Raw genomic sequence first — 72,089 nt, 5'->3', positions numbered from 1 at the left:
GAATTCTGGGCATATTCTGCCCAAATCAGATAACAATCCCAGTCGTTCTGATGCTGATTACAATATGAGTGGAGAAAGCGAATAAGTTCTTGATTCAGTCTCTCAATCTGACCGTTGGACTGGGGGTGGTATCCGGACTTCAGGCTTACATTGATGTCGAGTGACCTAAAAAAATGCCGAGGCATGAGGTGAACTGAGGACCTCTGTCGGAAACAATGTCCTCTGGCAAGCCGTAGAACCGAAATACCCAATTGCATAGATGTTCAGGTGTCTGCATGGCGGTAGGAAGCTTGAGTAGCGGTATCAGACGGCAGGCCTTGGAGAATCTGTCGATGACCGTAAGAATGGTTGTGTGACCGTTGGATACTGGCAGGTCTGTGACAAGGTCAATAGTGATATGTGACCAGGGACGGTGTGGGAGGGGTAAAGGTTGAAGCAGACCAGCAGGCAGTTGTCATGATGGTTTCTGTGTGTTGCATATCTGGCATTGATGTATGAATGTGGTGCACTGTGCACATTGTCGGCCACCAGAATCGGTTCTGCAGGAGATGGATGGTAGTCGTAATACCAGGATGACCGGAAGAGGGCAGACAATGAACCTGATCCAATACCCGCTTCCAAAGAGTTTCAGTAACAAAGACTTTATCGGGAGGACAGTCAACTGGAATTTCAGTCTGAGCATTAGTTTGTTCGATCTCTGTCATGATGTCCCACTGTATAGGTACCACGATGATTTGGGTAGGCAGAATTGTTTCAGGAGGATGAGGGGTGTGATCATGTTCATGCTGTCTGGAGAGAGCATCCGCTTTTGTGTTCTTGGATCCAGGACGATATGTGAACACAAAGTTGAACCAAGTAAAGAAAAGTGACCAGCGTGCCTGCCTGGGGTTAAGTCTCTTAGCTGTTCTCAGATATTCCAAGTTCTTATCATCAGTGAGAACGGTAAACGGGTGTGTGGATCCCTCCAACCAGTGACGCCACTCTTCAAAGGCGAAATACCCAATTGCATAGAGGGGTATTTCGCCTAATGGCCAGAAGCTCTCTGTCCCCCATGTCGTAATTCCGTTCTGCTGCATTTAGTTTCCTGGAGTGAAAGGCACAGGCATACAGTTTAGGTGGAGTACCCTGTCTCTGTGACAGAATGGCACCCAGGCCAGAACTGGAGGCATCCACCTCTACCATGAAAGGGAGATCAGGATCGGGGTGGTGCAGGATGGGTGCTGTGACAAAGCGTTGTTTGAGGTCCCTGAATGACTGCATGGTGGGACCAGACCATACAAGACGCTTGATTCCCTTCTTGACCATTGACGTGAGTGGGCTGGCTACAGAGCTGAAATTTCTAATGAAACGTCTATAAAAATTGCCTTTAGCGTGGTGGGTTGCGGCCAATTGAGAATGGCACTGACCTTGTGTTTGTGCATCGCAATTCCTTCTGGACAAATGACGTACCCCAGGAATGCGGTGGAGGTTCTGTGGAACTCGCATTTCTCCGCCTTGGTGTACAGTTGGTGTTGAATTAGTCTCTTGAGTACTGCTCTGACATGACGAATATGTCCGCTAAGGGTGTCAGAATAGATTAAGATGTCATTGATGTAAACTATGACAATCTTGTTGAGCATGTCTCTGAATACATCGTTGATAAATGACTGAAACACGGACGGACTGTTGAACAGTTGTGCCAGGTATGAGTTCAATGGCACAGTCATGGTCATGGTGTGGTGGCAGCTTTGAGGCTTTAACTTTTCTAAAAGCCACTGATAAGTCTCTATATTCCTCAGGAAGGTTAAAATCAGTAGATTTTTCTTCGGTGACCTTGATAGATCAAACGGGCAGAGAAGACATGAGTGAGAGGCATTCTGGGTGGCATGATTTGTTCCACTGTGTGATTTGTCCCTCCTTCCATGAGACATGTGGGTCGTGTCACCGAAGCCAGGGTAGCTCGAGAATGACCGGAGTGTTGGATGTGGGGAGAAATGTAGAATTGAATCCTCTCAGTGTGAAAGAGACCAGTCTGCATCAGTAGTTTGTGTGTTATGGAAGATATATGTCCAGACCCCAGCGGTCTTCCATCTATCGCCTCCACTGTTAGGGAAGACACTGCATGAAAAGTAGGATTTTCGTCAGTAAGCAGCACTGTAGATTGTCGTGGAAGTTCAGGTTTACGACTGCACACGGCAATTTGCAGGCAACACCGAAAACTGCCGTGAATTGTCAGAAATTGACGTGGGCCTTGCTTGGCAGTTGTCCCCCTGTGACTCCCCTTCCTCTAATTCCAGGGGAGGCTTTAACATGTAAATGAAAATGCTGTGAGCTATACAAATGCAAATGCAAATTCTCTAAGAATTGACTAATTTTGAGAGAAATGTCTGTAGGTATCCATATGCTACTTCCAGTCTATTGATGGATATGACTCTGGAGCAGAGTATGATACAAGCCTGCACAAAGTCAAGTTTTTATAATTCCTAAGCCAAAGCAAAGTTGAGTTTAAATCAGTCATAAATCCAGAATGAAACATGGTTGTTTAAGGATACAGAGTGTACTTAAAACCTAAGCGATCTCAGAAAATAAAATCAACAAAATCAGTAAAATCACCTAGAACAAACACAAGCCAAAGTGTCTGTTTTTTTCCCCTTAATATATGTAATCGCTCATAAAATAAATAATTTGATTATGAACAATAGCAACAACAATTAACAAGACTTGTTAATAAAAACATTAAGGACTTTGCAATTCACGTTTGCTTTAGATAGCCTACTGATAATTTTAGCTTAATCGGTCTATCGTAATTTGTGTTTAGAAAACACGGCAGCACACTACAGACACAATATGATACACTATTGTTGAAAATGAATATTTATACTTTACTTAATTTCGTTGACAAGTTTAACATTCATTGAAACTAGTGTCCCATGTTAACGTGGCCGTGGTTTGTGAGCGTGACGTGAGTGTCACGGTTGAAGATCCGCAGTCTCGTTCTGTGGTCTGTGTTTATGTTGTGCTGTCACGTTAATTGTTTCATGTGGGCGTCGCCGCTGATTGCCGATCAGCAGCAGCTGTGTTCAATCTGGACTGCCTATTTATTTCCTTGTCTTTCGTCTCGTGTTTGTCAGATCGTTGTTGGAGTTCCCTGTTCTGTTTCATGGTTTCCTCGTGTGTGCTTCCATTTGGAGTTGTTTCATCGTGTCTTCACTCTGGATTACTGTTTCATCGTAGGCCACTGGTAAGACCTCCAATCGTCCCCCAGATGGGTTGCTCCAACCGCTGTCTGTCCCTTCGAGACCCTGGTCCCACATCGCGCTAGATTTTGTCACCGCCCTCCCACCCTCCCAGGGGAACACGGTTGTTTTGACCGTGGTGGACCGGTTCTCGAAGGCGACGCATTTCATCCCTTTACCTAAATTACCCTCTGCTAAGGAGACAGCAGTAACTGTCGTTGATCACGTCTTTCGGTTACATGGCCTCCCGATGGATGTGGTCTCTGACAGGGGGTTTTGTAAGTTGCTGGGGGTGACTGTTAGTCTTTCTTCTGGGTTCCATCCCCAGTCCAATGGTCAAACCGAGAGAGCTAACCAAGATTTGGAAAGAATGTTGCGATGTTTGGTTTCCAAGAATCCTTCCTCCTGGAGCCAGCAACTCTCTATGATTGAGTACGCACATAATTCGTTACCAGTGTCTTCCACGGGCCTCTTACCATTTGAATGTAGTTTAGGTTACCAGCCACCTATCTTTCCCAGTCTGGAATCCGAAGTCGCGGTCCCCTCCGCTCACGCCTTCGTCCAGAGGTGTCACCGCACTTGGACGAGAGCCCGTGAGACTCTTCTCCAAGTGGGGGCGCGCACCAAGGCTAAGACTGATCGCCACCGGTCGAAGCCTCCCGTATACGTCGTGGGTCAAAAAGTGTGGCTCTCTACCAAGAACATTCCTCTCTGCTCCGTCTCCAATAAACTTGCTCCCAAATTCATTGGCCCGTTTCCTGTCACCAAGATCATTAGTCCGGTGGCAGTCCGACTTAAACTTCCTCCAGCGTACAGGAGAATTCATCCCGCCTTCCATGTGTCTAAAATCAAACCTGTGTTTCATTCACACATTAATCCGCCTACCCCGGTTCCTCCACCGCCGCGTCTCGTAGACGGGGAACCCACCTATTCGGTTAATCGCATTCTGGACTCGAGAAGGAGGGGACGCGGATTTCAGTACTTGGTGGACTGGGAAGGTTACGGTCCGGAGGAGAGAAGTTGGGTTCCTGCGAGGGACATCCTGGATCACTCCCTTATCGATGATTACAATCGGCAGGTAGGTGCTTCTGGGAACGCCAAGAGGCGTTCCTAGGAGGGGGGGTACTGTCACGGTTGAAGATCCGCAGTCTCGTTCTGTGGTCTGTGTTTATGTTGTGCTGTCACGTTAATTGTTTCATGTGGGCGTCGCCGCTGATTGCCGATCAGCGGCAGCTGTGTTCAATCTGGACTGCCTATTTATTTCCTTGTCTTTCGTCTCGTGTTTGTCAGATCGTTGTTGGAGTTCCCTGTTCTGTTTCCTGGTTTCCTCGTGTGTGCTTCCATTTGGAGTTGTTTCGTCATGTCTTCTCTCTGGATTACTGTTTTATCGTTGGATTCTTCACTTCTGATTCACTCCCACGGACTTCACCACGATCATCTCACCGCGGCCCACCAAGGTCCCTGTGTCGCCGCTCTCCTGCTGTCTGTGTGTTTGTCATCTGACTTTCTGGCGTGAAGCTCTAATAAATGAGATATTTTGACTTGCACTTGCATCCCTCGTTATTTCCCGTGACAGTGAGAGCATGATAAACTTCCTTAAAACTGCTCCAAAAACGCAGGAACGAACACCGCATAATCGAGGCGATTTATTACGCATTATACAGCTGGTGAAACATACGTTTTTAAATCTATAATCCGTGGAATATCGCATGTGACGAATCTGTCGCCGTCTAACATCTGCTGGAAATCCAGGTAAAACTATCTGCGTGCTCGCGCGCGCCCCATTTAACATGATCCCCAGTTGATCCGTAACACCGGCGAGAAGAAACTGCTGAATGCTATCAGTGGGCTGCCAATGTGAGCAATTCACTTTAGTAAACTCCAGGTTGCTGTCCATAGAAGATAGGTTGGCTGCTTTGGATTTGAAAAACTGTGTGGAAGATACTAACTCTAAGAAGAGAAGATGGGTGCACAATCCTAAGATTGCGGTAAGACTGCTATCTAAGCTAAAAGTAGCCTAAAAGCAAAGCTTTTTTAAGTAGCACAAGTGTAAGTAACTTTTACTATTTTCTCCTTTATTGTTTTTATTAAGTTCTTTTACATGTTGTTTTTATTCATATCACTCTTATTTATTTGTTTTCCAGCTGCCTGTAAGACATATATAGACAGTATGCAGGAGCTTCAGGTAACGTACAAACATCCAGATCTTGCATCGCAGGCGGAAGCTGTGAAGCGTTCAGCTCGGAGTCGAGCGAGAAGAAAGAGGGTAAGATTTATTAGATTAGATCAGTTTTTGGTCAATGTGACTATTTTTCAGGTGCATTAATAGATGTGTCGAGTCCATACGCAGTGCATTGCGCAATACTGATTCTCTTTATCGGTTGTTTTTACAGCTGCTAGAAGCAAGACCGTGTGCTAGCTGAGGAAGTGGTGGGCCTTTGGAAGTGCGCTACCGTAGACCTGATGTCTGATGAGGAAGACGGCATCGTTGACGGGGTGTCTGGATGGATTGCACCGAGCTCTGTGCCACGCTGCAGTCGAGATTTGAGGCGATTCCAAAGTACAGGACAACGCACCACAGACGTCTGCAAAATGGACTGAATTCAGACAGAATGCCGCTAGTTACCTACAGCTCCGAAGCGGAAAACAGACATTTCATGGTGCTGTAGGATTTTGGGCTTCTCGTGAGCTTCCCATTTGTTGTGTGGGCAGATCTCCTACGTTTTGTACATGGTTGTGTGTTTGTGCTAATAAAGTGTGCTAATAAAGCTCTTTTTTTGAATAAACAGCACGTCCCTGGCAAATTTTCCTTTCCTCAATAAATTCATGTCCTTGATGGTAATAATAGTGTAGGATAACAATGACATGAATATACAACATAATATCATATGTGTATATATAAAATTATATTATATTTTATATATATATATATATATATATATATATATATATATATATATATATATATAATATTTTATATTTTTTATAATTTTGGGGTTTAAATTTATAATGATCCAGGGTGACCAATAGTAACAGATCTGCCAACCAATCACGAGTGATTTTTCTTGTTTAAATGTAGTAGTTGCAACCAATACTGAGTGAGGAAATTCAAGCCATTCTCTGGTAAGGCATGGGCGCTGCTATTCATATGCTAATTAGAGCCATTAGCGCCTCCGCGAGCTCCACATACGTCATGGTTCGTTTCCGTCAATATGTGGCACAGACGAACGCGACGTTCACAGGCTGTAAATTGCCGTTAATTGTCGAAAATTAGGGAGATTCCCGGCCGTTTACGGGGACGAAAATCCCATTTTTCATTGCAGTGAGATGAACACTTAATCAGGGCTATATGATTACGGAGGGTGAAATCACTAGAAATAAAATTTCGAGCAGCCCCCGAATCTAACAGGGCCGTCATGGATATTTGATTACCCCTGGAAGTTATGGAGATTGGCACAGTAACACAGAGTTCAGGATTTAATGCATCAACAGGGAAACTCACCGGTTTCTGATGCTCAGGAGATGGTCGTGAAGGACATGAGTTCCTTAAGTGACCGGACTGACCGCAGTACAGACACAGGTGTTGAGAAAGTCGGCGGCCTCTCTCCTCGGTTGATAGACGATATGAGTTAATTTGCATAGGTTCGCCCTCCTCCAGGACCGTGGGTGCTGGGACTTGAACGGCGTGGCGAGTGCTTGGTTTTCTGGCTCTGATGAGGATCATTGGAATGATCATTCCTCATTGGAATGATCGAACACCTCCCGAAATCGCTGCAGAAAACTCTCAAAGGACGGGAAAGCTGAGCCGTCCTCTCTCCAAACCGCCGTAATCCACTCTAACGCCTTGCCGATGAGCAGAGAACAGACAAAAGCAATTTTCCCAGCCTTGGTTGAGTACAGGGTGGGTTGTTGTCCCACAAACAGCGAGCACTGAAGCAGGAAACCCTTACATCTCGCTGGGTCTCCATCAAACTTCTCTGGGAAAGCCAGACAAGGGCTCACCTGAGACGGCGTCTCCGACGCGGATGTAATGGCGGCGGCGGCCGTTGTTGTTGTCGGCGTGGGAGCGGAAACATGGATGTTTTGAAGAGCTTTCACCAGCTCCTCTGTGATCGATGTGAGGCGATTCAACTGGTGTTGGTGTGCAGCGAGCTGGCTGGCCTGGGCAGACATGGTGGCACACAGATGGGAGAAAGCCGCTGGATCAATTTCAGGTGAGGTCTTTTGTGACGACTCATTACTCACAGTAGGATCCATTTGCAGGCTTTATTATAAAACGTAGTCAAACAGGCAGTGGACAGTACCGGCAGATACAGTGACAGAGGGCAGACAAAGTCATGGTCGCGAAACAAGCAGGAGATCAGGACAGGCGGAGAGCAATCACAGGTCAAAACACAAAGCAAATAGTCCAGAAGGCAGGCAGCAGTGAGTCGTAAACGGGTAATCAAACTGGGTCACAACAGAAAGGCAAAACAGGAAATAACGCTCAGAATTGTATAAAGGGTTAGTTCAACCAAAAATTAAATTTCTGTTCCACATCCATAAGACCTTCGTTCATCTTCAGAACACAAATTAAGATCTTTTTGATGAAATCCGAGAGGCATATGACTTGTCCATAGAGAGCAATATAATCAACACTTTCAAGGTCCAGAAAGGTGCTAAAGACATTGTTGACGTGACTGAATACTTTTTGTGCGCAAAAACAGAACAAAAATAATGACTTTATTCAACAATATCTTCTCTCATATTTTGTTTACATCCAGTGCTTCCAGGTTCTACATCAGAATGCCGACTGATTATTGGCCGACACTGTTCAAGTGATCAGCACAATGCATGGGTGTGATGTTGACGCAGGAGATGGCCAATAATGAGTCGCCGTTCTGACGTAGAACCCAAAAGCGCTGGACATAAACAACATATGAGAATGACAATGTTCATGCCGAGTGTGTGAAGTCTGTCCTGTCATTTTTCTGCAGCGCGTGATCTGGATAATCAGTGGTGAATATTCGGTGCGGGTGCACACAGATCATGAGCTGATTTGGACCAGTGCTCATGTGTTTGGACCAGTTCCGTGTGTCTTTGTTTCTTACCTTGTCTACTGCTGTGCCCAGGAAGTCTAGACAAGGAGTAAACAGCTGGTTGTGTGCTTGATGTTCTGTCTCGTTTTCTGTCCTGTTGGGTATCTCACCTGAGGTGGTCTCCACAGGTGTCTATACTGAAGGCTCTAGTACTCTCTCACATCCCTTTTTGCCCTGGATGTTTGTTATACCCAGAAGTGTCTGAAAAAGTGTTGCACAAATCCTCTGCTTTTGAGTTCTCTCTTCACGCACCCTGACACTGTGTCTGCAGCCTGTGACAAAGAACAAGAGTGGGTCTGTACTCTGTAGGCTACCATTTCGTTTTGCTTCAGAAAAGCTGGCATAGTAGTAAATCTGATCAAGAAATGCGTCTGATTCTGTTTGAACTCTTCAACAATTGAATAATGAAATATTTAACAATAAACTTTTATGACAAATACTATGACATGTAAATGATTTATTCCTTCATTATCTAGATTAGGCTAATAGAAAAGCAATTTAAATCAGAATTGTTCTTTTGTGACTTCTATTGTTTTTAGTCTCAAATGCTCAGGTGGGGTTTGGGATAGGACAGTTTAGTAGCTTCACGGTGGGGGTGCAGGACAATACTAGCTAAAGGTGTGTGAATCGCGCATCAGCAAGGGAGACAAAGAAACTTGCTGAAAGAGATCCAGCGCATCTGTGATGGAGACGAAAAGAAAAACTTTAATTGTTGCCATTTTCAGTTTGCACTGTTTTAATTGTACACACCAACTTATTTGGCAATACAAATGTAAAATATTGCAAGAATAAGACATTCCGCATTTTACATAAAATCACACAGGGAATAAACACCTGTAATTAATAGACTACAGTACTGGGACTTTACCTTGAAAATAAAGCAATAGGTTACTATTTGGCCTAGTTAGTAGGCTATTATTTTTTTAGTCATTTAGCCAACAAAAATGTATTTTTAAAGCTGTAATAAACATTGAAATTTGTTGTTTTTCTTTTGTTGCTTTATCATTTATCCATTGGTTTATTGTCAGTCATCTGAGTTTCATGAGTGATTCACAAAACTAAATGCTTGATCAGTCTGCTGTTTCTTAAGCACCAAGAATGGTAAAACAAAGACTGTCAACCAACATCGGTTTAGAGGAAATATTTAAAATGTTATCATCAAGTATTAAAAATAAACACAGCCATACTAATAAGTTAAACAAAGAAAACAGGCTGGTGTGCATTGGTTGGTGTGCAGCACAAGGCCAATAGATGCAGCAACAGCTAGACAGGATCACACAGCACACATAATTACACTCACAGGGCATGATTAGGCACTGATCTTTCTGCTTGGCAGGGAGAGGGAAGCTCAACTTGCTGGACAGGACTCTGCACATAAAACAGGACATGACAAGGCAGGAGGTCAGGAACAGTTGTGTCTTGTTCTGCCTAGAACACAAAAGGCTATATGACTCAACAAGAAAGGGAGCGGAGAACACAAGAACAGTGAATACACATACAAACAAGGATAAAATGATGACTAAAAAAGGGGGTGTGGTAACAGCAAACAAGGAGGTGAGAACAGAGGAGCATATGGCAAACACAAATGAAGAAAAAGCCATGTGCTGACACAACACAGAGGCACATTAAAGACAAGACTGACAAGGCTGCCAGGGTTCTGCAGAAGGAGACAGAATCTTGCCTACCCTTTGAAATTGGAGGATCATACTTTGTAACAAACTTAAAATTGTCCTCAGGGGCTGGAGCCAACACTGGACCATGCTCAGGGGCTGAAACCGACACTGGACTGTACTCAGGGGCTGGAGCCAACATTGGACTGTGCTCAGGGGCTAGAGCAGGCTCTGCGGACGCCCTCTCTGGAGCTGGAGCGGGCTCTGCGAACGCCCTCTCTGGAGCTGAAGCGGGCTCTGCGAACGCCCTTCTCTGGAGCGGCATTAGGAATTGCATCTCCTTCGGGAGCGGACTCGGAAACAGCTTTCTCAGCAGTGGGCTCAGGAACAGCTCTCTCTGCAGCAGGCTCGGGAGCTGCTCTTGCCAGAGCAGGCTCTGGGGCTGCTCCTTCTGGAGCAGACTCTGGAATTCGTCTTCCAGGAATTTCATACTTTGTGGACACAACAGAAATCTTTACTGTGGACATGACAGGACTGACAGGAATCCTTACTGTGGACATGAGACTTGTAAGACATTCAGAAGAGGCCTCAGTGGCAATGATAACAGGCAGTTTAGGAATGGCCTCCTTGGCCATAATAGGAGGCATTGACTGACAAGAAGAGGCCTCTGTGAACATGACAGGACTGGCAAAAACGGTCTCTGAGGGCATGAAATGACTGGCAGGTGGCTTAGAAAATGTCGCTGGACTTGATACCTCAGGAATCACTGGATTTGAGACCATCAGAATTGGGTCCTCCAGGAACACCGGGTACTGGGCACTCAGACTTGGGTATTCTCAGACTACTGGACTTGGGGCTTGAGATTGGAGGATAGTAGACTGCCCTGCATGGGTCTTTCTCTTCTTCCACTTGCGATGTTGTGTGGCTGACCACCTCTGTAGTATCTGCAGCTAACATGGCCACCTCAGGCAGAACAGCAGTGATCTCTGTCAACTCAGTGAATGAACGAGACTCAGCAAACTCTGAAGTAACAAGAACAGACTTAATTTACTGAGGGACAACACTTGACTTGACAAACTAAGGAATAACAGGAAAATTCTTGGCAGATACTGGGAAAACGGTGGTTAATTCAACATACTCAGGAGTGGCTGACTTGATAACCTGAGAAAAGACAGCAGTTGACTTGACTGGCTCTGGAGTCACACAAAAGGTCTCCATGGGCAGACATGGCAGGCTAGAACACCCACTTCTGGTGTGATATGAAAGCAAAGCGGTCTTGAAATTGATTCCACTGGACTAGATGCTTCAGAAACTGCTGTGCTTGGGGCTTTAGAAGGAAGGGTATTAGACTGCACAGCACAGGCCTTTCCTCCACTCTTGATGGGTCGATGTTATGTGCTTGACCGCCTTTGTAGTATCTGTAGCTGACTCGGCCAACACAGACGGCATAGCAGTTAGCCCCATCAACTCAGCAGTGACAAAAACGGATACAGCAGGCTCCGAAATGACAGAAACAGACTTAGACTGAGAGATGACTGTGGTAGACATCTCTGGCTCTTGGACATCAGAAGTAGACGTGACAGTTTCTTGAACGACAGGAGTTGACTCAGACTGGAAAGTAACTGGAACTGACCTGTTTGACTGAGCAATGATTGACTTGACTGGCCCCTGAATAGTAGAAGTGGATGCGGCTGATTCAGGATTGGCAGAATCTGATTCCGTTGACTCAGAAGTGACTGGAACGGACTTGATTGCTTGGGAGATGACAGTGGTTGACTTGACTGGCTCAGAGGTGACTGAAACAGTCTCTAGGGTAGATGTGGTGGACTCAATCACCTTTCTGAATCTTAGCTTCTACCAGGAGGATCATAAACTTGACATGACAGACAAGGATGGGTGGGAGAATTGCTGCAGGCAGATACCGGTCGACTTGGCACTTCCCGCTGGCTGTGATGATCAAGATACCTGGAGAAACCCCAGAAATCCAGAACCCTGAGAGAATCAATCTCCCATGCAGGTAGGGGATCATCTAAGCAGGCGTTAAAGATGTCTTTGAGAGCAGCATCATTATAATCTAGCCCCCTAGATATAGTCCAGAAAAACTGGGTGAACGTTCCTATCGTTTGCGAAGGCCAGTCAGACCTCAATGACGAGCCACTCTCTCCCGGGCATTAGCAGGTAGCAGGATTCTGACACTCATCTTGCTGAGACCTGTGTAAGCCAGTTCGTTCTGTCAGGGATCTATGAGGGAGGACTTAAACGCAGGATGAGTGTTACAGGTTTGACAAGACAAGACTTAAGACAAGATATTGAGGGTTGAGGAGGTGAACACAGTCCATAGAGTAGGTAGGGATGAGGCACGATGACAAGCAAGCTGAGAAAATGGCCACTGAGATCAGCCCAGGGTGAAAACAGGCTGATGTGCTTTGGTTGGTGTGCAGCACAAGGCCAATAGATGCAGCGAGAGCCAGACAGGATCACACAGCACACGTAGTTAGACTCACAGGGCATGATCAGGCACTGCACCGGTCTTGCTGCTTGGCAGGGAGAGGGAAACTCAACTTGCTGGACAGGACTCTGCACATCAAACAAGACAGGACACAGGCTCTTCTTTCATGAGCTTCTATGTACATTTCTGTACAAGACTGAAAGTAATTGGCAGAGAGATGTAAACACAAAAGCAAGATTGAGCAAGATTTATTTTTTTACTGTAAGCATTTGTGGTTGTGAATAAAGTATTACACAGTACGAAAGAAAAGAAATATATCAACCATGTGTAGTTGGACAGAAACAATAGTTGTGTTTGAAAAAGGAAATCAAGATACTTCCTGATAGATTTTTTGTGTGTTACATAGAGAATTGTGTGTTGTGTGTTGCAAAAAGTCTTTTATGAAATTGAAAACTGAGTCGAAAGCTGAAAATTAGTGTGTGGTTCTGGTGTTTGAGTGTCAAGTTTCAGAAATTGTGTGACAATTAAGGATTTTGTGTGTAAGCAGTTGTAAAAACTGTAATGACAGAATTTTTGGGTGAATAACCCTTTAAAGCAGACAAACATTATATATTTTTTAATATAATTTCAATTGTATTTGGCTGAAAGATGAAAGTCATAAACACCTAGGATGGCTTGAGGTTGAGTAAATTATGGGATAATTTTCATTTTTAGGTGAACTAACCCTTTAGGGCAACAAGCATGTTGCCCTTACCCAGACTGTTCAGCTTAGCACCAGTAAATGTGAAGAAAAAGCAATGATTAAGCCAGCAAACATCGAAGTCAAGAGGGCACATGCAGAAGAGTTCTTCTTTTGAGCATTCAAATGCAATATTTCCATAAACGACATGCCTTTTGGAATGAAAGAAAGAGAGGATTAAGTGATCAACATCGATCAAGCACTGTTTGCTTATGGTTTTCTTATCTGCTGTCAAAGTTTTGAGTTATGAATGCAGACTACTACTGTCTGTCTGCTGTGTGGGCAGTTATTTCCTCTCATGCAGGTTCAGATGTGCATGCTCTTTGGCTGTAATCTTGCACTGTGTTTGAGCACAACTTGACCCAGATGCAGGCAACATAAACATAAACCACGGTTGCTTGTTGCCACTAGTTCTTCTAGGCTTGGTGTGTCTGAGCTGTTAAGCCACAAAAATGTTACCAATAACCAACAGACGTCTTAAACAACAATCATATTGCTGATAACCTGAAAAACCTTGAGGTCAACATGAAATTCAATTTGACCCTGTTTGTAGCACAAATTGTTAGTCTTGTACTAAACCTTTCATCGGAGCAAGCTATCTTTTAATAATCTTACTCAAAATGTGAAGATGGCTTCCCTTCTAAAATGTTGTTCCTTCTCCAATGTGTCAGTTGATTATTTGGCAAAATATCCTTAACTGTTCCCTTGCAACAGGCAGACTGCTGTGAGCTAGAGATGATATATATATATATATATATATATATACACACACACACACAATTAGGTTAAACTTATATTATTGAGCATAGTGTCACACAACTTTGTGTCATTCCTGAAACAGTTCCTGTTCAACTGGAGAAATAAGCAAACATACCTGGCATTTCCAACGTGTGTTTTTTTTTAGGCTTTTTGCTATTCATTGAAGAAAAAAAAAACAGCACCACCATGAGTAGTGCGCTTGTTTTATGTAGATGTAGGTACAGCACACTCAAAGAAAAATACTTTGAAGAGTATTACTCATATGAATGTTTATGTCAGCAGGACTCATCTGTGGTGCAGGTATTTAAAAAAAACACACACAAAAAGAATATATTGCAAGACTTGAATTGGGTATGTCTAATGGATTTTAATAAATGAAACTATGAATACATACAAGTAAATCTAAGCAAAGGAAACATATAAACAGGATAATTAAAGGTAAAGAAAAAAAGAGAGAGAAGATAAAAGAATGGCAAAACTTACAAACAGTTAACCTTGAGAGCCAGCAAAGAATCACATCACCTTGAAAAGGCCATAAGCTTAAAACGCATCTAAAGATCGATAAGAATGATACTTGCATGGATTTCTGATGCTGAGTTATGGATGGATGCGGTACAGAGATTCAGTGCATTAGTGAGCTGGAATTCGTTGGTTTCTCGAGTGCCATCCACAGGAAGTTTGAATGGAAGTAATTTAAAGGGTTAGTTCACCCAAAAATGAAAATTCTGTCATTTATTACTTACCCTCATGTCGTTCCACACCCGTAAGACCTTCGTTAATCTTCAGAACACAAATTAATATATTTTAGTTGAAATCCGATAGCTTCGTGAGGCCTCCATAGGGAGCAATGACACTTCCTCTCTCAAGATCCATAAAAGGTACTAAAAACATATTTAATCGGTTCATGTGAGTACAGTGGTTCAATATTAATATTATGAAGCGACAAGAATATTTTTGGAGTGCCAAAAAAACAAAATAATGACTTATTTAGTGATGGCCGATTTCGAACACTGCTTCAGGAAGATTTGGAGCACAAATGAATCAGTGTGTCGAATCATGATTCAGATCACGTGTCAAACTGCCAACGGCTGAAATCACGTGACTTTGATGCTCCGAACAGCAGATTTGACACACTGATTCATCTGTGCTCCGATGCTTCATGAAGAATTGTTATGAAATCGGCCATCACTAAATAAGTCGTTATTTTGCTTTTTTGGCGCTCCAAAAATATTATCTTCGCTTTATAATATTAAACCACTGTACTCACATGAACCGATTTAAATATGTTTTTAGTACCTTTATGGATCTTGAGAGAGGAAGTGTCCATAGCTCTTATGCAGGCCTCATGGAGCTATCGGATTTCAACTTAAATATCTTAATTTGTGTTCTGAAGATTAACGAAGGTCTAACGGGTGTGGAACGGCATGAGGGTAAGTAATAAATGACAGAATTTTCATTTTTGGGTGAACTAACCCTTTAAAAGCACATTTTGCCAGAAAGCGTTTGTCTCATCAGAAGAAGAAGCAAGGATGAGCAAAGATGAACGGCAATGAGAGACAGTCATTGTCTTTTAAGGACAAACCAGTCTACACCTTATATATTTCATATTTTAGGCAAACTAACCAATCCCAAGTGTGAATTTTGTGCAGGACAGTTTCCTTTGTGTCCGTTTACAACCTAATGTTTATGGTGGTGTCAGATTAGTACAGTTTTACCCCAAAGTATAGTAAAAAATAATATAATACATTTTATTGTAACATAATATACATAATCAATTAAGGCATATGGAGAGGATCATTTCAAGACGAAATACGACTGGGTGGGAAGACATTAAATGAGTGGTACATTCTCACGGATGATTATAAACATTTTAAACTTATTATAAAATAACTAAATATCATAACTAGGATAATTATAACATGGAGACATGCATAAACACAGGAATATATATTATATTACATTCTGGGATAGTTTAATTATGTGAAAATGTAGTGAAATGCAGAGTGTCGGTATATGTGGGTGTGTGTATGTGTGTGTGTTATGTGTTCTGGGTATTTCCACAATGTGTTTGTGGTCACATAGCTCTTTGTGCCTAGCATGGGGTCAATCTAGGAGATCTTTGAAGTCACTTAGGAACTATGAAGACATTTCTGCATAGCATCTGCCAAGGCAACTAAAGTGACAACAGACCCTAAAAGTCAGACTGGCTGGAGCTGGGGCCACAATTTAACTGACCTGTTCAGGAGGGTAAAAGCTTTCCCTAAATCTTACAGCTGAATCGATCATAGTCAGTTAGTCCAGACATTACACAGTCATATTTTATATCATATGTTTTTATATTATATTATAGAGCATGAAAACATCTCTGTGTCATACAACATTTACATGCATTTAAACATTATCTATACATTTCATATTTCAACGTTTCACTTGATATCACACATTTCAGTCTGGGAAAAGCCCAACTAGAACAATTCTGTACATATTAAAACAAAAAGAAAAAAAAGTGAAACAATACATCAACTTATTCGCTAAATGATGCCCTCTGCTGGATCAAGCCTTGCGTTGTGTTCTTCTGATGGAAATTCGAGGCTTATTCCACATGTGTGTTTGTCTTCCAAACACGATGAAAACTCGAAGAAACTGATGAAGCTGCTTTGTTTACATTGGGAATAGGAGCATGGATGATTAAGGTATGAATAGTGGCACTTTAAAAATAATTAGTTCAGACGGGAAGTACCTCTTGCTGGTTTCATATGGATAACATAAAGAGAGGACATTTGTTTTGACTTAATTTAAATAATTTAAAAGTGATATTCTAAGCGTTCTAGAGACATGTTTCTAATGTAAATGTGACAACTATTCGCTGAGTTTTTGAAACGCATATAAGAAATTCACAGAGAAGGCCTTTGCACACGGAGTCCGAAATTCGCATGCGAAATTTTCGCACGTAAAGTAAATTCGATCTCACGTCAAGGTGCGGTCACACTGCACTTTTCATTCCATTGACTTCCATTCAAACGCATGCGAATGCGTCAGACCGGAAACGCAAGCTCGTGCAAAAAAATTCGCATTTCGCTGCGTTCCAAAGTTCAAGTTTGGTGAACTCTGACCTGCGAATTCGCATCACGTTAAGACGTGCGACCAGGGGCACGTTCAAGCTCAAACCGGTTCACAACGTTTTGCTACGTTTTCCGGGTTGAACGACATGTTTCCTGGAAACGGTGTGCAACGGGTTTGAGATTAGTTTTCTCTTGTTTAGTGGGTGTGTCAGAAATGTCAGCCCAATCAGCGGCAAGGTATATAAACCACGCGGTATTAAAGAGACAGCTTGCACAATGGGTATTAATGTAATATAAAAATACTATACTTCTATATTTTGCTGTTGTATTGAGAAGTGACACTTTAATAAACTTTTCTATACTCCTTTGATTATATAATGGTAAATTACAATATCAAAGCACAACAACAGTGATCAGCAATAATAAGCCTAATTAATACAAACAATAAAAATAATATAGATCATAACACAGTCTTAAAGGTAAGAAGTGGATTATCCTTCACCTGAAATGTTTGTCTTTTCATGCTGAAATGCAAGGCAAGTGTTGTATCACAGTAAAGAAGTTTCCACAAATCCTTTCACTGGATTGGGATGTTCTCTTTTACTCTGAACGGCAAGGGCATTGACTGTAACATCGAGCGTATGTTGCAGTATTAAACACCTATAAATACCAGCTACATCAGGCTCTGAAAATTCTTCAAAAAGAACACAAAAAATGTCCTTCTCAGCTGCCATAGTTGCAACTCTTGCGTCATCAGAATGGGGTGTTCAACGCATCATCGTTTCCGTTTAAAAAACGTTTTGCTGCGTTTCCCTGGGCTGCGTTCCAGTTCAGTTTTTTAAAGCCCTTCCCTCGCTTACTTCCCTCGGTCTCGTTGACTCGGATGTACGTCATTGCTTACGTTGCACGAGTGCCCACTTCTGGCGGAACCTTTGCAATGGGCTGAACTGGAACGTCCTAAGCCCTTGATCACTTGGAATCCGCAATGGAGCTGATTTATTATTTATTTTTTCCCCTTTCAAATTTGTTTAATACAGCATTCTATATGTATATGTGTGTTTCAAATGTTTCAAAAAATAATTAATATATCATATAATTGTTTGTGGTAGGGTAAATTAAACGCGATGTGCGCTGACTTCATAATCGTGTTGCATTGTGGGTTATGGAGCTGCCTGAAGTGTACATGTGAAGTAGGGTGCTTCTCAATATCCCTCCTCATCTCCTCGCTCCTCCGTCCTCTATCCTATGACCCGGAAAACAATCGAGCTCAGCCATCTTGAAGGACATCTCAATTCTCTAATTGCACCGCGAGGAGGCGAGGATCGAAGAGTGAGGAGGCTTCCAGAAGAGTCATGAGCGAGGATACACAGGTGCATCCTTTGTGGAAGTCTTTCTCATCGAGTAATCTGACGCACGCATAAATTCTCCTCCCCCTTCTTATCTGTCACAATGATTTAAATGTATGCTTTATACTTTTACAGATTAAATAAACTTTATATCTCATATATTTCAACTAGGCATCTTGCCTTATTAATATTTATTATATTTTTTTAAATAACCAAACTTTAACAACCTCGAGCGCAGCTGATGACGCTTTGAAGTGACGCTAAAGGGAGCGAGGATTTATCATTTCACTTGATTCAATTCCTCCGTCCTCTCGTCTTTTCCTTGCGTCCTTCCCTCGCATTCTGGAGGGGTGGAGCTAAGACGCGAGGAAAGGAAGCAAGGAAAGGAAACGAGGATGCACAAATAAGAATAGGTTGTTTGCAATCACGTGGTTCTGGTGACGCGCAAAATTCCAGTGGAGGGCAAGCAGTGAACATTAGAATGGAAGAGATGGGAAAAGTCCTTAATTTGCTGATTTAGAAAGGTATAAACAGAAAATCACAACACATGTTGGACGCGATCCTTATGCTATGAAGAGGAGTGACTTTTCCGCTGAATTAAAAGACTTTCCTGCCATCGAGGAGACAGATATAGAGGATGTGAAGCTGTATCCTCACGCCGTGTTCAGTTCTAGTCTGGGTTTGTTTACAGTAGTGATGGCGAGATGAAGCCTCTTTAAGCATTGAAGCTTTTCAGCCAAGTGGTTCACAAAAGGGTTCATTTCTCGAGGCTTCATTTGCTCACAATACCACCTGGTGGTCAAAGAGTGTAAAACAAGTAGAAACATATACAGATGACCAGATGTGATCTGTGATACACTGTATTTTGCGGCAGTTATGGCTTAGAAATAACGGTGAAGAAAATATCCATTTCCACAAAGACTTATTTGAATGTAATGTGTATTTTCTGGTTGTATATAATTATTGTATAACATAACTATGTAATACGCATATTGGTTTTTAAAGGAATGGGGCTATCAAATGTGTGTAAACAAATTCTTTGGTCATAACAGGCAGGAGGGGTGATATTATTATTCTAAAAACACAAATTCTGAGGGGATCCCATGGTTTATATATCTGTCAAAATGTCGCGTCAAGATTTGAACCGCATCCAGTCGAACCATTCGAACCAGTCAGGCAGAAGCGAGGCTTCAAACGTCATCAGTGACGTCACTGATCTAAAGCGATACAAGCTTCCATACGCGCTTCACTGAAAGCTTCCGGGATTTCTCGACACACGCTCCGAAGCGTCGGCACAGACCGTAACATCACTAGTTTATATCGCTCTGCCTTTCTACTAGTGAAGTTAGAGCAGTATTTTGATTTTCTGTCGTGATTGTGAAAAATGTCGCCATTGTAGGTCATTTATGCTGAGTCTGGAATTGTAATAGGAACTCACGATAGCATGAAGAATGTGAATATTTAACCAAGTCAAAAAGGTAATCAAGTATCCATATTCATTCACGTTAAGTATCAGCAGACGCAAAACGCTATAAAAGGCGACAACTTTTAAAATTAAAAAACGTAAATAAGTTATAAATAAGTTATAAAAAACGGTATAAGTTATGTAAACGATATAAACACCTTATGGGTTCTGGATTTTATCGATTTGAGCAACCATAAACGACGCAAAACATGTGAATTTTGAGTTTTTGATAGGATTCCCATATAGAAACATCACTCCCTGCCCTCCAGACTCATTCGCGCTGCTGCTGTGACGTCATGTGCAAACAACCTATTGAGAAGCACCCATAGACTCGCTCCCTCGGTGAAAATCGAGGGAGCGAGGGTCTGTCCATGTAAACTTCCCTCGTCCACTTCACGAAGTGGAACGCACTTAAAAATGGCGGCAGGGATTCCCCCGAGGGGAAGTGTGTAGGGTAGTTCGCGAGTGCGTGTCTAAAACTGGAGTGGAACGCAGCCCTGTAGAAGATCGATTCATCAAGGTCAGAGCCGTTGAAATATTTAACGGTTCTGGTCAAGTTATAATAGCAATATATCCGCTCAACCAATCACAGCGCACCATTCCACGCATTGTAAACAGTAATGGCGGCGCTCTGAATACACCCGGCATCCTAGTTTTCCACCTCTACTTTGTACTTTGTGATCAACAAAAACAGAAAAATGAATAATTTTGATGACATTGATGAACCTGTGTTGTTTTCTGCGGTGGGGAAGAAACGTAAGCCATCGAAATGTAATCATTTACGTGAGGAGATTAAGAAGATGAGGCACTCGAGAGGAGGAAAAATGCCCGCTGTTGCTTGTTCCACGACAAACTTCTGTCACGGTCCAAAACTGAATCATGAACAGTTTTTAAAAGCTGTTTGACCAAGAATGATTAATTCTCAAATCTGGCATTGATAGTTTTCATTTTAAACATCTGAAAACAACAACAACATGATTGTCAAAATCTGCACTGTCAGACAAGGATTTATCAGCTATATTTTATCAGTATAGCGACACCCCTGGGTAGTTGCAATCAATTCCAATGTGTTTGGAAATGTGTTTATTTTAACCTTGTGGTGGCACCAGATACTCTTTAATCGGTAATGACAAATGGAAACATAATTTATAGCATTAATGCCTGGCTCACACTACAGGAGTTTTAGGCCGATTTATGCCCGATTTTCCCCTCCCGAGAATCTGAGAAAAAAATGTTGTCCACGACCTCGATCGGTTCCGATGTTCGGCGCAGATTATCTGGTAATGTGAGACGTTCACAGATAAAATCTTGCACCTCCCGATCTGATCTCACACAAATCGGGCTCACCCCGATCATATCAAACATGTTTGATATTTATCGGGATGAGCAAGACTGTAATAACATCAGTACTGTCACAATAGCCAATAGGAAACAAGTATACAACGCAACGGAAGTGACAGACATTTCGAAATGGCGACCGCGAAAACCAAGATCAAGGAATCTACAATGCAAAAGGTGACACTAGCGCTTTTGAACTACAGTAGGCAGGCAATATTATAACGGTAAACATTCTAGCACACTACGATAGTAATAAAAGGTCAATTTTACCAGAAAGTTTAAACAGAAAGTTTCCGTGTTTCCGTATCCATTTTGTTTACATCCGCTTTTGATCTGCTGCGTAGATCACGTGACGCGCTTCCTCTGGCAGATAATCTTAACATTTTGTAGTGTGTGATGCTCCGCGAATTTCAAATCTTGTAGTGTGAGCATGTTTAAGATTTGAGGGAAGAAAATCTGCAAAGATTCTCCTGGAGTGTGTGCTGCAACCAGATTTTACAATTAGCCTTTCGCCGAGCCCCGCCCCCCTTAGTTACTGTTGCTTTGTCCGACAAGCCATGGCGCTGTCACTCCACACGCAGTGAAAAATACATCGCGGAACAAAGAGGATACTGAACACACATCGACAGACAAGACAGAGTAGGTTACTTATGATATTAAACAAAGTCCCAGCTTTCAAACCGTGTAGTTATTAAAGAAATTCAAACAATAAAAACCGTTTTGTTGCTCTTTAATGTGTCGTGACCATGGTCGTGACAGATTGCTGTAGATCCTCAGCTCAACCGCTCGTAAAAACCGATCATCTCTTCCTAATCGGTCTTTGTCAGGTGACGTCACACTCGTGAAAACCGAAGTGCATTATGGGTGTCGCCGCCATTTCTGAGGTATCCAAACAATCTCTGTATCAGTGCAGAGTTGTTTCTTCTTTGGCTACTTTTCATTGTAAAAATGGCACACTTTTGTTGTGTGAAAAGCTGCAATAATATGTCCCACGATAGAAAATGTCAAAAACTTTACTACGAGATTAGATTTAGTCGGTTTCCTACTTGAAAAAAGGCTGTACGGAGAGTATGTAGAGGCAATAACAGGCGCTGGATCGCATGGGTTGCCGCGGTGAGACATCACTTTCGTCAAGATATCTCCATTCATGTATGTTTGCTTTCTACATTTCACAAAGGTAAGTTAGAGGTTTCTGTTTTCTAAAGTAGAAAACGTTATAGCAACGCATTGTTTTGGATTGTATGTGCTATGAAACAAGTCAATTTAAACTGAATCCCTTTACTTGAATATGTCTACATTTTTTCTTAATTTTGCTACAGCATTTTTATACTTAAGGTACGACATTTTTGCTCTGTATCCATATACTGATTCTTATTTTCTGACTACTTTTTACAGCTGTGGTCTGTGGACCTTTTCATTTCATTGCAGATCAGCCTGCTTAAAGATTATGGAGACTGACCCCAACTGGACACCATCCCTCCCTACATTAAGGCCACATCAGCATTAAACACAGGCTGTGTCTCAATCAGCTCCCTAGTTCATTAGTTAGGGCACTGATCAGGACGGTCTCAGTCACAAAATTTGTATACACAATATACTGATTCAAGAGCTCAGAGCTGATTGAGATGCACACACAGACGTAAGGAAAAACAATCCAGTCAGCTACTTGGGTAAAGTTGGTTTTATATTTGCACATTCAGACTTCTGATAAATTGAGACTTTCCAATAAATATGCAATAAATTAATGTTTGCGAATTTTAAGCAGCGACATGATATTGACAACCAACGATTGTCAACTTATAACATTTTTCACAGTCGATCAAAATAGGCAAGTATTGTTTAATGACATATTTACTTGTGAATGTCCACTGAATGTCCAGTGTAGTGTGATTAACAAGGCTATTGAATACGGATGTGCGAATATAAAACCAACTTTACCCAAGTCAGTCAGCTAACACTATGGTCCATCAGGCTGGAGAGAGTGATCATCTTCACACTGAGAAGATGCAGGAGGCTGGAGGAGATGGTGATCTGCATGTGCAGAAGTAAACCGACTTGATATGTACAGGATGTCTGATGTTTGTTTTGGAGATGATGTTAATGTACTATACGGGTCTGCCAAACCTGGGAACCTTTATGGCGTTATTACAATTTTTTTTTTTTTTTTTGTGCCTCTGCGCATGTTTGAATCTTTTGTAGAATTGTAGTGTAAAAATGTGCTGATGCTTTATCCAGTCTTGCATGAACAATAAAGCATGTATAATAAAATTTTTCAGGGTGATTTGTAGATTTATGTTATATGCACTTATAGTATTAATAGGATAATTAATAATATACACAATCTATAAATCAGATATTTAACTTGCATGACATATCTTTGTTTTTATTATTATTAAGGCTTTTGGACAAAAAAAAGACTCATAATGTCATTGACCCAGACAACACAGGTAGATGGAGGACAATAATTTACAAATTATTTTGGCTCTAAAAGGTATACTATATCAGAATGTACTATAATAAAATACACTATTAAATTCTACATACATCTCTGATGATGCCTTGTTTATTGGAACAATGTTTATAGTGTTATACATTGGTTTATGTACTTAATGCAATAAAGAAAAAAAAATGCATGAAAAAAAGGGTAGTATTAGTTCAAAATTCTTCCTGATAACACTAAACCATCCTTAATCATGTATTTGTTATATACGGTAGTTAACACATCATCATCATTATCGTTACTATACTGTTATCGCAGTCCTTCCTTCAGAACATAAATAAATCCTGCACCCATTAGTGAAATATCTGTGAGCTTCGAGGGATTTATAGTTTTTAAATTGTTCACTATGCGTTTATGCCATAAACAAGACAGTTAACAATATTTAAGTATGATGATTTAGGTAGCAATGCGGGGTCAGTAGCACTCCAACTTACTGCAGTCAGTTCGTACAGATCTATGTTATGAATGGATGGAAATTTCTCCAAATAACGGTCCCTGGCATCTTTGGTGAGTTTATCGCGATATGAAATTTTAACTTTGTTCTTGTGCTTTTTCATATTTGCGAGTTATATGCTTGTTATCTCAACTCGTGTAATCTCTTTCATTCTCACAGTCAGCAGGGATACCACAAATATGGCGCCGCGGTGACGTCACACACAACAAAATCACGTGTCTGACAAAGACCGATAGTCCATGAACATGAGAATGAATGTTGTTTCAAACACGGAAAGACGTCAATATACACCATTTTTCAAGTTTTACTCCACCGAGGTTAATCTTTTAACTACTGGCTGCTTTGACGGACAAAATGGCGGATGCGGCGTTCTGATTGGTTAGATCGCTTGTCAATCTAACTCCCGGCGAAAGGTCAATTGGATAGGATTTTAAAACTCCTGTAGTGTGAGCCAGGCATAAAGCAGAGTTCACACTAGAGGAGTTTTTAAATCCTAACCGAATATGAAATCTGGTTGCAGCACACATATAAGGAGAATCTTCACAGATTTTATTCTCACAAATCTCAAACATGCATTTCAAATTTGTAGCGCAGCACACACTACAGGATATTGTTAAGATTATCATATCCAGAAGAGCCTCACGTGATTTCATTGGGAAACGGATGTAAACATATTCGTCACTGAGATAAAAAGGTATGTTTACATTTGCTAGCAGCTTTCTACACTCACCCGGCATGTTCAAAACCATAGTGATTTCTCCTCAGCTTTTCTCTTTGTCTGTACGGTTGTTTCATGTTTTTTGAAGACGCGTTATTCAAGAAGTTGTGTTGTTGTACTTCAATGCACCGTTCCGCTATCTCCGCTGTCCAACGGATTCATACAGCAGCTGGTTTCGCGGTCGCGCATTCACTTCTCTCATTGGCTGTTGTTAAAGAACTGACGTAATCTTCCCGATTTAAAATCCTAAATATCAAACATGTTTGATATGATCGGGGCGGCCCCGTTTTGTGTGAGAACAGATCGGGAGGTGCAAGATTCGATCTGTGAACGCCTCACATTACCAGATAATCTGCGGCGAACATCGGAGCCGATCAATATCCTCGACAAGATTTTTTCTCCGATTCTCGGGAGGGGAAAATCGGGCATAAATCGGCCTAAAATTCCTGTAGTGTGAGCCAGGCATAACTAGATGACCCGTTGAATTCATTTTGGGATCAATGACTGAATGTATTTTTAGTCCAGTGCCTGTATATAAATTTAGTATTGAAAAAGTTCAGAGGCTGTCATATATGTTAATCAACTTACTTTGTTGTGTATTTTCAATATGAAAACTAACTTTTATATTGATGGATTAATTGCATTTTGAAAAAAAGTGTGTGATGGATTTATTACATTTTGGGGAAAAAATAATCCGTTTTTATAATAAACCTTTAATAATCAAAATCTAGATTTGAATTTTTAATGTTTTTCTTACCAAAAGATGCTATGTGAAATTTTTAAAATAGAAAATAGTGGTTTTCATCTTGCCAATTTCTTTTACTCAAATTAATCAAAATGGATTTATTGTGTTTTGGAACCAAACTCATATATATATATATATATATATATATATATATATATATATATATATATATATATATATATATATATATATAATGTGTGTGTGTTCGTCAGATTACATTAAACAAGTTGACCCAGACCTGATGAGCATCAGCTCTGCTTATTTGTGACCCATCGCACTGCTCTTGGTAGATTGTGTTGGTCATTATGTAAATTATTTGACTGTGTCTGTGTTCTTTAATTTGCATGTCAGTATTAGATCATGTGCAAAACTTGCCACTGCCATCGACGCATTTGTGGAATTGCGCTCACCAATGTTCCCTCTAATTTTTTTTTCTCGCTGAGCAAAACTTTTCTCTGTTGAGCACACAATTTGGTCACCTGAGCAAAAACATTCTTTATATCAGACCTGTACCATGAGCGTAAACACACACACACACACACACACAAAATGGTTTTATCATGCAACTGTAACATTTAACTTTAATGTGCCGTTTCTATCTTATTTGACCCTTGATGTAACTTGGTGATTTATTAAATAATATGTTTGAAAACAAGCAGTTCAGTCACTAAATTAAGCACATTTTAGGTTACTTGAGATTTTTTCACATTGCTGTATTAACTATACCAGTCTTTACCAAGAAATTCTATTAAAAAATAATTTCTGTCCTCCTGCAGGACAGTTCAATTCTTTATAATAATATTATATGAACAATTACAATGATGGTTTGGGACAACCATAATGTGTTTTTGTACAGTCAATTATTAGCAACAGACAGTGTTAAACTATCAAAATTACATGTTTATTGCTTATGAATTTCCCAGATTTTATATACCAGGAGGTTAAGATCTTTCGTGGCAAGAAGCCCTAAACAATCCCCTTGTGAGATAAATTTTTTATTAGGCTTACATTATAATATAATAAAATATCTCGTATTGATGCATTTAGTCCGCAAACATTACAGTATTCTTATCGCGACTGATTTGGCTCAGGGCCAGCCAGCTCACACGCGCTCAATCGTTCTCTTTCTATGAAACCTGTAAACCGCATTCACCGGTTCTAACTCTATAGCGACAGTAACTCTATAGCAGTTGTCCAGAGCACTGCAATTATTTCTCATTTAAACTATTACAATCATTTTCATGTCTGTTCTCTGCGCGGCAATTATTTCTTCTGCGCGGACGCGGCTTCAGAAGTGCACGACCGCGCACGCATGCAGCTTAGAGGAAACATTGGCGCTCACGCTAATTTGCCCCATTTAGTAAATCTGGACATTTATCTAAATCTTAGTATAAACAGAACTTTATTGTCCACGGGTGTGGACGCTAATATAGTTATGATTATTGTAAGGATTGAGTCAACAGAGTGAAGATCCATCTGCAGCTTTTATTGAAGTCAAGTTCACTGACAAAATAGCAGCAAGGATGAGCCAGTGGCAGAAACAGTGACAGGCAGTGATCTGGGTAGGCAGCAAACAATCAGAGTTCCAAGGCAGGCAGAGATCAGGGCAGGCAGCAAACATACACAATCCAGGAACAGGCAAGGGTCAAGACAGGCAGCAGAGAATCAGAAATGAGAAACAGTCCAAGGTCAAACACAAGAATCCAGAATCCAGGGGAAATGCTCAAAAATGCCAGACAGGGCATAACAACACTTCGCATGGAGGTGTGGGTGCAAGTGTCTCTTATGTGTGAGTGAGTGAGTGAGTGAGTGTATAATGAGTAACAGGTGCAGGGTGATCAGTCCAAGGTATGAGGGTAGATGGGAAATGGAGTCCAAATGATGTGTGTAGTCCAGGATAGAGTGCCCTCTGGTGGCAATGGCGGACACTCTCATTGGTCATCGTGACAATTATAGATAGTTATCTTTATATTGTTCTTTGTGTCAACGGGCCTTTACTTTCAATATCATATGCTACTATTAATATGTTTGAGATTAATATGTTACTAAAAAGTGTTAACAGCAGTAGCAATGCATACAGGATCAGAGAAAGGTTCATGATTTGCATGTCCCTACTGATAAGGCTTTAACATGTTAATATGACATACATAGCATATACAGTGATGATCAGGGGTGCTAATGGCATAATTGGCATCACTCAGATTACTTTCAACAAAAGATCTGGAAAACCTTGCCTGCATAGGTGAACCAGGTGCAGGAAGAAGGGGCCTATACATTATCACCTGCGCTGAACACTTCCCTTGCCATAGTGAACAGTCGTTTTTGACTGGCTTTCAGTGAGATAAGCCTTAGCTAACTCCAACGCCTTGAAAAGATTTTCTTGAAAATTACTCATGTAGGCCTAATAGCCTGCAAACTGTATGAACAAAATGAGTTTGGTGGGGCTAAAACCCAACAACTCTTGAACTGAAGTTTAGAGTCAGCCGAGTTGCTATGACCCACTTTTATAGGTCAACTATTGAAAGCATGCTTACTTTTTCCATGCTTGTCTGGTTCGGACATACAACCGCTTAGGACAAAACTAGGATGGAAAGAGTAGTACACAGAGCATCAAAAATTATAGGCTGTAGTCTACCTTCACTTTCTTCACTTTTCTCCACCAGAATAATAAGAAAAAAACATCATAGCGGACCACTCTCACCCTGCTCACCATCTCTTTAATCTCCTACCATCAGGAAGAAGATATAGGAGTATTAAGACTTCCACATCACGTTTCAGAGACAGTACTTACCCTCTGGCTATCAGATATCTGAACTTGCACTGAGTGCTAGCAGCACTTTATTAACTGTATGTATTGAGAGTTGAATTTATGTTTGAGAGTTGTACCAAGACAAATTCCCATCAACTGTGTTGACATGGCAATACATTTATTGAATTGAATTGAACTGTTTCTCTTATAGCAAACATCAGAAACAGCACTCTTTACTGGTCTCAGTTCAGTGCAACTAACTCTTTTGTTACTTTCTCTAATAGCTTAGAGGTGTAATTTGACCCTTGGTCACCACTAGACTGAACTGAACTTAACTTTATCAGCTCACAGACCACAGCGTGCGTTTGAACTGAGCCCAGCAAAACAAATTCAGGGTAGTGAGTGTTATATGACTGTGGCAAGCAGGACGGGGCAGAGGGCCGTGAGAACCACGCACCATACCGGTCTCTTATCTTTCATGGAGGAGCTTCGGAAGGAGGAGCAACGACAGTGAAGGATGAGAGCAGACCAGGCCTGTATATGTTAAAACAGTCACCAGTTCCTGCCTCCTCCTTCCCTGAACAATAGGGGGATTGTGGTGCTGAGGAGGTCAGGCAGCACGAAGGAGCGGAGACCACCAGTGGCTGCCAGAGGCAGTGGTGCTGGAGTGATGGAAGACCTGGTGGGATGGAGAGCTCACAACTGTGCTCCTAGGCAGAGGAGGGATGGCTGCCATCCGAGAGGGAGCGGAGGAGTCAGCGCATTTTGCCAGGAGGCTGGAGCCTGCTGCTGTCCACCATGTTCAGGGAGGAGCAGGGTACGGGGGACTCGCTACCGAATGCCCTCAACCGGAGGAGCCATCGCAGTCCCCCTGGAGGCAGAGGAGCATTGAGGCGTCCACCAAAGGATGTCCAGTACAATCGCATTTCACCGTGAAAAAGACTCTTTCAGCTGGTTGAGGACTGAGTGGCAGTGTGTCTGGGAACCTCTGTCTCTACTCATGCTTCCGTCTCCTTTTCTCTCTCCTTTCCTTTTATCTCACCAGTCTCGTATCTCTCACGGAGGAGTTCGGGAAGCATAAAAGGAGGTGCGATGACAGTGAAGGATCCATCCATACTTGCAGTCACCAATACACACTCACCTAATTACTTTCTTAACCAGAAATACAGGGGGAGTACTCTGGGTTCGGGCCAAAATACCGAGCTCGGAGCCCTCTCCTCGGACAGCATGCCAAATACGCATACTATTTTTATCTGATTATTTGTAACTCATGAATTAGTGATTGCACTGATCCTGTCTCTCAACATCAAAACCGTTTTGAACATGTAATTTTGGAAAGGGCTACTCATTATAAATGGAACAAATGTTCTTGGGTCAGTCTGTACTCACAAGGCATCACTCCCACGCATAGCATGCATGAAGGTACACCCTTTGGTTTACTACCAGAGATTTTCTAACCCCTGCAACTCAAAGTGCCCTGCCTGGTATGATACAGTAAAAAAATACATGCTTACATTTGTGTCTTTTCAAACCTGATGAAACCTGCTTAAGTTTTCATTAGCGTGTGTAATGAGCATGCATGTGTGTTATTGTTGACTGTGTGAAGCAGACTGCGTAGCAGCCACACCACTGAATATTCCAGGCTGGTAAAATAGTTTGGAGATGATTTGGTGTGGGGTTAAAAGATGATGCACTCAATGCATATACATGTGGCAGGCGAAACAGGCTGGAGTTATGTTGCACCAGGCAGGGCGAACCGTGCAGAGCTCAATTCCTCTGTCACTTTGCAATTGCACCTGGTCAGAGCACACAGAAAATCCAACAACAAATAGCAGCAACTGGCCTTTAGGTAGCGCGAGTCCCACTTATACAATCTGCATGTTTTGTTTTAACCGACCACGTATGGATTATGTATTGTGGCTTGCTGTTTTGATTTTTACTAGATTTTTTGAGTTTTACTGAAACTTCTATCATCTTGCCATCTCCAGCCGTCTTTGATGACAAGACCCTGAAGTCATTGTTCTGGATCTGGTTTAATTATCACCACCCTGTAGACCTCCCAGACACTTCTGGACTGAACTGGAGGTATGCCATCATCTGGTGTCTGGTGAGTGTCTACCCCCGGTCCAGAACACAGCTGGACCCAGAGCTCATTTCACCACCCTCAACCACGTAGAAATCATGTGAACCCCCTGCAGATGGAGTGCTACCAACACATCAGCCAGAAGCCGAGGAGAAGAGGACAGCACCGACCCTCGCCCTGGAAGAGGAGCCCCAAAGTGAGTCTGACCAGGGGTGCAAGCCCAAGACACTGGTGGCTGAGGGTATACTGGTGGAAATAGAGACTGAGGACTGGCTGATGGACTTCAATGCAGAGGTGTTATCTCCCACCCTATCCCACCAGGTATTATCTGTCTGTTCTGGATCATTGCTGTTTAAAGAGACTGTATCATTAACAGATATGGACTGTAATCTGTCTGTTTGTTCTGAATCATTGCTGTTTCAAGACAGCATTGAGACTGTTTCATTAACCTGTTAGGAATTGGAATTACCATCATTGATCTTGTCAATCTTACCTCTGTCACCATCACTGCAAAAGCTCAGCCAGTCCTCCAGCCCCTCCTCTGCTAGATGCCTGCAGCCTTTCGCAATCCCCAGTTATACCTTGCTGTGATGCAGAGCCTCAGGCCATGCAACCACTAGCCTTGCCAGAGCAAGAGAATCCTGTGGCCTCTGTTCCCTTCCCTCTAACTCCGCCTGTTGACCTGTCTGTATCGCCTTGGCTCCTCCCACCCTCGGCTCCACCAGAGACCCTCAAACTTTCATCTTTACCGGGTTCCCTCCTCCCACCGGCTCTCCCTTGGTTAGTAGTCGCCCTACTTCCACCACAGACTCGCAAGCCTCCTGCTGTGCTCAGTCTCTCCACCCCTACGGCTACAGCGGGTTCCTCCTTCTCTTCGGCTCCGCCTCTGTCCTCCGTTAGACTGGCTCCACCTTAGCCATCGGGTACTATGGCTCTGCCTCAGATGCTCGTCACTGCAGCATTGCCTGGGTCTCCTGATGTCTTTCAGCTCCATCGGCTCTCCGTCTGTGCCAGTGGATCCTTCGGCCTCGTCTTGGTTGTTCTCCAATTGTTGTCAGACACTGTTACACCTTGGCTCCTCCCTCCCTTCACTGTGCCATGAGCTGTCTGAGTCGGCTGCATCGTGCAACTTCATTCATTGTCGCCAAGGGATTGTCGTCTTCCCACCACCATTCTGTCGCCATCCCTTCGCCACTCCCTTGTCCACCTCCAAAACCCCCATCGTCCCTCCCTCTTGTTATCATCTGTTACGGCATGAAGTTGCACCTTCCTGGCCTGACCATGACCTTTGAAAATAACGTTATTTTTATCATTGAACCATTCATTCAAAAGATTCGTTCAAAAACTCTGGATGAAACAAGTCTTCATTCATTAAATTTAAAAGATTTTTTACATAATGAATTCATTTAAATGAATATTTTTTAATAACATTTTTTAACACATTTATAACATTTGAAACATAGGCTCATTTATAATATTAAATAGAACATTTTGTCAGAACCTCAAGTACATTACATGCTTTTAGTTGTCTAATGTTTTGTTTTCAGAATTGTGGGAGAACCGTGATCTCTATAAAAAAAAAAAAAAAAAAAAAAAAAAATCCAGATTATCCAGATTTATAAATTTAGATTAAAAGAAAATATATCTGGCATCTAACTTATACTAGATGTGTGAAATTCTAAAGACTAGGATGTAAAATCTTACAGACTAGGAAGTTTTTATGTACATTAACAAAGATTTGGGACAATCAAAAATGCATTGTAATATGCAGGATTCTGAAATGTTTTCTTATTTTAAAGAGATGGCACTCCTCATCCAGTATGCAAAGTTCTGCAAACCACTTTAGGTATATCTCTATAGCATTCTCAACTGCCATTACAGCAGTGTATGAGAAATGTACATCTTCAATATTAAATATTTCACTCAAACATTTTAAACACGTAACGCATAAATAATATAAATACATTGTATAAATGTATGCATTGTAATGCAGTGGACATGGTATCTGGTAAATTTTACATGGACTATGATACATAACTTCAGATGTAGCTCCATTATACTCCGATGTGACATTTATAGTTCTTGAAGAAATGAGGGGTATTGCTGTGACCTTCACCAGCTAATCTGCCGACAACTTAGAAATATAACCCCCCCCCCCCCCCCCCCCCCCCCCACATCAAAAACAAAAGCTAAATCTAAACTCTATTTGAATTATTAATGATATTGGTAGAAACGCTGCTGCAGTCTGGAGAGCAGAAATATCCATGAAACATATTTCTGCCTCCATAATGCAACAAAAGCTGCTGTTACTCTATGGTCCCAATTGAATTACATGTAAAAAGGATATTTGTATTGTTTTGTAAAACATGTTACAAAACAATACAAATTGTTTTGTAACAATATATATGGTCATTATGTGCACCTTTTTAAATTCTCATGATGAATCTCATAATCGTTCCTGCCTCCTTGAAAAGTTTTTTTTTTACTTTGCAACATAAGGAGATTGAGCTATTTTTACCTTATTGACTGCTGCAATAAATAGCAATGCGCGTAAATGCTACTCAGAAGAAGCTCCTGGAAGAATTCAAGGAGGCTTACGTCTATGAGAGTGACCTTCATAAATATTTTTTTCTGGCTGTAGTGAGAATCCATATATTTATTTTCCAAAGCAAACAGTTTACATTATATTTCAATATGTGAAGAGGACTGTGAACAATAGTGACGCTTTTGCTTGGGCACAGATTACATGTTCATATACATTCATTTAAACTATTTAAATGTATTTGAGGTTTTACTTGTACTTCCAGAATTTTCAAATCATTGATTCGCAACTTACAAATGGAAGTCTAAAGTCTAAAATTGTTGCAGAAGCAGGGACACTTATTATAATCATGCATATTACCAGCTTGCTTGCATGTACCCAGGACAACACTACGAACCTGACTGACAAGATAGAGAATTTTTTTACTTACTTTTTTGTTAAAGGGGTTCTATTTTGCCACATTAAGTACGTTCATAATCTTGTTTAGGGGTCTACTACTTCATTTAATGTTGAAAAAACTCAATGTTTCTTTTAATTTACATTGCTGCAGCACTTGTTTTCAGCCTCTGTCTAAACACTGTTTTAGTTTTTATTTCTTTAAAACCCACCTTCCTAAAAGTGCAGTTTGCGCTGATTGGTCAGCCAGCTTCAATCTGTTGTTATCGCTCTACTGCTTAGAGCATGTGTTGGAAATGTAATGCCCCTTACCGTGTGCTGTATCAGTTTGAACCTAAGTCTGATAATGACAGTCACCTTCGAAAACATGACTTTGTGCAGAACATTACACAGAGGTAATTCTTTATTTCATTGGTTCCCAATTTTGGTCCTGGAGTACCCCCAGCACTTCTGATGTCTCACTTATCTAAAACACATATTTGATGTCTTGTGCTGTGTTCAAAACCACCCCCTATACCCTCATTCACTATTCCCTACATTCCTCCACTTATATAGTCCACATTAAGGAGTGAATGAATTCGGACACTGAGTGTGCCGAAAGAGCTGCCAATTTTGCAAAGTTTGTGCTTGCTGTTTAATAATCATTTGAAACATAGCAAACTGGCAGCTCCAGTAACAATAAAAATGTATGTTGAACTCTGCCTTGTAAATTAGCATGTACAAACCTTAATTAAACAATTTAATGATCAATTAAAAAGGAACTTATACCTGTATGATAATATGCTGGATGATTGATTCAGCTGTGGGTGCCATCTCCTGGCGAGACACAAGAACTCTCAAAGTGCATTATGGGTATTCTCTAGCCGTTGAGCGTGCATCGGTTGTACACTCGTTATTGCGGCACATTGAGGGATTGAATGAGTGCACTCAATATTGTCCACTATGGATTCAGACACCACTACAAATGGCTGTCCCTTGAAATGGTGCTTTAAGGGTATAGGGGGCGATTTCGAACACAGCCTTGGAGTTTTTACTAATGAGCTAAGTTGAATCAGGTGTGTTTGATTAGGGAGCCGTCTAACATGTAGAGTTCAGAAAGCAGTCAGTAGAAAAATGGTGAGAGCACAATAAAAGATTTTGGTTGAATACTGCTGATGAATAGTGTTAAAAATACATTTTAACCACTGTTTTCTAATTCTACTGCTTTAGGTAGGCCAAAAAAAGGGGGGTTGGATTTGGGGTGGAAAAAACAGTGTCTCTTGGACATGGTGACAACACACTAACACAACTTAACAAGGCTTCACTCCCTTTTTTTGCAGGAATTATTTAAATAGGAATATTGTGAGGAATATTTCAGGAAGAAAACGCAAGACTACAATTCAGGCATTTCAGGGAGTTTAGAAACAGTGCTTATAGAGAATAATTTCCTTTGGAATGGACTTTGTGCTTTGTAACTTTGGAGGTCTTTTTCATGCACAAACAGCAACATTACACACTAAAGAATGTTGAAAAAGTAATGTTGTAGTTTCACAATGTTTTGGTTGAAAGCACCATTAAGCTGTTATGCATGTGTCAGGTTACTTGGTCCTTAGTCTCAGCCTCAGATGTCACCCCCACACTGTAATGAATCATCGGTCATGTCATTTTCATTAAAAAAAATTAAGGTGATAATTTAAAATAGTGGGTTTGTTTTATTACTAAAATTGGGGTTCAGTGTTTTATAGAAAATATTGAGAACATTTCACTAATGAAACCAAGAAATACATTTTCCTAATTTTTTTAAGGGAACTTGGAAATCTTTAAGGAAAGATGGCTACCTATTTATTTGAAGAGAATTGGCTAAATTATGTGGTTTTATTTAGAGACCTCATTGTTAGTTCTCAGCATGCTTTGCATATGGCTGGAAATGGAAAGTAAATATTGAAATTGAAGTGTTATTTTATGTGTTTTTGAGTGAAAAGAAATATCTGTTGATGTTTAATGTTCAGTTATGTTTGACATTAGAAAGAGTTTCTGTAATGTTGAAGGTTTTATCATTACCATTGTGGAGAAGAGTAGAGCTCATGGTTAGGTTGTGGATAACTGCTTGTATTAATACTTTGAAGCATGTTGCTTTGTTCAAAGAGCAATAACTTTGCTATTGTCAGTGCAGTAACAGGTTTGTTCTTACTTGTGCTGTGTTACTAAAATACAGTCTTTTAATTGTACAACATAACTCAAAGTCAAATATAAACAGGTAATTTCCATTCACTCTAAATTACAGACTTTTGAGAGTCAACTTAAAATAAAGGACATTTCACTAAAACTATTAAATTAATTGTGTCATAGACTAAATAATTTAAGAGATTTTACATGATTTATTCAGGTAGATTCCATTAAAGAATCAAACCTTAAAAAACTACTCAAAAATATCATGTGTAATATTACCTTTTTTTTTTTTAAGTAAATAGCTCATACAATTTTTTTACAGTGCACAGACAGTGCATAAGGCTTACAAAATGGGAAACAACTCTTTAAAACTGCATCTCTTTGCATTTGGTTTGGCGAAGAGTATACATCCACAGTTTTTATATTGTAAAATACCATATCAGGCAAAGTCTTTTCTTGCTGCTGAACTTGCAACATTTATCAAAGCATTTGTTCATGAATATAGAATTTATTTACAAGTGTAAAATTGCGGTCCAATGCCTGGATCTATTCTGGTGTTCCCTGTGTTGTTCATCTGGTATTAAGACTGTAGAAGTGAGGAATCAACACAGTCATCATTGATTATACAAACTCGGACAGGCGGATGAGTTCCCCGAGTGGAGCAGGGTGAATTATCTGAAACTGAATGCAATGGAGAAGGAGATGGTCATTGATTTCCATAGGGAAAGTTCTACCATCAAAGCATTAGATGTCAGCAGTCAGGAAACAGAGATGGTGCAAGAATATAAATATCTGGGAACCACCATCGATCAAAACTCACCTTCAAACCAAATAGTAAGAAGACTTCCCAAATGCCAATAGTTTCTCTACTTTATTCAAAAATGTTGGTCAAGTCAAGTCAAGTCAAATTTATTTATATAGCGCTTTTACAATTGGTAATTGTTTCAAAGCAGCTTTACATATTAGAAGCACAGAAAAAAAGGGAAGTGGTTAAAACTGTACAAACAAGCGTGGTAATATGTAACATATACAAGATGGTGCTACATTAAGCCAATGTCGGCTGACTTCCAGGGGTGGAAAAAACCCCCTAGGAGAAAAACCCAGCGTGCTAGCACTGGGAAAAAAGTCCTAGGAGGGAAAAAACCCCTTGGAAGATATATATATGTAAATGTATATGGAGATCAAAATCTGAATTGTACATTTTTATTATAGAGATTAAAAATCGATTATATATAAATATATGCAAGCGGATACGGGGATCCTGGGCTACGTTGTAGTCAGGTCCAGACGCAGGTTCTCCATCTGACCTGGATACGGCCTGGATCCAGCACCCGGCAAACCTCAGGATAAGCAGAGAGACAGATATTAGCGTAGATGCCATTCTTGTTCTGATGTACAGGTATATCTATTGTTATAGGAAATGTTCTCGGTTCCGGCCGACCTAATTATTGCAGCGTAACAATCCTTTAACGGATTTGAAAAATGTTAATGTATTGATAATGTGTTATGTGTATGCAAGAGCAAAGAGATGTGTTTTTAGTCTAGATTTAAACTGACAGAGTGTGTCTGCTTCCCGAACAATGCTAGGAAGATTGTTCCAGAGTTTAGGTGCTAAATAGGAAAATGATCTGCCGCCTTCAGTTGATTTTGATATTCTGGGTATTATCAACTGGCCTAAATTCTGAGATCGCAATAAACGTGAAGGACTATAATGCATTAAGAGCTCACTTAGGTACCGGGGAGCTAAACCATTTGGTTCATCAATCAGTCCTAAAAGCCTTCTAGTGTTTCATCAAATCAGTCCTTAACTTTAACCTAACAGCTATGTTTAGTGGAATGAGCAATTCTAACATCAACACTCTCCACAAGATTATAGGAGCAGTAAAATAACTGGTTCAGACCAGGAAGGCCATTTACAATATGTGAGTGGCAAGGATATTTCCTCTGAGGAGGCAAGGGAGGCAGTGCCTCCTCAAAAAACTGGATGAGAGAGTATAAATAATACAAAAATAAAACAATGCAAATATTACAAAAAAAAAAGATATTAAAAGGTGTAAAAGTCACTAATTTTTTTAAAGAAACACTGGCCAACAGTGATACCCGCAGGTGAAGTTACAGTGGGAAGTCCGCGTTTCTCGTGCCTGCCTCCCTTTATCACATAGAAATAAAGCAGAATCCCTAAAGCGTGCGGTGGGTTTAGTGTGGGGTAACTGAGAATGAATGGGGGAAAGTCACGTGAGAGGAGGCAGTGCCTCCATCGCACTATGATTGGATATGATCGGTCATGGTTGAACATGATTGGTTCGTGATATATATATAAATCCCGCCTCTTGTTTTTGTTCACGTTCTAGTCGAATCAGCCTGAATGAAGACAATGATAGCGGTACTGGGAAGACTAATTAAGTAGTAAGTAATCAACTGTCACTTAGATATTACCGCTTTTTGTCAGGTCAAAATCAAATGGTCTGAAAACATGATCACTCCGGGGGTTTTTAGGGAACAATCAATGTGGTGAAATTAAAGGTACATCTTCATGTCTGTGACCACTGACCAGTGTGTACAAGCTTGATGACTGCTGAAATAAATTGACTATTAAAAAGAAAAGCTGAATACTAGTATTAGTATTAATATTTTTATTAATAAAAAATGTAAAAATGCGTAAAAACACTAACTTGACGAAATTTATACTTGGTTTTAGTAAATAGAACATTACATAGTGTAAAAATAAAAAAAATAGAATTGTATTTGGTCTCTCTTTTTATGTAATGTTTATTTAACCAGAAAAATTGTGTAACAGAGACATAAATTTGATATAAAAAAAAATGGAGAATTTTGCCTCCTCATTTTAAAACACCACCACACACCACTGGTGACTGGTTACTAAAGAACTTGAATAGCACAAGACACTATATGCACAATGCACATCTTACATTGATGGTACAGTCTCCAAGGCTGTAGATAATTGAGCACGCATTGATCATTTAAAAAAAAAAAAAAAAAAAAAAGTCAATATAGTGTTGTTACGAACTTTTAAAGGTCTAGGGTAGAACGCAACATTTAGTTTTTTAACAGTGCTGTAATGGAGCGGGCAGCAGAAGAGACCAGGCACACAAAAGCAAGTACAATCAATTTGTTTATTGTTGGTACATCAAGCCAAAGCCACTAATCAGTGTGAATGCGCTATAATACAATGCATTTGTATTGAAGAATGGATAAAGAAATTTACAATTAACTAATAGGGAAAAGGAACTAGGGTGGCGCCAAATTAAAGAAAAGAATAAAACAAAACAATTCATAAACTAAATTCTCAAACCCTCTAAACTTGCTAACCAAAGAAAAATGTGAAAAGAAAAACCGAGATCTTCGGCGCATCCGACGCCATAACTATCCCTACTCTTTAATAAAAACCAAAATACAAGAAGGGCGCTCACCTCTTACCTGGTGTTTCTAACACTTGATAACTGCGGGCAATATGTATGTCGCGCGACCTGCTTACCTGTTCACTGTTTCCCCAGAAGGTAATCAGTTACTCTTAACATTTTAACATTATACAAAGACATACAAAGTATGACGGGCTCTAACTAAAACGCCTGACACACACACAAACTGCACTGCTGAACTAGACACGCCGGGAGACTTTTAAACTTCCAGGGCGGCACTTGATTGGCTGCAGAGACGACACCGTAATGAAGAGTGACAGTCACCTACTCCAATCAGCGAGGACCTGCGAGCAAGACAGCACAAGCCAGAGAACAGGGGGCAGAAACAAGAAAGAAACATTCCCAAAACACACACACAGCACGTAACACTCCCGCCCACAAAAACAAACTATATGAAATTACATATATTTGTTAAAACAAATGGAAAGTAGCACAATTATGCTCTAGAGAGGGCATCAGCGAACACGTTCTCCGCACCTCTCTTGTGCTTTATTACCAAATCAGAGACCAACGCATTAAGCGTTGATTCTGATTGTACATACGCGACAAAAACACTAGAGGGTTATGATCTGTAAATACAGTAACTGGACAGTTAGACCCAACATACACGTCGAAATACTGAAGGGCCATAAGCAGTGCCAACGTCTCTTTCTCGATCATCAAATAATTAATGTGATGTTTATTAAACTTACGCGAGAAATAGCAGACGGGATGATCAATTCCATCCGCATCCTCCTGCAACAGCACGGCTCCTGCACCAACCGCGCTGGCATCCACCTCCAATTTAAACTCAGAATCAAGTTTAGGAGCCATCAAAACAGGAGTGCTACACAAAAGAGATTTAATCGACGTAAACGCATGCTGACATTCGTCAGACCACCGAAACTGACAGGATGGACTAGGGAGTGACGTTAAAGGTTGCGCAATGATGGAAAAGTTCTTACAGAAGCTGCGATAATAGCCAGCCATTTCTAAGAACCTGCGGAGTTCTCGTCGAGTAGCTGGAGTTGGAAATTCATCTATGGCTGTTACTTTCGCTTCTAACGGGCGCACTTGACCTTGACCGACTTTTTTACCAAGATAAGTAATGGTTGCTTGAGCAAACTCACACTTGGCCAAATTCAAGGTCAGAGAAGCTTTAGCAAGACGCTCAAATACAGTCCGTAACAGTGATACACGTTCTGACCAGTCAGTAGAATACACCACTAGATCTTCCAAATAAGCACTACAATTTGGCACCCCGGAAAGCACGATATTGATGAGTCGTTGAAAAGTAGCGGGAGCGTTGTGCATCCCGAAAGCCATAACAGAATATTGTAAGAAACTGTCAGGAGTCAAGGAAGCTGAGATATCAGAAGCACGAGAGGTAAGGGGCACTTGCCAGTATCCCTTTAATAGATCTAATTTACTGACATAACGAGCAGAACCAAGATTATCCACGCAATCTTCCATGCGCGGCAGGGGAAAACAGTCTGGAATGGTAACTGCATTTACCTTCCGATAGTCAGTACAGAATTGAGCGGTACCATCACTCTTCGGGACTAATAGGCACGGTGAACTCCAAGGACTACAACTAAACTTAGCAAGTCCATGCCTCAACAAGTACTCAACCTCATCTCGCATGACAGCTCTCTTTGTGGCATTCACACGGTACGCATGCTGCTTTAACGGAGTGGCATCACCTACATTAATATCATGCTGCAGAACTGTAGTGCGAGAAGGAACGTCATTAAACAGAGAAGGGAAATCGTTAATCAGATGCATAATATCACTTCGTTGTTCTTCAGATAGATGTTTTAAGTGAGATGGTAGTTCGCTTAATACCTCAGAATTCTTAAGTCTAGCACATTGTTGATATGCATGACGGGACCCTATACCATCATCCTCAGCATCAGCATCACAAGCGGCAGTCACTCCACCACAGGCTATAGCTACAGGAGCTGGACCATGAGCTGGAACATCAGCAACAGCAGAAACTTCAGTTTGGGGAGATTCTCTACTGTGATATGTTTTTAACATGTTCACATGACACACACGAGACTTTCTCTTTCTGTCGGGAGTAAAAAACCACATAATCGGTGTCACTCAACTTCTTTGACACTTGGTAAGGACCTGAGAAATGTGCAGATAAAGCAGAACCAACAACAGGGAGTAACACCAACACCTGATCTCCTTCTTGAAAACAGTGCTGAACAGATTTATGATCAAACTGACGTTTCATCTTTTCCTGAGCAACAGTCAATGAATCTCTCGCCATAGAACAAACTTTATGCAACCGCTCACGGAATTTACTGACGTAATCCAAAACATTCGTTTTTGGGCTGGAATCAAGAGACAGAATATTTTCTTTGAGCATTTTTAAAGGACCTCGGACAGTATGTCCGAACACGAGCTCAGCGGGACTAAAACCAAGGCTTTCCTGCACAGCCTCTCTAGCCGCAAACAAAACCAACGGTACCCCCTCGTCCCAATCCTTACCTGTATCCATGCAGTACTTTCTGAGCATCGCTTTCAGCGTTTGATGGAAGCGTTCGAGAGCCCCTTGAGTCTCTGGGTGATAGGCGCTTGCAACTCTATGAGAAATATTCAAGGTAGTCAAAACTTGTGAAAAAAGTTTAGAAAGAAAGTTAGTACCTTGATCGCTTTGCACGACCTTCGGTAAGCCAAACGTAGAAAAGAATTTCACAAGCGCTTTAATGATTACCGGAGCTGTGATTTTTCTCAATGGAATCGCCTCAGGAAAACGCGTAGCACTACACATGATTGTTAACAGAAATTGATTACCGTTTTTAGTTTTAGGTAGAGGTCCTACGCAATCAACGATTACGTGCTCAAACGGTTCTCCTACCACTGGAATAGGGACGAGCGGCGCAGGGGGAATTACCTGATTCGGTTTGCCAGTAACCTGACAAGTGTGACAAGTGCGGCAGAAATGAGCGACATCAGTTTTTAGGTGAGGCCAAAAGAAATGCCTCAGAATTTGATTATATGTTTTCTTAATGCCCAAATGTCCTGATAAATCATGATCATGAGCTAAGGATAAAACTTGCTGTCGATAACATGAGGGAATCACGACTTGATACACCACATTCCATTCCGCATCATCCTTATCAGAACACCACTTACGCATCAATAAGCCATTTTCAACGAAATAAGCAGACTTTCTCTGTTGTTCTTCCTCCAAAGGAACAACCGTAGAGAAACATTTTCGCAAAGTCAAGTCAGCTGTTTGAGCAGAAATAATTTAACGCGTCACGTGCAACTTCAAACAGCGCGAACTGATAGGAGAGGATTCTTCAACAGTCTTACCTACCACTGGTGGTAAAACGTCATCGGCAAGTATAGGTGCAATAAAAGAGGAGGACAAGTCAAAAACATCTTTCTTGCGAGCCTGGGCTCGCGTAACGGCGCAAGCCGGAAAAATTTCAGGATACATCTCGGACACCTCATCGGCCTGATCTAACACAGGGTTATCAAAAACCTCCAACACGGGAAAAACCTTCCCACCAGCTAGATCATTGCCGAGGATAAATTGTACCCCTTTCACAGGCAAACATTCACAAACTCCTACTTTTACAAAACCTGTACACAGCTCAGACTGCAAATGCACCTGATGTAACGGCACTTTAAGGAGACCTATCTCTATGCCCTGTACCAACACATTACTGCCACAAAAGGTCTGTTCAGAGAACGGCAGCACACCTGCAACCACAAAGGAATGAGTAGTACCAGTGTCACGGAGCATTTTAATTCTTACCTGTTCTGTAGACTTACCCGTAATAGAAATGAACCCTTCTGTCAAGAACGGTTCATAACTAGAATCTGGCCTACCATCACGCTCAACATTTGCAACATCAACAGCCTTTACAAAACCAACGCTCTTGGTCACAGAGCCCTGCTGCTTTCGTTTCAGCACAGAACAGTCAGCAATTAAATGACCAGACTTATGACAATAAAAGCATTCTCGATCTTCTTTTGACTTCGGAGCACCTGCTTTCGGTCGTGACTGGTTAATCAGAGGAACGGACGTGGGTTTATCAGAACAGACGGTGGTAAATACGTTCTTATGTGTCAGTGCGAATTCATCTGCCAAAACAGACGCTTGAGATAAAGATGTCACCTTTTGTTCATTTAAATAAACAATGACCCGTTCGGGAATACAGTTCTTAAATTCTTCTAAAAGAATAAGTTCTCGTAGCGTCTTAAAATCTGTAACTTTACTCGACACGCACCACTTGTCAAATAAAACACCTTTCTCTCTGGCGAATTCAACGAACGTTTGACAGGAATTTTTCTTGTCGCCTCTAAACCGCTGCCTATAAGCTTCTGGTACTAACTCATAAGCGCGCAAGATTGCAGCTTTCATTATGTCGTAATTTAAACTATCTTCTAAAGATAGAGTTGCACATACCTCCTGTGCCTTACCAGTTAATTTGCACTGCAACAGTAAAGGCCACACTTCCCTAGACCAATTTAGTGCGGACGCGATCCGCTCAAACACACCAAAATATGAGTCAACTTCTGCTTCTCGAAATTGCGGTACGAGAGAGATATGCTTACTCACTTCAAAGGTGGTTACTGCTAACCCAGCCCCTGACGGAGCGCCAGCAGCCTGCACCGGTGGAACAACTGGGGCAGGTGAAATTTTAGCTGCGTTCAGCTCCAGTTCACGCAGTTTAACCTGCTTTTCCGACTCAATTTCTAACCTGCGAACTTCAAGTTTAACTTCGCGTAACTTCATCTCAGCCCGACGACTCTCTGCCCATTCCTGCGCTTCCATTTGGACACGCGCCAAGCAAACTTTCAGCTGGGCATCACCTCCAGACCCAACAGAGATCGGAGAAAAAGGTTCAAAGGGCGGCAGAACAGCCTTGGTCTCAGACCCCTCCACCTCAGCTGTTCCACCCTGCTCCTCATCACCAGACACATTTGAGTGAACGTCGCTGCTGAGAGAATCTTCGTCTGCTCCAGCAGGCAAAACCAAAACACCCAGTTCCACCAACCTTTGTACGATAATGCTCTTAATATCTCTCTTAAGCTGTTGCTTCGTAACCGCAATTTTAAAATGAGCAGCGATGCATAGCAAATCATCTTTTCGGCACTTGTTAAGCTGCTCAACAGACGGCGTTTTAACGAAATTATCTAAATCAAAATCGGCCATTGCCATGCCGAAACAAACCCGGTTAACCAGTCACGCCCTACAAACAAATTACAAAAGAGCCATGGCCATTCTACTTCCCACTCCAGCAATATTTAATATCAAGGGAAATATTGATCCCGGACGAGCCCCCCTTAAATGTTACGAACTTTTAAAGGTCTAGGGTAGAACGCAAATATTTAGTTTTTTAACATTGCTGTAATGGAGCGGGCAGCAGAAGAGACCAGGCACACAAAAGCAAGTACAATCAATTTGTTTACTGTTGGTACATCAAGCCGAAGCCACTAATCAGTGTGAGTGCGCTATAATACAATGCATTTATATTGAAGAATGGATAAAGAAATTTACAATTAACTAATGGGGAAAAGGAACTAGGGTGGCGCCAAATTAAAGAAAAGAATAAAACAAAACAATTCATAAACTAAATTCTCAAACCCTCTAAACTTGCTAACCAAAGAAAACTGTGAAAAGAAAAACCGAGATCTTCGGCGCATCCGACGCCATAACTATCCCTACTCTTTAATAAAAACCAAAATACAAGAAGGGCGCTCACCTCTTACCTGGTGTTTCTAACACTTGATAACTGCGGGCAATATGTATGTCGCGCGACCTGCTTACCTGTTCACTGTTTCCCCAGAAGGTAATCAGTTACTCTTAACATTTTAACATTATACAAAGTCAAGTGTTGGACTCACACGCCAAAGGAACAAAGACATACAAAGTATGTCGGGCTCTAACTAAAACGCCTGACACACACACACACAAACTGCACTGCTGAACAAGACACGCCGGGAGACTTTTAAACTTCCAGGGCGGCACTTGATTGGCTGCAGAGACGACACCGTAATGAAGAGTGACAGTCACCTACTCCAATCAGCGAGGACCTGCGAGCAAGACAGCACAAGCCAGAGAACAGGGGGCAGAAACAAGAAAGAAACATTCCCAAAACACACACAGCACGTAACAAGTGTTTTGTTTGTATCACAGACTGGCAAAGCTGCATTTGACAGCTTGTGAAAGCCACAGTTGTATTAAAAATTAAGTCTAATAGATCCTCCCTTTAAAATGAAACTGATACTGTTGTTTATAATGCCAAGGCAGTTTAACTGTTTGTGATGTCTGATCTCCTCCATAGAACTTACAAATACAGCATTCTGTGCAGAATTCATATGGATCCGATATGTTTTGTAGTCTATGGCAACACAAGCATATGATCCACTCTGTGGCCACGAGAAATACTTCCTATTCTAGCACCCAAACGTAAAGCAAGGATATAGGATTGAAACGTTAAAGTGACCTGGCTTTTGTTGAAATGAGCAAGAAGAACAAAGAGCATGGATATAGTGTATTTAATATATGAAAACTACTAATACATAGGTTATACGTCTAAATACAGAACATACAAATATATACAAAAGGGAATGTAGAGACAGGAAAGGAAGGATGGTCAAAGAATGACAAATTTCGACAGTTAACCCTTTTTGAGAGCCAGCACAGAAATCAGTTCAAACAAATTTCAGAGAAATTATAATACTTGCTTATGGTTCAAGTCGGTGTGCAGCAGAGTTTCAATGCGCCTGGCTTGGTTGGTCCTTTCCGAGAGGGTTTCTCCGGCGGGGTTTTCAAACGAGGTTTAACTGACGAGTAAGATGACAGAGAAGAAAGAAAAGAGAGAGAGTCCAAGGAGATGGTCGTCCCGGAAGGAGAGCGCATGATGGCAGCACTGTCGCCTGAGGCAGTTCAGGGGCAGTCGAGAGACAATCGGGAGACAATGTCGTTGTTTTTATGGAAACCCAAGCTAACACACCTCATGAATTGTAGCGGCCAATAGATGCGCAGCACTATTTGGCGGGCAAAGTTTCTTGTTTGGTCTCCTAGCTGAATTTATGACTATCAGCTCAGATTTCGAGATGGAGTACTTCACAGTATCATTAAACACATAGAAAAATGCATTTGTCAGCTATGTGACATATCTAAGTGAATAGCTCAAGTCCGGAGCTTTACGGAGAGATCAAACTTGATAAATAAGAAAGGCATATAAAAGAAGTTATGGTTTACAGACAAAATTCCATCATTAAAATGCACACTAGCACAAATACACTCATTTAAAAACTAGGAAACATGCATACGCTCGAAATACATGATGGGTATTGTAACACGGTTCGTAAATGTGGTAAGGAGGCAGGAACCCTAACATTCAACAAAACTTTAATTCAAAATAAACAAAGAACAAAACGAAAGTAATGCCGGCAGACCCTCGCGGACATCTGCCGGCCACACTAACATAATAAAACATAACATAAAGTCCAGGCCTGGTCCTCTCTCGTCCTTCACTGACGTCGCTCCTCCTTTTATGCCTCCTCCGTGAGAGACTCGAGGCCAGCATGCCTCGCAGGTGATGCTCATTATCACTCGCGTCACCAGCCTCGCGCCGTTCCCTCACGGCTCTCGCCCGCCCTGCTCGTCACATACCCCAATCGCCCCTCGCAGGCCGGGGGGTACTCCCGAGACTGCGCTCTACTCCCCCCCCGGGGCCTGTCTCGGCGGCCGCAGCACCTGGGGTTAAGGACAGACGAGACGAGAGAAAGGAGACGGAAGCAAGGGGAGCGACAGAACGAGAGAGGGGAGAGAGGTAAAAGAGGAAATAAAAAAAAATTCTTAGTCCGGTTTCCAGACACACTGCCGCTCGGTCCTCAGCCTGCCAAGAGGCTCTTCCTCACGGTGCCATGCGGTGGCACTGGACGCACATTGGACGGCCCGATCCTCGACCGCCTCCTGGCGGCCAGCGATGGCTCCTCCGGCTGAGGGCAGCCGGCAGCTCCTCCCCCATTCCCTGCTCCTCCCCTTTATGGCGGACGGCAGGAGGCTCCGGCCCACGGCGGCGACTCCTCCGCTCCCTCTTGGACGGCAGCCACCCCAAGTCGTCCGAGGGGCACGGCCTCGAGCTCTACGTTCCACCTGTCACTAGGCTCCAGCACCACCGCCTCAGGCAGCCTCTCGCGGTCTCTAAAGTGTAGAATGATGTCATCTGAATTTCTGATCTGTATTGGTGATAGACAGGGACTGAAAATTTAGCATATATTTTCTAAATGTGAATTTTGTCATTGTTTTTGGATCACACTAGATAACGTTAAAGGATTAGTCCATTTTCAAATAACATTTTCCTGATAATTTACTCACCCCCATCTCATCCAAGATGTTCATGTCTTTCTTTGGTCAGTCGAAAAGAAATTAAGGTTTTTGATGAAAACATTCCAGGATTATTCTCCAGTTTCGGCACCAGTTTCGTTTTTTTCCACTTCGGGTGTACGCACTCAGAAAAAGCGCATGTCATAATGACATGAATGAAATGTTTAACCGGCAAGGCTTTGAAGCACATGCAAATAATGAACTTTTGTGATTGTGAATAAGTGCAGAGTCCCATAAGTGTAACTCTACTGATGCTTAACGTGATGCAAATGTATGTCAAGTTCTACAGTATTGGGACGGAGGTGCCAGAACTGCAACTGATAGAATAAGCACTGTAAAAATCAAGCTGTTATTTAATTTGCTCTTGGGGGCCCCCTGGAGCAGCTGCTTAGTACGCTTATAGGGCTGGGCAGGGATCTGCTTGTATCATGTGAATGAGTAAGGAGCTGGAGCATTCTGTGCTTTGTACACAGCAGATCGCCGCTCTGAGGCAGGGAGCTGCACGTTTGAGAGTGGAGGCCATGCAGGACCTATGCCGACATGAGAACCCTTAACTGTAGTCACCGCAGCTCCACCATGGATGGGGCCTTCAGAGGCTGCATTCCAAGGTAGGAAATGCATTAAAGCACATCCAAATCTTATGTGAGCTTCATTTCCTGTCTCTTGAGATACCTTCATCTGATCGATTTTTGAAGGCAGCATAGATGTACCTTTGCTGCCTTTGATATCCCATAGTATCTGAACAGCCAATCAGAATGATCAGATGGCCCGACGGGCCGACGAGCTCCAACGCCGATTCAACATGTCAAATCAGCTGAAAAAAAGCAGACGAGGACCAACTTCAGCCGACGGTGCGGAACACACTGAGAAAATTTAGTCGGCCAACGAAGAAAAAGTGCCCGACGGCCATCCGTCGGCTTGGTGTGTTCCTGCCTTTACTCATCCCCAAGCCATCCTATGCAAATATGTCTTTCTTCTTTCTGATGAACATAATTGCACAAACCCATCATAAATATGTATTCCACATGGCTCTGGAGTGTTAATAAAGGCCTTCTGAAGTGAAACGATTGTGTAAAAAAAAAAATTCCATATTTAACTAATTATGAAGTCAAATATCGAGCAACCACCAGACCACCTTCCGTATACAGGTTACGAAGAAGTGTAAACTGGTGTCACGTCAGTTAAGCTTTTTCCGTAAGTTGAATGGGGAAGGCGCATGACGTAGCGTAAGCTTTGTGAACTGCAAGAGTTTTACACTTTCTGCGTATGTTGAATACGGAAGACGGTCTGACGGAAACTTGATATTTGACTTTATAACTTATTTAAATATGAAATTTTTTTTTTACACAAACTAATCGATTTGCTTCAGAAGGCCTTTTTTAACTCTGGAGCCATGTGGAGCACATATTTATGATGGATGGATGTGGATTGAAGCTTTTTCTTTAGCTCATACTCATTGAACCCTATCACTGCCATTAACCCGGATGCGTCAGGATATTTATTAATATTTCTTCGATTATGTTCATCAGGAACAAGAAAGTCATATACACCTATAGCTTGAGGGTAAGTAAAGCTTGGGCTTATTTTCATATGAAAGTGAACTAATCCTTTAAGGCCTGTAGTTGGCACAATCGGGGTGTGTTTCCTGAAGAAAAATATGGTTTCAACTTCGGTCGTAACCATCATTTCACCTTATGGCACATGCTAGATAGTGCCATGGACTACATAAACAAAGCCAAAATGCCACAGCTGATGCAATAATAGAGGCTGACCAATACCTAAAAGAGACTAACATACCATAGCAAAAACTAAATTACAAAAATACAAATATCACGTAAATAAAATAAAAATCAAGCAAACAAACAAAACAATATTATACAAGATTTTTTTAAATTAACATAAAAATTTAAAAAATCTTACTAAATAAGTCCTTAAAGGGATAGTTCACCCAAGCTTTTTTTATGAAGTTAGTTCACTTAAAGGGATTAAAGGGATCACCCAAAAATGAAAATTTTATGTTTATCTGCTTACCCCCAGGGCATCCAAGATGTAGATGACTTTTTTTCTTCAGTCGAACTCAAATTATGATTTTTAACTGCAACCGCTGCCGTCTGTCAGTCAAATAATAGCAGTGATTGAGAACTTGAACAATAAGAGTCGAAAAAACTTCCATAGACAAATCCAAATTAAACCCTGCGGCACGTGACGGCACATTGATGTCCTAAGACACGAAACGATCGGTTTGTGCGAGAAACCGAACAGTATTTATATCATTTTTTACCTCTAATTACCTCTTCCGGCTAGTGAGGTCTGATCGCGCTCTGACAACGGAAGTGATGTCTCGCGCTCATTGAAGTATATGGGCGAGACATCACTTCCGTCTTCAGAACGCGTTTTTTGACTTCACTAACAGGAAGCTGAATGAAGTTGGACATAGTGGTGTATTAGAGGTAAAAATTATATAAATAATGTTGGGTTTCTCGCACAAACCGATCGTTTCGTGTCTTAGGACATTAATGTGTCGTCACGAGCCGCAGGTTTTAATTTGGACTTGTCTAAGCAAGTTTTATTTACTGTTATAGTTGAAGTTCCCATCTACTGCTATTATTTGACTGACAGACGGCAAAGGTTGCAGTTAAAAATCATAATTTGCGTTTGACTGAAGAAAAAAGTCACCTACATCTTGGATGCACTGGGGGTAAGCAGATAAACATCAAATTTTCATTTTTGGGTGATCCCTTTAATCCCTTTAAGTGAACTAACTTCATAAAAAAAGCTTTCTACTTGCATTAAAACCAGGACAATCCAATAGAATATGTTTAATAGAAAGGGGAATCTTGCAGAACATGCATAAGGTTGGGTCTTTACCTTTAAGCAAAAATGCATGAGTATTTGTATTGTATTTGTATCTATTATTTATAAAGCACATTTCAATACAACCAGAGTTGTCCAAAGTGCTGTACATAGAAATTGGGAAAAAATACAAAGCACAGCTAATATAAAACATACAAAGCATAACACACATACACACCTAGGAATCAATCAACCGATACATTAAAAGCCCTATTAAATAGGTGAGCTTTTAGCAATGATTTAAATATAGAAATTGTCTGGGCAGACCTAATAGAATAAGGCAGTGAGTTCCATAATTTTGGAGCAGCTACTGAGAAGGCCCGATCTCCTCTCTGTTTTAGATTAGATCTCCGGACTGTTAAAAGAAGCTGATCAGAAGATCTCAGGGGCCTAACGGAAGAATAGCGGTTTACTATGGTCTCCAAATACTTTGATGCCAGTCCATTCAAGGATTTAAAAACAAACAATAAAAGTTTATATTCAATTCGAAGATGTACAGGCAACCATTTAAGGGAGAATAAAATTGGAGTAATATGGTCATGCTTTCGAGTGCCTGTTAACAATCTCGCTGCTGAATTTTAACCAACTGTAGGCGCGACAGATCCTTCTGGCTAACCCCTATGAAAAGAGAATTACAATAGTCTAAGCGTGAAAACACAAGAGCATGGATAACTAATTCTAAATCTTTAAAAGTAAGAAAAGGCTTCATCTTTGCAACAAGTCTCAAGTTGAAAAAACTGGATTTGACCACAGAGTTAACTTGTTTATCAAATTTAAATTCTGGGTCAAATAGTACTCCTATGTATTTCACCACTGGTTTACTATGAGTCAGTCTTGTATGACCTATACGACATCTTGTAAAGACCACTTGATCAAATCTGGTTTTAGGTGAGATTAAAAGTCTGTTTGAGATCTGTTTGAAGATTTCATGTAATTATTTATTGAAGATATCTGAGGGAGGAATTTGACATTCATTTACTTCCTGATTAAAAGCTTATTTTGCAGCTGCATCAGCTCACACATTTCATAAAAGTCCAACATGGCCTGGAACCCAGCAGAAGATAATACTGAAGAACTAATTCTATAGATGAAGTTGGAATCTGTAAAAATTGTAGAAAATCATTTTGTTATGCATTTTCATCATATTCCAAAGCTAAAGGCAAAGCACATGCTTCAGCCGTGAAAATTGAGCACTGTTCTGGAATATGGATTCCATAATGTTGATGTCCAGTCACCATTGCTGTAGTTACACTGCTTTCCACCTTCGAACCGTCTGTAATAGGTAAGTGAAAAGGGAATTGACTTCTTATGTCCAAATACTGCCGTCTATACAATTGGATGAGTCAGCAAATAGTAGATACACTGATAAGGCATTACATTATGACCACAGACAGGTTAAGTGAATAACACTGATTCTCTTCATCATGGCACCTGATAGTGGGTGGGATATATTAGGCAGCAAGTGAACATTTTGTCCTCAAAGTTGATGTGTTAGAAGCAGGAAAAATGAGCAAGCGTAAAGGTTTGAGTGAGTTTGACAAGGGCCAAATTGTGATGGACGACTGGGTCAGAGCATCTCCAAAACTGCAACTCTTGTGGGGTACTACAGCACACCTTCAGGGGTCTAGTGAAATCCATGCCTCAACGGGTCAGGGCTGTTTTGGCAGCAAAAGGGGGACCAACACAATATTAGGAAGGTGGTCATAATGTTATGCCTGATCAGTGTATAATAATATAATAGGCAGACAAGGTCTCAATGGAAATGCAGAGAACAGTCCACTGACAGGCTTTCTTCAGCCTTCCCCAAGATTTGTGTCAACCTGGTTGCCACTGGCTAAAATGGGAAACAAATATAAATGAGCCATGATTAGATGACAAGCGATCAAATTACCTGCTCTTTGGAGATTAGTCGGTTTAGCTCTGTCTGTAATTCTGATAGCCTGAGCTGTCCTTTCGAAGTCATCTGGCTTCATTACATGGAACACTCATTAGCAATTTAGATTTAGTTCATAATATAAACTATAATATAATCTCAGACTTCATTGAATCATGTAAACTTTATAATATTTCTTATAGGGCCAGTTTCACAGACAGGGCTTAGGCTAAGCCAGGATTAAGCCTTATTTCAATTAGGGTATTTAAGTAGCTTTTATTAACATACCCTAGAAAAAAACATTACTTGTGTGCATCTTGAGACAAAACAATGGCAGTGACATATTTTAAGATCTGTCAGTGCAAGTTTCTTTCAGATAAAACAGCTCAAACATGCATTTTAGTCTAGGACTAGCTTAAGTCTTGTCTGTGAAACCAGTTTTCATAGCTAACTAGCCTTATCGCTAGCTGTTAATAGTCTGGCTTTGGTGGCCAACTAGCTGTCAAAATAATGTTATAATGACCAAATATAACCAGAAACAACTATTCAGACTTACATGTGAAAGGTAATTCCCCGAGAGCTGGTTTGGATTTTGCAACGGTTTGTAAAACCTCAAAATAGCCAGGCAAGTTGCCCGGAGCAATATGGCGGCGCCGTTGATGTACGATCCAGCGGCCAATGGGGCGTCTATGCATTTGTTATGTCTATGGGGAAAACCCTCAGAGCTGCACGAGGCTTTATTTCTCCATACCTACATTATAAAGGTGTTTAAAAACGTTCACTTACACATATTTTACAAACGGAATATATCAGATAGCTCATGATATAGTAAAAAAGAAATTTAAAAAGGAAAAACGAAAAGTATCAACACCTCATCTAACACAGAACTTGTTATTCTCTGCACTATGCCTCACATGACTGCAGCGTATTCATAGAAATGTAAAATATGAATAAAAGGGAGTACTAACACGACATTTTGGAGATATAATAATAATAATAATAAATGATAGCTTATACATCATTCTTCGGGGTGTACACAACCCCCGGAAGCTGGCAATGGGCTCTCCTATGCCCTCTGTAGTCTGGAGGTGGAACTGTAGTTTTGATCTCTGACCTGAAGCCTTAAACGTCATGGCAATTACATAAAATCTTTTTCTGGTTCTTGAACTTTATTACTGGTCGTCGACATCTCCGATCGGCAGGTATTTTAGTGGGACAGAAGCGAGCGTTAATGAATGTTACAGTAGATGTTTTTTTTTTTTGTAACTTCCTGTGAGTGTGATGAGGAAGTGTAAACAGCGCGCATGGAGGGCGTGTCTGTGTCATATATGTTCCTATAGCTGTGATCATGGGGATTTCTTTTTAAAATATGTGTCTTTAGTGCTGGATTATGGGAGACGCGGCGGTGGCGAAGCGTCGAGAGCAGCTGACGCGATGGTCGGGCTCCAGTACAGATAGAGAGCCTGCGGTGCCGCGGAGTCGCTGGAGAGGAGAGATTAGCACAGAAGCTCCTGATGGAGGCAGAACAGACACCAATGAGCAGCAGAAAAAAAACAGGTTTTGAGATTCATCACCACAATAATGACAAAACCAGAACAAAGAGAACATATACTATTAATTAGTAATATACTTCCTCGATGTAAACAAGCATTTCCGAATAAATCTGTTTCTGTCTTTCTCAGCTTAACTCTTTAATGAAGATCTCCAGATTTAGTTTGCTATTTTGGGTGTCAAGGACAATCTGCCATGCATTGGATTACTATCCAGTTAGAATGTGTTTCCTGATTAGTCAGTTTTTAATGGATCAAAGAACCAGCACAATTTTAAAATATTGTTCTCAGAGCTGATGGTTGCTGAAGCTAAAGCTTGCAGTTGTAGAGACCCAGTGTAGAAACCTGAATTACACAATATTTGTCAAGTCCAGTAATAGTGTAATACTGTATAATTTTTGAGGTTTCACAATGATGCCAGTATCATTCCAGAATCCAGATAGCCTGTCTCTTCCTTCTCAGGTTGCGGGTAAGATTTGAGAAGACTGCAGAGTTCCTAGCAGTGTGCGCTGGTGGTGACACAGAGGAGGCAAAAGAGATGCTGAAAGAAGTACGAATAATAAATGGAGATGATGATGTGGTCAATTGTGCCAATGCAGATGGAATAACAGCTTTACACCAGGTCAGAATTGACTGAATTTTAAGCCATTTTATTGTCTTGTTAAAGTGAAAAGATAATTTGCCTTATAGCCCCATATCCAGGCTGCAGTGCTATTTGCTACAATAGTTTTAGGACCTTTTCCTAAAAGGTTAGTTCACCCAAAAATGAAAATTCTGCTTTGAATCAGTGGTTCGGAGCTCCTGAATTCACGTGATTTCAGTAAACGAGGCTTCGTTATGTCATAAGTGTTTCGAAATTTCAATGGTTCACGTGACTTTGGCAGTTTGATACGCGCTCCGAACTATTGATTCGATTGGTTATCGGCTGTACATAGCATATAAATAATTATACTTTTATAGTCACCATGAAATCTAAATTGGCCATTCCTATCTTTCTACGGAATATTGCAGTATTTATTGAAATGATTTATCCGTGCAGATCATTATGTTTTTAAATTCATGTCCCCTTATTATCTTTAATCAAATTAATTTTCCCTCCCTCTTGCAACATCATCTCTTCTATGTTGATGTGTTTATCTGCGCGTGGGCATGACAACCTTGTCACTTGCATGAGATCAGAGCAATAACAAACCACAACGATCCAATCCATTCCCGATGGACAAAATCAAGTTAATTTTTTTGAGCAAGAAGCCGTTTCAGTCAGATATACATCAAAATAGGGAGGAATATACTATTGCAACTTCTGTTTTATGCTTACTTTAATGTTGGTGCATTTCTGTAAAAATCTGATGGACTGTACATGGTGTTCTTTCCCAGGCCTGTATTGATGGCAGTATGGAGATGGTGGCATTTCTTCTGTCTCAGGGTGCCAATGTTAACCAGGTGGACAGTGAGGGTTGGACTCCTCTTCATGTGGCTGCCTCCTGTGGAAACCTGGAGATAACAGAGTATGTTATGACTGAATTTAATGAATATGCGTTTAGATTAATGAGCCTGTCTCAAGGTTTTCTATTATGTTTAGTGATGAGCTAGCTTTGAGATTGCTTTGAGATGTTGAGTGGGATTGAAATATGTTATGAGATTAATATATTCACAAACTAGCACAGCCTCAAGGCCCTTATTACTTTTATTATATCATTATTACTATGACAGTGAATCAGTTAATCTAACTTTTAACTATTGCACAGCAAAAAAAATCTAATTAAAAAAGTGTAATATAGAAAAAAAAATTGTAGGCCTAATTAATATAGATCAGCATAGAATCAGAATAAAGGTAGTATAAATATTAAATAATCAAAGCTTTTTACATTTGCAATTTTCATGGTAAAAAAAAATAAAAAATCACTAGATAAAAAGATAAAACAGCATATCTATGTTTTTTATGTGAGTACCACTCCTCTCAATATGATTTAATGAGCCAATCGCAGTTTCACTTGTACCGAAAACACATATACCTGCCTGGCTTAATATCTGAGATATACACCTGGCAGAGTCAACCAGGTAGCCAGACAGAGACTGCAATGAGTGGGTGTCCTAAATGTGGGTTTTGTGCTCCCCGGCCTTCATAGGAGGTGGATGCGGGGTTAAGTGTGCCCAGTAATGGAGTATGTGTCGGTCATCCTCAGGCAGCTGCACTCCCTGGAAAGGTTTGCATGGTGGGGCTGGAGAAGAGCTGCCTGGAAATAGTATGAGCAAACAACACCATCCACAGGAAGTAGGGGAAGGGAACGAATCCTACATTAATTTTATTAAAGAATTTCTTCTTTCAGCCGAACACAATCAGAGTTATATTAAATAATATCCTGGCTCTTACCAGCTTTGTAATGGCATTGAATGGATGTCCTGAGTTTTGAGGCTCCAAAAAGCACAACTATCCATCATAAAAGTAATCCATACAACTCGTGGTTTAATAAATACCTCCTGAAGTGAAGCAATGCGTTTTTGTAAGAAAAATATCTTTATAAACTAAAGCAATGAAGCATTTATTATACTGTGTTTATTTACTGGTACTGTCACTCAGACATTGTAGAACTTGGTTGTTGTGTCTTGAGACTTGACTGTAGTTTATAGTGAACTATAAACTTTTCTGACTGCTGTAAATGTTTAGGCTCATTCCAGAGTTCAAAATGTAAGAATACATTTGTGTTTCAGATTTCTGCTCCAGCAGGGTGCATCTCTTTGCTCAGTGAACTGTGATGGTGATGTACCACTGGACATTGCAGAGGATGAGGCCACAGAGACACTGCTGCAGGAACACACATTAACAAAGGGTTAGACAACACAACATATGAGATGTCACATCATGAAGCTAATTATATAAAAATCAATCGTAGAGGCAGCAGAAATTAAAGCCTGACATATTCATTAAGTATAATCGTCCAATCCATATTGATTGGAGTACAGGTGCAAAACACAAAATGTATTGTAAAATAAAAGCACAAATGCCTGCACATTTTATTCAACAACCTCTAAGAGTCAAAAAGTCACCTGACGAAGACCTGAGTGTTATTGGATCAATAACATTAAAGGGTTAGTTCACCCAAAAATGAAAATTCTGTCATTTATTACTTAGTCATGTCATTCCACACCTGTAAGACCTTCGTTCATCTTCAGAACACAAACTAAGAGAGGTTTATGACTCGTCCATAGACAACAATTTAACCTCCACTTTCAAGGTCCAGAAAGATACTAAATACATTGTTAAAATAGTCGATGTGACTGCAGTGGTTCAATCTTAATGTTGTGAAGTGATGCGAATATTTTTTGTGCGCAAAAACAAAAGAAAAATAATGACTTTATTCAACAATATCTTCTCTTCTGTGTAATTTTCGTACGCTGTTTACGTTAAGCGCTTCCAAGTTCTGCATCAGAACGGCAGCTATACCTCTCGGATTTCATCTAAAATATCTTAATTTGTGTTCCAAAGATGAATGAAGGTCTTACGGGTGTGGAACGACATGAGGGTGAGTAATTATTGACAGAATTTTTTTTTTTTTGGGGTAAACTAACCCTTTAAGAGATAGTTTACCCAAAAATGAAATTTTTGTCTGATTTACTCACTTTTATGTCCTTCCAAAATGGTATGACTTTCTTCTGTGAAACAAAAAATATATTTTGAGAAATTTTTCAGTGTATTTTTGTACATTGGAAGTCAGTGGTAAAAAAAACCATTTGTTTACCAACATTTTCATAATATCTTCTTTTGAGTTCCACAGAAGAGAGAAATGCATACAGATTTAGAATGACATGAGGGTAAGTATATGATGACAGAATTTTCAAAATTTTTGGTATTGTTTAACTTTGTATATTTACCCTATATTCTCCAAAAAAAATAAAATTGACCAAATTTCCATTTTTATAAATTTTGTATATGTTTCTAGAAATACACAGATTGGTACATTTACATTTAAAGGTGCCCTAGAATGCTTTTTCACAAGATGTAATATAAGTCTAAGGTGTCCCCTGAATGTGTCTGTGAAGTTTCAGCTTAAAATACCCCATAGATTTTTTATTATTAATTTTTTTAATTGCCTATTTTTGGGCATCATTAAATATGCGCTGATTCTCTGCGTGTCCCCTTTAAATGCTCGCACTTCCTGCCCCCAAGCTCGCAACTCTATAATACATTGCATAAACAAAGTTCACACAGCTAATATAACCCTCAAAATCTTTACAAAGTGTTTGTCATGCAGCATATCAGATCATGGAAGTATGGTATTTATTTGGATGTTTACATTTGATTCTGAATGAGTTTGATAGTGCTTTGTGGCTAACGGCTAATGCTACACTGTTGGAGAGATTTATAAAGAATGAAGTTGTGTTCATGAATTATACAGACTGCAAGTGTTTAATACTGAAAATAGCGATGGCTCTTGTCTCCGTGAATACAGTAAGGAACGATGGTAACTTTAACCACATTTAACAGTACATTAGCAACATGCTAACGAAACATTTAGAAAGACAATTTACAAATATCACTGAAAATATCATATCATGGATCATGTCAGTAATTATTGCTCCTCCTGCCATTTTTCGCTATTGTCCTTGCTTGCTTACCTGCATAACATCTGATGTTCGCTGTGCTGCTCCAGACGTTAATACTGGCTTGTCTAATGCATTGAACATGGGCTGGCATATGTAAAATTTGGGGTCGTACATATTAATGATCCCGACTGTTGCGTCACAGTCGGTGTTATGTTGAGATTCGCTTGTTCTTCAGAGGTCTTTTGCACAAATCAAATTTACATAAGAAGGAGGAAACAATGGTGTTTGAGACTCACTGTATGTCATTTCCATGTACAGAACTCTAATTATTTAACTATGCCGAGGTAGATTCAATTTTCAATTCTAGGGCACCTTCATTTTTCCAAACCAACATCAGCTGGTGATATGAATAATAATAATAATAATAATATAAACAATGGACTCAAATTCAGTAGATAATTCTCCTTAGAGAATCTTGCATATTTTGTTGTTTTATGCAGAAGTGTATGAGATACAATTATAATCAGTCCATCTCCCATCAGGCATGGATGTGGAAGTAGCTAAGCGGGCAGAAGAGGAGTGGATCATGCACGATGCCCGCCATTGGCTCACAGATGGGCTACCTGCTAATATTTGCCACCCCCGGACTGGTGCTACTCCCTTACATGTAGCAGCAGCTAAAGGATATTTGGAGGCCATTAAGTAAGTGTGAATGCAAACAGGGAAATGTGGGAGAAAAAAAAATTTCCTTGTAAAAAAATGTTGGCATTGTAAAATTTTCACTCAAATGATGGTAACATGGTATAGTGCAAATAATTTTTTTAAATAGTTTTATTCTCAGTAGAGAGTTTTACCTTAGTCTACTAGTATCTCAGTGATTGATGAATTATGTAGTGTTTGGCATGTCTCAGACCCTAAGGACCAATCCTTATTTGACCAGTTTAACGCCCCATACTCATGCAGGGTGTTCCACCACGCCACTGGGCGGTTCTCTGTTCTCTGTTCTGTCTCACAGAATATCCATTGTTTATTTCCTGTCTCTGTACAAAGCGTAGTAGAAGTGGAGGCTTCCAGCACTGTTTCCATTACATTGGGCTGTTTAGAGCAGAAGTCACATCAGCTTCCTCTACACTGCATGATATCTTAAAACTTGACTGAAGGGAAAAATAAATTAGTCATTTTTTAAAGATTGTTGCAAGTGTGGGGTTGTCTGCAAGTGTGCTGCCTCTTCTGCTTAATATAGCAGCTGCCCTTTAAAGAGTAATCCCCCCCCCCCATTTTTATCACAGGTCATTCTCTCCTGATTTGTAAACAGCTCAAGAAATGGATGTGGAAAGCTGTGGAAAGGTGGGAGGGTAGAGGATGGGAAGTAGGGAGGAGAAAGCATTGGGAGGAAGGCAAACCTACAACACACTCACTTTTGAGATAAATGAACTTTAAAGTCACCATGAGATCAAAATGCCAAATGGACAACATTAAGTTCCGGCCTACATTTTCATTCCGACTTTACAAAAGTGTTGATATTATTCATGAGACAGAAATGTCGAGGGAATAATTTACTTTAATATGACAGCAAGAGGAAAATCAACCCCAGAATGAAGAGAAAGATGTGAATGGTAGACAAAGAGCCAAGGAAAACTTCCAAAGAGATACAAGCAGAACTCCAAGGTCAAGGTACACACAAGGTGTGACTTGTAGAATTGGAAAAGTAATTTAAATTAATAATAATAATTGTTATTATTGTTATTATTATTATTATTATTAATAATAATAATAATAATAAACATTTAACTAGCTCTACAATTTTTTATTTTGATAGAGTTAAAAATGTTAAAATTCTTAGTAAATAACAAACAGTGGGAAGGGTTGTGTAAATTCATTGGTTAAAAGAGTGGGAGCCTTGAACAACATTCAGGTCCTAAAACTTCTGGAATCCTAATTTTAATTATTTTAATTTTAATTATAATTATCAAGTTTTTTTTTTTTTTTTTTTTAAATTACAGAAACTTAAAGTGCCCATAGATTAAAATAAGTTTTGAATTAGGCTTGGGGCCTTGGAGTCAAACAGCGAGATTTGTAAATCAGAGACTGTTATCTGTTGTCTTCTGTGTGTCTTCCAAAAACATTTTGTAGGTGTTAGACACAGGTTCCCTGAGTGCAAATTCTTGTTCTTGCACTGCTCTAATCTACTGTAGCTGAGAAAAAAAAGGCATTTTCACATAAGAATTTAGAAATTTATGTGGATTATTAATAAGTATCTCATTAAATGTCTCTAAAGTCTTCAGTGGTTATTTTTATAAAATTTTGGACTGATTTCCTCACCACTCTTCAAAAATTGTGGTTCTGCACAAATCACATATATTTTGGATTCAAAACAGCAGTGAGTTTTCTGCATTAATACTATTTTACTTAGCAATAATGTGATGATCAAATGTACCTTTTTTGTTTTTTAATTTGGAAGTTGCCTGCAAAATCCACAAATCTATGGGGGCATTTCAGGAAGCACCACTGTTCTCAGCAGCTATTTTTACCAGTTTAACACTATTTTAACACTAATACGATTTAACAATAATACGTCACATTCTGTGACATTGCTTTGGTTATTAACCTGGAAGAATGACATGGATCAAAATAACTAAAAAAAAAAAAAAACACTTTCCTCTTAATATTCATTGAGTGATATTGTTTTCATTTATGTGCAATGCATACTGTGCATATCTGTTAACTAAAAAAATGTGTTTTACTGTTTCATTACCTTTCAAACACTGCCTTTAAAATGCTCACTAGGTTTTGGAACAGAGCTTGTGTCTTCACATGTTGAACACACAGTTGACTTCATACAGCTTCTTTCATTTTCTCTCTCTCTCTCAGATTGTTGTGTCAGTGTGGTCTGGATGTCAGTGCTAAAGACTATGATGGCTGGACTCCTCTCCATGCTGCGGCTCACTGGGGTCAGAGTGAGGCCTGCCGTCTGCTTGCTGAGCAGCTGTGTGACATGGAGGCCCATAGTAATGGGGTGAGTGTTAGAGGAATTGAGTGCACTGATTGAGAAAAATTGTGCAAAACCAGTTAGCTGCATATTCTGATTGTCGTCTATGAGAAACAAAGCTGTCCTCCTCAGGCATGTGTTCACCGGGAACAAATGGTGCTTTTCCACTGTATTGTACTACTTGGCTTAGTACAGTATGGCACGGCACGGCTCGGCTCAGCTTGCTTACCTTCAGTTTGCTTTTCCACTGCAGTGTAGTACCGCTTCAAAGTGGGTGGGATTATAGACTGATCGTATAATTGTCTAATTGTCTATAATTGATCGTGTAATCTACCGAGTCTGCACCTCGTCTACTGACCACAATACAGCCATTTCTTTTTTCAAGTTGTGTGCGACGGTCGTTTAAAGCGAGTCGTTTCGTGAACAAATGATACTGCGGTGGCTGTTACTATTTAAATCTAGCGGGTTTGGGATCTCGTGATTTAAAATCCAGTGACGCTGGTATTGACGATTCAGTGATCTGCAGTGTTTATATGTCACATTAAGTATTAGTACGGCACGCTTGGAAACTCCACTGAGGTAGTACTATTTAAGCGAGCCGTACCGTTTCATACCGAGTCGTCACATGCAATGGAAAAGCACCAAAAAGTTAGCCAAAATGAGCTGTACCGAACCGGACCATGCAGTGGAAAAGTGCCAAAAGTAATATCCTCCATTGGGCCACATTTGTATTTCAGGACAGTTTTATCTTATTTGATCTATTCCTATTTATATACACATATTATACTATATTATACTTGTATCAAATCAAGAAATATGGTAACAATAGCCAATATACTGTAATCATAAAAAAACAGAAATGTACCATAGTTAATGGGAAAGTAAAAGCAATAGAATAGAAATAGCAAGAAAAAACTGCAAAGGGGCTCATGCATTCTTAAAGGAAGAGGAAGTGTGGAGGTTCTGTGTCAAAATGCACCACACAGTTCTGCAGCCAGCAGCAGCAAACTGCAGTTAGCCATAATTCTGTTTCATAATATGTGTGTGGGCGAGTGTATGTGCGTGCATGTTTGGGAAATGATAATAACTGAACATTTTTTTTGTTTTGTTTTTAAGGGTCAGACTCCATTTGATGTGGCGGACGAGAGTGTTGTATCTTTACTAGAAGAGCTGTCTCAGAGACAGGCTAATGTGAGAACACACTCAGACACACAACTCTATCTAAACCAGTCAGTCACTTTAGATAGACAAAGGGAAGAAATTCACAGCATATTGCATGTAATATAGCATGCTTTTTAACTGGTGGCCTGTGGGCAGAATCCAGTCTATTGGAAAAAATTGTCAGTTGTTCCTCTTAGACTAAAAAATATCATATTTATATTTGTACTATTATTTGCTGAAAGACACCCCAGTGTTTTGTTATTGATGTAACATAACATTTTTTTGTTACATCAATTTTTGTCTTACAAGTGGTCTGCTTTCTTTTTTTTGCTCTTGCAATATGAAAGAGAACAGACACTTGCAGTCTTGCAATCTGTTCGACTGTATAATATCCAAAGAATTATTCCAATGGACTACAATTGGAATTTGTTCAATTTCTATAAATCGGCATATTGCTCAGTCCTTATTTTTCTCCTTTTCTTCACTTTTTCATATTATTTATTTATTTATTATATTTTTTTTATATACCACAGAAGGCATTTTGAATTATCTGTCCATCTTTCCTAAAGTTCATAATATGAGGCTAATTAAAGATATTTCTTTTAATGATAATTTCATTTAATGAGTCATGTGTGGCTGTTTTTTTTAGTTTTTTTTTGTACCTAAGCCAGAATTTTGGTGCAAGCTCAACCCTAGTGAAATATATCACTCATTAAGCTCATTACCATGATGTTTAATCAGAACATGAATTAGATATTGTCTGTTTAGATCCAGTATTAATGAAGTGTGAATTTTTGTGTCTGTTTATTTTAGTGGAGGACTGAACAGGCACTTATTGAGCAACAAAATTCACAGTTATCAAATGCCAACACTGCAAGCAAAAAACGCAGGTGAGAAAGATGATATATCTTTCAGTCTATGTATGTCACATGCATCTTCACTCATGTCTCTCTCTCTCTCTGCTTAGGACCTCTGTGTGCCGGATGAGCAGCAGGGACAAAATGAGTGTACAGGACCAATCTAAAGAACGAGGGGTCTCAGGTGGCCTGGAAATAAACGATGTGAGAGAAAGCAGCCCAGGTTTGTCACTCTCTCTCAAAGACATACAGGAGCATTATCATATTTACATACAGTACATGAAACATACCTGTACAAAAGTACAGTCTGTTTGAAGATGTTTGTTTTGTTCTCTGTTCTAGAAAGTTCAACAGTATCATCTCCAGAGAGCATTGTTCCTTCTTCAGGGGTAAGACACACAATCGGCTAGCTTTCACTAGCTACGTTTCCATCCACCTCTTTTTATGTGCATTTTGGGATATTGCATTAAAAAAACGCTGGATGGAAACGCCAAGATCTTCATAAATTCTAAAAATGTGCATTAAAAACGTATGTGCTCAATTGAAAACATGCGCATAATGTACATCAGATTTTGTTCTCTTGAACACATATAAAGGAAATGCTGCTTTATTCGCAAATATTTTTTGCAATATTCCAGTTTTGCGCATCAGTTAAATTCGCAACTTTGGATGCAAACATAGCTACTGTCAGAATGTCTCTGCTGGTGCTTGTGATTAATCACTGTATGTTTGTGTTTTTCAGACCATTGAGGATAAAGATGTGAAGGGGAATGATCAGGATAGAGCGAGTCACACAGCAGTTGTGCAGCCCACCCCTCAGAGGCGAGAGTCACCTGCTGAGAGCCCCAGTAACGCCTCTAGTGATGGAAAGAAGTAAGATCGCTTGAGCCAAAGAAATAAATGCTTTACAAGAACACTTCTTTTCATTTTCATGCTTTTATGTTTACAATAAGGTCCATAAACTGTGAGTAATACATTTGTTACAGTATTTATTAATATTTGTTAAAATTAGTTAATGAAAATACAACAGCTCATTATTAATTTGTGTTAGTTCAGGTCCAATAAATAATATTAACAGATACAACTTTTGATTTTAATAACGTATTAGTAATTTGTTGAAATTAACAGCAAAGTTTATAAGATTAATAAGAATAATAAGATTTAAAAAATGCTTTAGTTTTAATTTTTAATTCATGTTATAACTAATGTTAACAAATAGAACCTTATTGTAAAATGTTACCACATTAGGTAATATTTGAAGTGCAAATTCTTGAAGATTAGGCAGTGCTAGTGATGTCAAAAAGTACCACTACTGCCAAGTCAATATTAAAATAAAATTTTATATGACAGTGTAAACTTCAGTAACTTAAAAAAGCCCTCAACTGCTAAATGCCGAAAGCACATTTAGTTTGTGCTTGTAATGTTATGATGCTTATTGCTCTTCTTTATTACTATTTACTTGTTTGTTTTGAAGCTATTTTTAGTTCTTTACTACATGGATCATAGTTTCAATTTATTATAATTTTTGGTTTTGGTTTTAAAGAGTACTTTTATAATTAAATAATTTAAATTTATAGTAATTCTTTCTCTACAGCTGAATTTTTTTTATAAATGTATCTCTATAGCAGTTAGATGGTTAAAATTCTCAAAAGTTGGTATTGAGATTTCACTAATATTGGTACAGACTACCGAAATTTGCTAAAGTCACTAAGCAGTATTTAAATGTAGAATGTAAATAAATGTTACTGTTTTTAAGCTCTGTTCATGAATAACGATTAAATTGTTTTTCAGGTTTCAGGCTCCAGTGAGAGACGAGGAATCAGAGTTTCAGAGGAAAGCTCGTTCGCGTCTTATGCGGCAGTCACGACGATCAACACAGGTGTGTGTTCACAACCCTAATATCACACACACTGTGCAAAATGCTTATTTTTCATGATTTTTCATTATTTTTCCAGGGAGTAACACTGACAGATCTTAAGGAAGCAGAACGGAGTATTGTTAAGAGCAATGAACCTCAGTACCTCAGTGTTCAGCCTGTGAGCCCCAACATCACAGTAACACCAGCTGAGAGAGGTGAGTCTTATTACTATCAAGTTTTGTATCTTTTTATTACTATCAGTTCAGAGTATTGATTCTTTGATCTTTTCGATTCAATTTGAGTTCCGTATGGATATTTAAAGTTTTTTTTCTCTGCACTAGACACAGAGCCAGTGAAAGAATCTGGAGAAGCACAGACAAGACTTGGAGTGAGAGATCGCAGGAAAGGGAGGAAAGAGAGACGCTCAACTGGCATTGTTCAGCTTGCTGAAGAGGTGAGCTACAAACATTCATAAAAACCCCAGTGCATTCTCACTCCCAGTGCATTTTCAATATAAATATACTTTAAAAGTATGCTTTTTGCAGTTTCTCACCAGATTATTACAAAAAATAATAATTCGAATCTAATCAGTAGCTTTGTCTCTTTGGTGTCCAGATGCTATTTCCAATAGATTTTGGAAGTGTGCATCTGTGCCTTCATTTTAAGCTAATGTTCCCCTAGGGGTGTGCGTTATATATCATCTGGAATAATATTGTAATTGTTGTATCGTAATTATGCAGTTGTATAAACAATATGTATGCCAGCTTTGAGCAGAATTGAAGTCTGTGTAAATATACCCAAACGCCATGTCAGATGCAAATTCTGTTCCATCTGTTCCATTGAAATAATTGGATAAATTTTTTTTTTTTAAGGTAATTTAAAAAACCTGCCCTTAAAATGTAAAAAAGGCTTCTGTAAATCAATTCCAGTGGCAAATATTGCCCCTGGATGGAAAAGTTCATTTCTTATCCTGACAAAGTCCCCAAACTGGTATATCAGAAGAAACAACTAGGTAACTGAATCTGGTGCTACTTTTTTGTCTTTCGCATCACATTGCAATCTCACTTTCCCGTTTCATACAAATGCAAGTGTCACCATTAGTGGCACCATTAGTTGTGCCATCTGAATTATTGATTGTATTGAAAATGACCATAGAGGATTTCAGAATTGATATTATTCTTGTTGCAATGTTCATCTTGTTGCTAGGCTGATTGCTTTGTACAGTGAGAAAATTTGTACACCCCTACTGTTATTATTTTTGCAGTTGTGTTTGGTGTCACTAGTGGCAAAGAAATTCCTTACTTCAAAAATGTAAAATGACTGACTTTTATTGGCATGTTACTCCTGTTCAGACAGATGATATGGATGCAAATGAAGACGCTGAACAAGACAAGAGCACAAGGTTTGTGTGTTTTTTTTGTTCATCTCTTGGTGTATAGCTATATTCGAGTGGTATGTCCTGCATGTACTATGTGTGTAATGATTGCTTTTTTTGTTTATTGTTCTGCTTGTGACATCTCTCTACTTAGTTTCGGCATTCCGAATTGCCTGTCGGAATTGGAGGATTAATTAGTGCACAGTTTTAAATAAGCTGCTTATAAGCTCACATTGAAAAAGTAATATTGAGGCTTTTGCAATGATATTATTTTTTGTTGTTTGTTTTTGTAGCGATTCTCAGTTAGATTATTCTAGACACTCTTCTCTGGATTATAGAAAGGTAATGATTATTTTTTATAATATAATTTTTTTTAACACAATAAACATTAAAGATACGGATGAGTAATATAATACCCTTGTGTGTTATTATGTGTTTTCTCAGTTGTATCTGCAGGTGTTGCAAGAGAATGGAGATCTAAAAGAGAAACTGCAAGAAACTCAACTGCAGCTAAATGAGAGTAAAGTTCATCTGGAGAAACTCAAACAGGTGAGAGGTGTTTTTATCTTGTCCTGAGATTGGAGGAAGAGATATGTTGAACCACTAAAGTGAGAGAATTCTTTTGTCTGTTCTGTTTGCATGTAATCAGAATCAAGAGAATGGATCAGACAGACCAGCCCTACTAGAGCTGGAGAGATTTGTAAGTTCTCACACTGTAAAAAAAAAAGAAAAAAAGGCAACTACATATTTTCCAGATTACAATACCATCTGAGTCTTAAAAATTTAGAAATGCAATTTTCTTGAAACTACATAAAGTACATATGTTAGACCAACAAAACTGTCCCAAATGTTGTCTGAACAAATAATTTCATATTGTTGAAATGCTAAGGGTTTGTGAGTTATAGTAAAAGGAAAACAACTGCACACTCACTGAAGTATATGCTGAATATTTATTCACCAACATTTCGGCTAGTAGCCTTTGTCAAGGTATAGTTTCACAAGAATGGAGAATAGTATAAGTAAAGATGGTAATTGTACACAGCTGAGAGCAATGAGCTCAGAGCATCCAATGAGTGACTAATTAACAACATGAGTTCTAATATGAAAAGTAACAACCTCAACAAATGAAACAAATGAAATGACAATCAAACAAATAAACTTATAACATCCACAAAAAATAGCTGAAAAACAAAACCACATCAGAATAATCACCAAAACATTAAATGGTTAACCAATTACAAATGAAATACTGACATGAAAAGTTATATAGAAATTATATAGAAATAAAGTAATCACAGAGGGATACAAAAAACAACTTAAATCAAAATCAGCATTTAAACCATGTGGAGTCGAGCTTTTTATTTTATAAATCCAGAAAGACTCCCGTTTGAGTAGAATTTGGTCCATATCACCACCTTTCCTCTGTGAAGATATTCTCTTGATTCCTATGTAATGTAATGAAGTAATAGGATGATTAAAATCATGACAAATGGATAATTCACATCTTATAGAACTATGGTGATTAGGTTTGTGAGTTCCCAGCATGCATTGCAGCATAAATAAATTATGCAGTTACTGTTATAAGACTATTTTTTGCTGTTTGATGACTTCTTGTTGTTATTTTTTCAGTATTGTTAGTTATTTGTTGTGTTTTGATGTTAAGAGCTCATCTTTTTACATTTGTTGATTGTCAACATTCTTGAGTTTTGTGTCCTAAAGGGTTAGTTCACCCAAAAATGAAAATTCTGTCATTTATTACTTACCCTCATGCCGTTCCACACCTGTAAGACCTTCGTTAATCTTTGGAACACAAATGAAGATATTTTTGTTGAAATCTAATGGCTCCGTGAGGCCTTCATAGGGAGCAATGACATTTCCTCTCTCAAGATCCATAAAGATACTAAAAACACATCTAAATCAGTTCATGTGAGTACAGTGGTTCAATATTAATATTATAAAGTGACAAGAATATTTTTGGTGCGCCAAAAAAAAAACAAAATAACGACTTATATAGTGCTGGCCGATTTATAATTTTAATATAATTTAATATAATATCTAAATCAGTTCATGTGAGTACAGTGGTTCAATATTAATAATATAAAGTGACAAGAATATTTTTGGTGCGCCAAAAAAAAAAACAAAATAACGACTTATATAGTCCTGGCCGATTTATAATTTTAATATAATTTAATATAATATTAATATTGAACCACTGTACTCACATGAACTGATTTAGATGTGTTTTTAGTACATTTATGGATCTCGAGAGAGGAAATTCTTCCTTCATTTGTGTTCCGAAGATTAGCGAAGGTCTTACGGGTGTGGAACGGCATGAGGGTAAGTAATAAATGACAGAATTTTCATTTTTTGGTGAATTAACCATTTAATGTTGAGGCCTTTAGTATGTTCAACCATTTAAAACTATGTCCTGGATATCTTTACTATGTAGGGATGATTGTTCCACAAAGATAGCATAGTTCACATATTAAGTATCCTAAGACTGTACACTGTATATGGCTATCATAACAATAAATTAATATGTTAGTAAATTAAAATTTGTTGTCTTGACAAATTTATTAGCTGAATGAGTGAATGAACAAATTTAAATTGACAAAATAAGGTAGTTTTACTTAGTACATTTATTAAGACAGTAGTTGAGAGAAAATCTGAATGCATCAAGTTGCCTTGGATTTTTAAGTTTTCTTAGTTTATTTTTTACAGTGCGCAATCCCATGCCAAATGTTGATATTAGTTAATGCACTGGTGTCATAAACTAACAATAATTTTTTTTTTTTACTCAATTTTTACTTTACATCTATTAGTTAAATGTATTTTTAAATATATTCATGTAATTTATATGACTTGAAATGTTAAAATATATTAGTACATGTTGTAAATAACTTTAACCCACATTAATAAATTCTGTAAAAGTATTGTTACTAACATTGTTAGTTCACCTAATGCACAAATGTAAATGAATTGAACCTTGTTGTACAGTGTTTTTTATTCTTTTCCTCTGCTCTCCACACAGGAAAAGAAACTTCTTCAGCGGAGAGCATCTGAGTTAGAAGATGAGCTCAAAGTAAGAACTTAAGTTTTCAGATTTGTCAGGATACTCCTAATTATGCAAATTAGTCTGACTTTTAGTGATATTCAGTTGATGATTCCATTTATCTATTTTTCATGAAAAATCTGAGAAGAATAGATTTAAACATGGTCAAATTTGTAAACAAAAACAGCTAAACAAATTATCCAAACAAATTAATACGAAAATACAAGAGGTAAGGGCTCTGTAGAATTTGTGAAATGATGGTCATGCCAAATCTGCAGAGCCTTCTCATCTCACTCTTTACCCCCCCCCCCCCCCCCCTTTTTCTAGGTGCTTGTGGATTTGCGTGCTGATAACCAGAGACTGAAGGATGAAAATGCAGCTCTCATTCGTGTCATTAGTAAGCTGTCGAAATGAACCTTTGGGCTTTTTGCATTGTTTTCCTGAATTCCTTGGGAAACTTGCTGTGCCACTGTCTGCCCAAAGAACTGCACAGCATTTTCCTTTCTCCCTCTCATCTCTGGGACATATGCCTCTGCTTGGGGTGGTTGAACTACTGTTCTTCAAATTGATATGTACATATGTAAGGCCTTGTTTAGCTGCCACTCTAGATCCATCAAAACTGGAATTCTCAACAACTCTAGAACTCAAGTCCATCTGCTGTTCAGCTGCTCTAGATTGTGGTTTTGAGCTGATTCAGGGTGCCCTTGTGTCTTTTGTAATGTTATTGATTTCTTTTGCGCAATGTGCTTGCTGCTTTTCATTAATAGCACAGATTAAGATCATAGCTTTAATGTTTCTTAGAATTCTGCAGACTAGCCATCTCACTAATTTAGTTCACACCCTTATTGTACCCTTATTACACTGGGCTGCACTGATGACAATGTTATTAATGCTTTGAAGTTTCAGTTCAGGTTTACTGTTCAGTTTCACTTAAAGACATCTACCATTGCAAAATCTTTGCCTTTCAGCAGGTACCTCTAGAAACCTGCAAAGATAGATAATTCAAGAGTTTATGATATACAGAATATAGAATAGAATATAGTTCATTAATAACAAAAATTATATAATATTACAGATAATAGATCTGTAATGTTAAGAGATCAGATTAATGTACATTGAAATAGAAATTAAATTTTAATTTATATATTTTCATATGCATTCATATTTTGAATGTACTTAAAGTACTGATCTGTTAAGCATGATCTAATATTTGTTAAAGGCTTATTACTGAAATTGCAGTGTTATCAATCTAAACAAATGTTTAAACTGAGCTTTTTAATGTCATGGCAAAGTTAGCTTGCCAATGCCGTCATCATTTTAGCTTAAAAAAATTATTTTAATATTTCTTGTAATGGTAAGAGGAAAAAAAAATGTGCCAAACAGTAACGACATTGCTCAGGGGTCTCTTGTGAGACAGTAGAAGATCTTGGGGTTGTGTGTCTTTTTCTCAGTATGTATCTGGAGTAACACTGTACTTTAGCTGACTACTGTTCTTTGGACCAAACAGGCATTAGTATGAATCTATTTCTCTATTATTGCATATTTATGAATATATTATATATGGTGAATTTTGATGCTGTTGTGTTCTGCCAGTGGTGTAATCTCTTTTTACTAGGAAGAGACACAAAGTGTTTTGTACTGTGACTATGAGTTTTGTCCTAAACCAAACTGGCGCCATAGGTCAAAGCTTTTTAAAGTTTACCACTGTTTATTTGTGTTTTTCCCTAAAATTATTGCTTTCAGAACTTAAGCATTTGTTCATCCAGCAAGTGTATTTTGCCAAAAATGTGCCTTATATATATCTGTTGCTTTGTTAAAAAGGATGGAGTCAGTTACTTTCTCTGACCAATAAATATCAATGCAAATGGTTGTGTAACAACCATTAAAGTGGTCTATGCACCATTGCTTTTAGCTCTTGCGTAAATAAATAGCTGCTTGCTAGACATTATTTTCAAAGGTTTGATTTCCCAGTAGTAGCAGTGGTAGAAAAATTAAATGAGATGTAAGTAGTTGACAAATGTGTGGTTCCATGTGAAAATATAGAGTATGACTAATTAAATTCTTACTGGCAACATCACAGGGCAATTTCATACCAGTCTTAACTAAGTCCTATTACAAAGAGTGTTCATGTGTATTGAAACACGAAGTTGGAGTGGGACATAAGCCTCTTGAAACTCAGCGATGAGTCATGATTTACTAATTGCTATTGCTACTGCAGAAATAAGTGGTGCTAAGAGGAGAGAGGGCACTTTATGAAGGGGATAATTTGCTCACTTTTATATGGAACAACACTTACATGCAGCACCCCTTTCCATCTGTGCTCCCAATGTGCAAAAATGGCATTTGGATTTCACCCTTTGGATGTTTGAATGTACCCATTTCAAGTCATGGAGCTTTTACTAACAGGGACTTAATCAATTAGGGACTTAATCATCAATCATATTTAGTTTTACAGCACATTTAAAAACAACACATGTCACCAAGAGAAATCAAAACAATATCAAACAAATACATAATGAAATGTGTAACTAATGACACTTGGCTGCATCTGAAATCGCACACTCTCTTGAGTAGGAACTCTATATAACACGAATCACACTCTATATAATATGAATGTAATCTGGACGTACTATATTCGCCATGTTGTCATGTGACCTTGTGTCGCTTCACTGCCATTCATAAATTCTCTCCCTTGGCCTCATTGGATAGTAAAGTGTCCATTGTATGCACACTTCAGAATCTCTAGTAGGTCATCTGTGTACATTTTGCTTACTTTTTTATGAGTACTGTGAA

General features: G+C 39.6%; 2 protein-coding genes across 7 annotated transcripts; one reads left to right on the top strand and one right to left on the bottom strand.

Moving 5' to 3' along the window:
* Positions 1–39,347: 39,347 nt before the first annotated feature.
* LOC137011463 (uncharacterized) lies at positions 39,348–52,930 on the bottom strand. 4 transcript variants are annotated; one of them, XM_067374327.1, is made up of 4 exons: positions 52,466–52,930; positions 51,928–52,003; positions 46,742–47,997; positions 39,348–46,550 (listed from the first exon to the last, which is right to left on the bottom strand). In XM_067374327.1, the coding sequence occupies exon 4, from the start codon at positions 44,001–44,003 to the stop codon at positions 42,081–42,083; it is 1,923 nt and encodes a 640-aa protein (XP_067230428.1). In that variant the 5' UTR covers positions 44,004–46,550; positions 46,742–47,997; positions 51,928–52,003; positions 52,466–52,930; the 3' UTR covers positions 39,348–42,080. The 4 variants fall into 4 exon arrangements, with proteins under 4 accessions (XP_067230428.1, XP_067230427.1, XP_067230430.1 ...); XM_067374326.1 differs by having other exon boundaries at positions 39,348–47,035; positions 47,175–47,997; XM_067374329.1 differs by having other exon boundaries at positions 39,348–47,997; positions 52,466–52,660; positions 52,781–52,930.
* Positions 52,931–53,008: 78 nt separating this feature from the next.
* On the top strand, positions 53,009–71,398 carry ppp1r12c (protein phosphatase 1, regulatory subunit 12C). 3 transcript variants are annotated; one of them, XM_067374789.1, is made up of 21 exons: positions 53,009–53,111; positions 53,291–53,466; positions 53,922–54,081; positions 54,837–54,967; positions 56,172–56,290; positions 58,547–58,706; positions 60,876–61,020; positions 62,110–62,184; positions 62,968–63,044; positions 63,122–63,234; positions 63,354–63,400; positions 63,754–63,884; positions 64,803–64,890; positions 64,967–65,084; positions 65,211–65,323; positions 66,222–66,271; positions 66,538–66,586; positions 66,689–66,793; positions 66,894–66,944; positions 69,276–69,326; positions 69,624–71,397. In XM_067374789.1, the coding sequence occupies exons 2-21, from the start codon at positions 53,300–53,302 to the stop codon at positions 69,708–69,710; spliced, it is 2,037 nt and encodes a 678-aa protein (XP_067230890.1). In that variant the 5' UTR covers positions 53,009–53,111; positions 53,291–53,299; the 3' UTR covers positions 69,711–71,397. The 3 variants fall into 3 exon arrangements, with proteins under 3 accessions (XP_067230890.1, XP_067230893.1, XP_067230892.1); XM_067374792.1 differs by lacking the exon at positions 66,894–66,944 and having other exon boundaries at positions 69,624–71,398; XM_067374791.1 differs by lacking the exon at positions 53,009–53,111 and having other exon boundaries at positions 53,124–53,466.
* Positions 71,399–72,089: the final 691 nt, after the last annotated feature.

This window comes from Chanodichthys erythropterus, chromosome 21 (genome assembly GCF_024489055.1).
Source record: "Chanodichthys erythropterus isolate Z2021 chromosome 21, ASM2448905v1, whole genome shotgun sequence".
Classification (NCBI taxonomy): Eukaryota; Metazoa; Chordata; class Actinopteri; order Cypriniformes; family Xenocyprididae; genus Chanodichthys; species Chanodichthys erythropterus.
This window is presented reverse-complemented; position numbering and strand designations above follow the sequence as displayed.

Coding starts and splice junctions, on each gene's coding strand:
- ppp1r12c (XM_067374789.1), top strand. CDS start 53,300: ATGGGAGACGCGGCGGTGGCGAAGCGTCGAGAGCAGCTGACGCGATGG. Junction 63,045..63,121: donor ACTGCAAGCAAAAAACGCAG/GTGAGAAAGATG, acceptor CTCTCTGCTTAG/GACCTCTGTGTGCCGGATGA. Junction 63,885..64,802: donor GCCTCTAGTGATGGAAAGAA/GTAAGATCGCTT, acceptor ATTGTTTTTCAG/GTTTCAGGCTCCAGTGAGAG.
- LOC137011463 (XM_067374325.1), bottom strand. CDS start 44,003: ATGGCAATGGCCGATTTTGATTTAGATAATTTCGTTAAAACGCCGTCT.